Source organism: Microcaecilia unicolor, chromosome 3 (assembly GCF_901765095.1).
Source record: "Microcaecilia unicolor chromosome 3, aMicUni1.1, whole genome shotgun sequence".
Classification (NCBI taxonomy): domain Eukaryota; kingdom Metazoa; phylum Chordata; class Amphibia; order Gymnophiona; family Siphonopidae; genus Microcaecilia; species Microcaecilia unicolor.
This window is the reverse complement of record NC_044033.1, coordinates 215,451,224-215,523,312: the sequence shown is the minus strand read 5'-3', so window position 1 is coordinate 215,523,312 and position 72,089 is coordinate 215,451,224. Positions and strand designations below refer to the sequence as shown.

General features: G+C 46.1%; 1 protein-coding gene across 1 annotated transcript; it reads left to right on the top strand.

The window, feature by feature from the left end:
- Positions 1-17,700: 17,700 nt before the first annotated feature.
- LOC115464354 (alpha-1,3-mannosyl-glycoprotein 2-beta-N-acetylglucosaminyltransferase-like) lies at positions 17,701-63,002 on the top strand. The gene is given in 5 exon segments (XM_030194743.1): positions 17,701-17,783; positions 61,469-62,371; positions 62,374-62,637; positions 62,640-62,779; positions 62,781-63,002. Coding segments are annotated over 4 exon segments (1,446 nt in total). The 5' UTR covers positions 17,701-17,783; positions 61,469-61,551.
- The last annotated feature ends 9,087 nt before the right edge of the window (positions 63,003-72,089 follow it).

Genomic DNA, 72,089 nt, shown 5'->3' with positions numbered 1-72,089 from the left:
ATACAGGTGACCATTGCCGACAGCTGTCTGTCATGCAGGTAACGAGTTGATTTGGAGCATCTACCTGGTCTGTAGGGGCCAGATCTCTTACTGGTTGGTGGGGGATCAAATACTTATTTCCCTCTGCAGAATGCAAATAAATTCATATACTTTCCACAATGTGATTTTCCGGATTTAATTTGTGATGTGCTATCTCTCACTGTTACCAATAACCTACCCTTCAATTATGGGCTGCTCATGTCTTTGTCAGTGGGCACACTTACAAAATCAGCAAGGGATCAAATACTTATTTCCCCCACTGTACATGGGCCGTGTTTCGGATGCAAATCCTTCCTCAGGGGTTCCGTTCACAATGCAACTAGTGTTTTGAAATGATTCTTATCTTGAAGAAAGCACTGTGCATTTTTGACAAAATAGCAAAGAGGGTCGAATCTTGGATGTGTGTGACAGCTGACACAGTGGACTTATTTTTCCTGTTCCTAGACTGCCTTAGCCCTAGATCACATTGAGTCCTGGCACCCCTAACAAAGTTTCAAAAACCCCTTTCCTCAACACAAGGTTTCATACTCATTCCCATACCCTCCCAATAACATAAGTCAAACTGTTAAACAGGAAATTTAGTACCTTTGCAACACTAATAACATTGAACAGACTGTAAGCTGCTGTGAAACCTAGTTGAATTAGGACTTTGTGCAATTCCTTTTGGATTAAGAGACTGAAGTCTTTCCAGATATTTTACATTTTATCATTGTTTCTTTGGTAATATTTGTATGTGAACTTTATCCTGATGTAGGAAATACATGAAAATACTACCACGCTCGTAAATGGCAGGTTGATATTCAAAGCGATTTAAACGGACCGGGGTTAACTGCAGATATTCAGCACTTAACTTGTTAATGTCCCTATATCCACAGTTAGGGCTAGATTCTATATATGATGCCTGAAAAATTGGTGCCAATATTATTTCCACCTAGGCATATTCTTTACACTACATCTAGATTTAGGCGCAGTTTATAGAATACAAGAAGTGGCCATGCCTATGCCTAACTCTAGGCGCGTCCACTTACACCAGGTAAAACTTGAAGTAAATACCGGTGCCTAAGTTACTATGAACTTAGATTTCAAGAACGCCCATGGCCCACTCATTCCACGCCCTCTTTTTGGAAGCGTGCATTAGAATTTACACTCACCACTTTACAGAATATGCATAGCAAATTGTGTGCTGAAATTCTAATTAATGTTAATTGTCAATAATTGTTATGTGGCAATTATCAGCACTGGTTGGCTTGTTAATTACATTGTACGTACAACTCCAGAATACGATCGGATTTGTGCGTGCATTTTCGGTCACGTTATATAGAATCCGGGGCAGAGTGCCTATCTGAAACCTGCTAAGTTGAGGGCTGTCTGGGAGTGGAGCCAGCACTTATGAGATTAAGTGCTGATATTCAGTGCTTAACTGCACAAGAAACTATACAAATCCTTATGTAGTTAAATGCTGAATATTGTGCTTAACTACTACTACTATAAATCATTTCTATAGCACTACCAGTCGTACGCAGCGCTTCAAACATGAAAAGACAGTCCCTGCTCAAAAGAGCTTACAATCTAAATCAGGACAGACAGACATAAGTGATAACCGTCTGCATGTGACTAAATATTTAATACTGGTGCATGGAATTGGATCAGCATTGAAGATCTGGGGGTAATGCTGGTGGCGGAGGAAGGAAAAAAACCCCACTGTCACGATTGTGGTCGTGACCCCTCTCAGACTCACCTTATTCCCAGCGGTCTGCTTCTGAGCTGGCTTCTATCTGTTCTTCCTGAGTTAGTTCTGTCTCTGTCTTTGTGTGCTGGCTGCTTCCAGCGTGGCTCTGATTACTCCACTATACTGAACCTGTGTGTGTTAAGCCTCTCTGAGCTTCAGTATGCTTTCTGCCTATGTTTTGGTTTGTGTTCCTCTTGCCCTCTGGTGGCCAGACCTGGTGGCTGCATTGGATTGTCTGTGTGCTGTTTCCTGTTCCAGACTCCAGTCCGGATCTTCCGGCCTGCCAGACTTGCTTGTCTTGTTTGAGCCTGCACAGCACCCGTAGCTGCCTGGTGATTGCTGCAGCTGAATCTCAGCTACTGCTGGGCTTATTAGTCATTTGGAAACTCTCTGCTTTGCCTTTGCATCGTCTAAGGTCCCTGGTATGTTGGGGTGCTGGTGCACTTCTGCCAAGTCCAGTTTATAGTCTGTAATTCTTGCCTGATTCTAGTTTAGTCTTTGTGTAGCTTCTTGTTCTGTATTGCTTGTTTCCCAGTCTTGTTTCTTGTATGTCTATGTCTAGTTCTTGGTTGCCTGTGTTCCTTGTTCAGTGGCTGCCTGGCAGCTTTCAGTTCTGTCTCCTGTCTATCAGTGTTTGTTCCCTGTTTCAGTGGCTGCTTGCAGCTTTCAGTTCTGTCCCTTGTCTGTCTGAGAGTCCTAGTCTAGTATTCTGCCTAGCCTCCCTGTGTATTCTAGTCCCTGTGTGTATCCTGCTGGTATCCAGTTCTGGCCCTGTCCGGCAAGTCCTGCCAGCCACCTGCACCCAGGGACTCAACTCCTGGGGAAGGGTGGCAAGGTGCAGGTGAAGACTAGCCGTCCCTGTCAGAGTTCTGTCTTATCCCTGTGTGGGGTGGTTTTGCCTACCACTGCCGCTCCTCGGCAGCGGCCCAAGGGCTCACGATCCTAGTTCCTGCTTTTCAAAACGTGACACCCCACACTGACCACTGCCGGTTCAATTTGTCATTTTTGTTTTAAATAAAACCTTTAATTTTCTATAAAATCAATATAATCAATTATATTTGTACTCAAGTTATTGCCTTGTTGGTTCCTCACCACCATTCTATTCTTGTTTCAGTTCAACCCATGAGACATCCAGCTAGCCAGATTTTCAGGCCATCTACAATGAATATCCCCCAAAACAAGAAAAGTATCTGCAAGATCCAGAACAGAAAAAAAAAGGAGAAAAACAGAAAAAAAAAAAAAAGCAGGTCCAGTAGCATTCCTAGCTTGATGGCCACCTGGGGCAGGTCACCGCCGCACCACATCACCTCGAAGCACGTCACCCCCCCCCCCCCCACACACACACCTTTCCTCCTAGCATGGAGAAGGCGCGTGGCTGTCGACTCTGCCTGTCCCTTGACCCCTCTGACATTACTTCCCGTTCGTGGGCAGGGAACTAGCAAAGCCAAGAGCCATGCACCTGCTCCATGCACCCCTTTGCTGCCTGCGCCCAGGCAGACCACCCCGCCCTACCCTTGGTATGCTACCAAGCAGGCTTGTTCTTCCACAATGAATATGCATGAGATAAATTTACATACATTGGAGAGTTGGTACATGCCCATTTATCTCACACACATTCACTCTAGATGTCCTGAAAACTTGATTGGCTATAGGATCCCCAGCACAAGCTAGGGAAACCCAGTCCCAGCCACTTGAAATCTACCCCTGTAGCTACAGATCCACACCACCATCCACACCAGTTTGTTAGATTGGGGACCATAGACGTACGAGAGGGATGCTGGATCTTAGGGCTCACACCAGCAGCAGCCATGGAAGATATTAACAGCTTATTGTGGTGCCCAGGGAAGGTTGTAATCCCAGGCCAAGCCCCTGATTTAGCTCATACCTGCTCTGATCAGTGTACAGGTCTCAAAATTCATCAGCAATCCAGGCATGACCTACAGTGTAAAAACTGAGTAAGCTGGCAGCGCTTGCCCTCTTCAACTGTGCTTAGAGGCACTTAACCAGGTAGTGCCACTGAATATCAGCACTAACCAGCCATCGCTAGTCGTGGTGGGAGAGGGGAATTCTGGGAGTGAAGTTAAGAGGAGCTGGGTGTTATGCAGGTACCAACAACATTCATCAGTGATCCACACAGCTAAGTGACCACTGTCCAAAAACTTTGGTAGCTTAGTTATGTGAGTACCGGTGTCGGCACTTGCATAGTTTCCAGCGTGGCATGCATCCCTCACCCTTGCTCCCCTCCCACAAGTTCCAAACCCCACATAAGCCCCACAACAATTCTGATTCCCCACCCCAATCCTCTAACGAGCCTCACTCCCTATTCTAGTCCCCCACCCATCTCTCACCCCTGCTCCCCTCCCACTAATTCCAAACCCACCCAGTCCTCCCCAACGTATGCCCCGCCCCAATTCTGATTCCCCACCCCAATCCTCTAACAAGTCTCACCCACCATTCCAGTCCCCCCTCACTTCCCAGTAGGCCCCCTAGGCCTTACTGACCAACCCTAGTGATCAAATAGGTCATCCAGACAGGAGTGGAGCCCGCTCACTCTAGCCCCTTGCTGTTCTAGCTGTAAAATGGTGCCTGTCCCCTAGAAGTAGTCTCATTGTGCTAGTAAAATGGAACCCCTCACCCCGGCAGTAGTACCATGAGACCACTGCTAGTTAGAAAGGTGTCATTTTACAGCTGGAGCAGCCAGGATAGAGTTTGAATCCTGCCCTGATGACCCACTGGACCACCAGGGATGGGAGAGGAGCTTGTTAGGTTGAGGAGTCTGGGTGGGGGATTGGAATGGGGAACAGAGCATTATGTTGGGATGGGAGTCTGGGAGGGGAGAATCAGAAGGGGTGTGGCTTGTCATCTTGGAAGGATCCATTTTAAAAAGGCATCTGTATGATCAGGGCAGAGAAGGCAGTTGCATAGAGGCATAAGGGGGTATCTAGAGAAGATATAATTAATCACTCCCTTCCCCCAACTTTATAAAGCATACTTTGTAACATAGGCCTTCTCTTTGATCCTGGGGAATTGGGTTTGATTGCCACTGCGGCTCCTCCGTGACTCTTGGCAAGTCACTTAATCCTCCATTGACCTAGGTACAAATAAGTACTTGTATATCCTGTGTAAACCGCTTTGAATGTAATTACAAAAACCACAGAAAGGCGGTATATCAAGTCCCATTTCCATTTCTTGTGTTTTTTCTTTTCTTACCCCTACATTTATTCTATTTTAATGTAAACTGCTTATTTTGTTATGTGCAGTATATTAAAGTTAAAATGTGACAAAGGACTGGGGAGTTATGTAAATTCACAAATGCCAGCAGCTGCCTGACAACAGACTGGCACAGATACTTTTTTTTTTAAATTGTACTTTTTTTTTATTGGACTAACTTAATACATTTTTTTGATGTGCCTTCAAAGATAAACCTTCTTCTTCAGATCGGAAATTCAGAAATCAGTAAATGATGGCATATATCCAAATATATCTGTGAAACAGAAAAGCACTCCAATAAGTGTCTCATGGGGAAGGTAGGGGTGGGTGGCTAACAGTCATCTCTCCCTGTTTCTCGCCCCCTCCCCCACCCACCCCTATGAAATCATTTGCTCATTTATTTGAAGGGTTTCGAAACCTCATCAAAAAAATGTATTGTTAGTCCAAAAATCATCATCTTTTCCTTTTCTTTGTCTTATTTTATTTCTATTTGTTACCTTTAAAAGTGGACTAGCAAAGCTACCCTACCACTTTACTCCTAATTATATAAATCTTGCGTGCCCAAATTTTATACTTAGAGGGGCATAATCGAACGGGGCGCCCATGTTTTCATGAGGACGTCCTCGCTGGATGGCCCTGCGAAGGGGGGAAACCCGTATTATCAATCTTAGAGATGGTCGACCTAAATGTTGAGATGGTCAACCTTAGAGATGGTTGTCCCTGGTTTTCAGCCATAATGGAAACAAAGGACACCCATCTCAAAACAACCAAATCCAAGCCCTTTGGTTGTGGGAGGAGCCAGAATGCGTAGTGCACTGGTCCTCCTGACATGCCAGAACACCAACCGGGCACCCTAGGGGGCACTGCAGTGGACTTCAGAAATTGCTCCCAAGTGCATAGCTCCCTTACCTTGCATGCTGAGCCCCCCCAAAACCCATTCCCCACAACTGTACAACACTACCATAGCCCTAAGGGGTGAAGGGGAACAGGGGGGCACCTACATGTGGGTACAGTGGATTTCGGGTGGGTTTTGAAGGGCTCACATTTACCACCACAAGTGTAACAGGTGGAGGGGGGGGGGGGGGGGGACTGGGTCGGCCTGGCTGCAGTGCACTGCATTCACTAAAACTGCTCCAGGGACCTGCATACTGCTGTGATGGAGCTGGGTATGACATTTGAGTTTGGCAAAAAATAAGTACATAAGTAATGCCATACTGGGAAAAGACCAAGGGTCCATCGAGCCCAGCATCCTGTCCACGACAGCGGCCAATCCAGGCCAAGGGCACCTGGCAAGCTTCCCAAATGTACAAACATTCTATACATGTTATTCCTGGAATTGTGGATTTTTCCCAAGTCCATTTAGTAGCAGTTTATGGACTTGTCCTTTAGGAAACCGTCCAACCCACTTTCTCCGGCAACGAATTACAGAGTTTAATTATACGTTGGGTGAAGAAAAATTTTCTCCGATTTGTTTTAAATTTACTACACTGTAGTTTCATCGCATGCCCCCTAGTCCTAGTATTTTTGGAAAGCGTGAACAGACGCTTCACGTCCACCTGTTCCACTCCACTCATTATTTTATATACCTCTATCATGTCTCCCCTCAGCCGTCTCTTCTCCAAGCTGAATAGCCCTAGCCTCCTTAATCTTTCTTCATAGGGAAGTCTTCCCATCCCCGCTATCATTTTAGTTGCCCTTCTCTGCACCTTTTCCAATTCTACTATATCTTTCTTGAGATGCGACGACCAGAATTGAACACAATACTCAAGGTGCGGTCGCACCATGGAGTGATACAACGGCATTATAACATCCTCACTCCTGTTTTCCATACCTTTCCTAATAATACCCAACATTCTATTCGCTTTCCTAGCCGCAACAGCACACTGAGCAGAAGGTTTGAGTGTATTATCGACGACGACACCCAGATCCCTTTCTTGGTCCGTAACTCCTAACATGGAACCTTGCATGACGTAGCTATAATTCGGGTTCTTTTTTCCCACATGCATCATCACCTTGCACTTGCTCACATTAAACGTCATCTGCCATTTAGCCGCCCAGTCTCCCAGTCTCGTAAGGTCCTCTTGTAATTTTTCACAAGCCTGTCGCGATTTAACAACTTTGAATAACTTTGTGTCATCAGCAAATGTAATTACCTCGCTAGTTACTCCCATCTCTAAATCATTTATAAATATATTAAAAAGCAGCGGTCCTAGCACAGACACCTGAGGAACCCCACTAACTACCCTTCTCCATTGTGAATACTGCCCATTTAACCCCACTCTCTGTTTCCTATCCTTCAACCAGTTTTTAATCCACAATAGGACATTTCCTCCTATCCCATGACCCTCCAATTTCCTCTGTAGCCTTTCATGAGGTACCTTGTCAAACGCCTTTTGGAAATCCAGATATACAATATCAACCGGTTCCCCTTTGTCCACGTTTGTTTACTCCTTCAAAGAATTGAAGTAAATTGGTCAGGCAAGATTTCCCCACACAAAAGTTTTTTTTTTTTTTTAGGGTGGGGAGGGGGTTGGTGACCACTGGGGTAGTAAGGGGAGGTCATCCCCGATTCCCTCGGGTGGTCATCTGGTCAATTCGAGCACCTTTTCACGGCTTGGTCGCAAAAAATGGACCAAGTCGGCCAAGTGCTCGTCAGGGACGTCCTTCTTTTTTCCATTATCAGCCGAGGACACCCATCTCTTAATCACATCCCAGTCCCGCCTTCGCTACGGTGCCGACACGCCCCCCGTGAACTTTGGTCATCCTCACGACAGAAAGCAGTTGAAGACGCCCAAAATTGGCTTTTGATTATGCCGATTTGGGCGACCCTGAGAGGACACCCATCTCCCGATTTGTGTCGGAAGATGGGCGCCCTTCTCTTTCGAAAATAAGCCTGACAGTGTGCAAAGTTACACACTAAGGACAGCTGTGCATGCATAAAAAACTAACTTAATTAGCTGCCAGTTGCCGTTAACTAATTATTGGCTAAAATTGGTCTTTTGGGCACTAATTAGAAATTACGCACCTAACTACGAATATGCAGTATTCTATAAAGTCTGCATGCAAAATCCAGAGCATTCAAGTACAAAAGGGGTATGAACCTGGAAGAAAAATGGGCGGATCAGGGACATGCCTAACAGTTACGAATGCATTTTTTTTTTCATTTTCAATTTATTAAAATTTACTAAACCACCTTGAACACTGGAGTAAATCAAGACAGGGTAAAATAAAAAATTTAACATAAAATCTAAATTAGGAAAAGAACACCATAATATTAAAAGGACAGATAGAGGGGCATAATCGAACGCCCATCTCCATGGGCGTCTATCTCCGAGAACGAGTATGTGAAGGGGCGGGACAGACCGTATTTTCGAAAAAAATGGGCGTCCATCTTTTTTTTTCGATAATACGGTTTGTGCTGGACAAATGCATCGGATTTGTGCGGATTTGAGCTGGGCGGTTTCGTTTTTCAGCGATAATGGAAACCGAAGGCGTGGGATGGGCCAGGATTCGTAGCGCACTGGACAGGCTGCCGAGAAGCAGGAGTGTACCTACGCCTGTTGTAGGAATAGTGAGCACTCCTCTTCCCTCCAAAAAACCTCCCTTAAATACAACTAAAGATCAGACAAAAGATGTCAAATCAATAGTGTCAGGTACTAAGCATCATGCAAATAAGAACAAACAACATACTCTGAAATGTCTATATGCAAATGCTAGGAGTCTAAGAAATAAGATGGGAGAGTTGGAATATATTGCACTAAATGAAAAATTGGATATAATAGGCATTACTGAGACCTGGTGGAAGGAGGATAACCAGTGGGACACTGTCATACCGGGGTACAAAGTATATCGTAATGATAGGGTAGACCGGACTGGTGGAGGGGTAGCATTGTACATTAAAGTGAGCCTTGACTCAGATTACAAATTCAGCAGGACACAAATCACACCTTTGAATCACTGTGGGTTGAAATTCCATGTATAAAAGGGAAAAAAATGGTGATAGGAGTGTACTACCGTCCACCTCGCCAGGATGAGCAGGTAGACACAGAAATGATAAAAGAAATCAGAGACGCAAACAAAATGGGCAATGTGATAATAATGGGTGACTTCAATTATCCAAATATAGACTGGGTAAACGTAACATCGGGACACGCTACAGAGATACAATTCCTTGATGAAATCAAGGACAGCTTTATGGAGCAACTGGTGCAGGAGCCAACGAGAGAAGGAAAAATTCTAGACTTGGTCCTTAGTGGAGCGCATGATCTGGTGAGGGACGTTATGGTACTGGGGCCGCTTGATAACAGTGACCATAATATGATCAGTTTTGACATCAACCTTGAAGTAACTGTACACAGAAAGTCAAATACGTTAGCGTTTAACTTTAAAAAAGGAGACTATGATAAAATGAGAAGAACGGTAAAAAACAAACTTAGGGGGGCAACTGAGAGAGTAAAAACTGTACAACAGGCGTGGACGCTGTTTAAAAATACCATCCTGGAGGCCCAGGCCATACATATTCCGCGAATTAGAAAAGAAAGACGGAACTCCAAAAGACACCCGGCCTGGTTGAAAAGTGAGGTGAAGGAAGCTATTAGGGCTAAAAGAAACGCCTTCAGAAAATGGAAGAAGGAACCGTCTGAAAATAACAAGAAACAGCATAAGGAGTGTCAAAGCAAATGCAAGGCGCAGATTAAGAAGGCCAAGAGGGAGTATGAAAAAAAGATAGCATTAGAGGCAAAAAAACATAGTAAAAATTTTTTTCGGTATATTAAAAGCAGGAAGCCGGCAAAAGAATCGGTTGGGCCGCTGGATGACCGAGGGGTAAAAGGGGCGATCAAGGAAGACAAAGACGTAGCGGAGAGACTGAATGAATTCTTTGCTTCGGTCTTCACCGAGGAAGATTTGGGTGGGATACCGGTGTCGGAAATGGTATTTCAAGCGGACGAGTCGGAGAAACTTACTGACTTCACGGTAAACCTGGAGGACGTAATGGGGCAGTTCGGCAAACTGAAGAGTAGCAAATCTCCTGGACCGGATGGTATACATCCTAGAGTACTGATAGAACTGAAAAACGAGCTTGCGGAGCTACTGCTAGTGATATGCAACTTATCCTTAAAATCGAGCGTGGTACCGGAAGATTGGAGGGTGGCCAATGTAACGCCCATTTTTAAAAAAGGCTCCAGGGGAGATCCGGGAAATTATAGACCGGTGAGTCTGACGTCGGTGCCGGGGAAAATGGTAGAGGCTATTATCAAAAACAAAATTACAGAGCACATCCGAGGACATGGATTACTGAGACCAAGTCATCACGGCTTTTGTGTGGGGAAATCTTGCCTGACCAATTTACTTCAATTCTTTGAAGGAGTGAACAAACATGTGGACAAAGGGGAGTCGGTTGATATTGTGTATCTGGATTTTCAAAAGGCGTTTGACAAGGTACCTCATGAAAGGCTACAGAGGAAATTGGAGGGTCATGGGATAGGAGGAAATGTCCTATTGTGGATTAAAAACTGGTTGAAGGATAGGAAACAGAGAGTGGGGTTAAATGGGCAGTATTCACAATGGAGAAGGGTAGTTAGTGGGGTTCCTCAGGGGTCCATGCTAGGACCGCTGCTTTTTAATATATTTATAAATGATTTAGAGATGGGAGTAACTAGCGAGGTAATTAAATTTGCTGATGACACAAAGTTATTCAAAGTCGTTAAATCGCGACAGGATTGTGAAAAATTACAAGAGGACCTTACAAGACTGGGAGACTGGGCGGCTAAATGGCAGATGATGTTTAATGTGAGCAAGTGCAAGGTGATGCATGTGGGAAAAAAGAACCCGAATTATAGCTACGTCATGCAAGGTTCCACGTTAGGAGTTACGGACCAAGAAAGGGATCTGGGTGTCGTCGTCGATAACACACTGAAACCTTCTGCTCAGTGTGCTGCTGCGGCTAAGAAAGTGAATAGAATGTTGGGTATTATCAGGAAAGGTATGGAAAACAGGTGTGAGGATGTTATAATGCCGTTGTATCGCTCCATGGTGCGACCGCACCTTGAGTATTGTGTTCAATTCTGGTCGCCGCATCTCAAGAAAGATATAGTAGAATTGGAAAAGGTGCAGCGAAGGGCGACTAAAATTATAGCGGGGATGGGACGACTTCCCTAGGAAGAAAGACTAAGGAGGCTAGGGCTATACAGCTTGGAGAAGAGACGGCTGAGGGGAGACATGATAGAGGTATATAAAATAATGAGTGGAGTGGAACAGGTGGATGTGAAGCGTCTGTTCACACTTTCCAAAAATACTAGGACTAGGGGGCATGCGATGAAACTACAGTGTAGTAAATTTAAAACAAATAAGAGAAAAGGTTTCTTCACCCAACGTGTAATTAAACTCTGGAATTCGTTGCCGGAGAAAGTGGTGAAGGCAGTTAGCTTAGCAGAGTTTAAAAAGGGGTTGGACGGTTTCCTAAAGGACAAGTCCATAAACCGCTACTAAACGGACTTGGAAAACTCCAAAATTCCAGGAATAACATGTATAGAATGTTTGTACGTTTGGGAAGCTTGCCAGGTGCCCTTGGCCTGGATTGGCCGCTGTCATGGACAGGATGCTGGGCTCGATGGACCCTTGGTCTTTTCCCAGTATGGCATTACTTATGTACTTATGTACTTAGGTGGTAGCAGAAGATGCCTGGCAGGAGAGAGAATCCATTGCATCATGGTGCTTCTTGATCTGATCAACCATGTCCTCTACTTTTTCTCCAAAAAGATTATCCCCCTGGCAAGGAACATCCGCCATTGGCTGCTGGGTCTTATGATCCAGGTCAGAGACACGTAGCCATTAGAGTCTGCGCATCACTATACCTTGAGCAGCTACTCGGGATGCCACATCAAAAGTGTCGTAATTACTCCTGGCCAGGAATTTACGACACGCCTTCTGCTGCCTGACCACCTGGTGAAAAGGTTCGGCAAGCTCCGGAGGAAGAGCTTCAACCAAACTAGACAGTTGCCTCACTGAGTTCCGCAAGCGGATGCTTGTGTACAGCTGGTAAGTTTGGATCTTGGCGGCGAGCATAGAGGCCTGATACGTTTTCCTCCCAAAAGAATCCAAGGTCCTAGACTCTCTACCTGGAGGTGCCGAGGCATAGTCTCTAGTACTCTTGGCTCTTCTGAGAGCAGAGTCCACCACCATGGAATCATCAGGAAGTTGGGCCTTCACCATTACTGGTTCTCCATGGAATCTGTACTGGGACTCAGCTTTTTTTGGGACCACTGGATTAGATAGAGGGAACGACCAGTTTCGCATAACAACTTCCCTGAGTGTATTATGCAAGGGGGCCATTGCAACCTCTGTGGACGGAGAAGGATAGTACAAGACCTCGAGCATCTCGGCCCTGGGCTCATCCACAACCTCCATAGGGAAAGGAATGTCCTTAGACATTTCCCGAACAAAGGTCAAGAAAGAAAGACTCTCAGGTGGAAACATTCTTCTCTCAATTGGCCCGCGTGTTCGAGACTTCTTTTGTTTGCTTTGCAAGTTTTCCCTTGTGGACGACGACCCAATTGTGAGAACAAGCAGCCTGCTTGTCCTCGGAGAATAGTACTTAAGCATATTCTATATATTATGCATAAAGTTAGGCATGGCTTATATATGCTTAGGCGGAAATTTGTTCCATGCGGATGGATTTTTTTTTAGGCGCCATACATAGAATCTAGTCCTAACCGTCTAAATTGACGGTGCTGTGTTACAACTGTATTAGATCTTTTGAAATAGTTTGGAAACTTACAAATTATGTCAGCAGTTGGACTGGACAAAGCAAAGACTAACTTATGTGAGGGAGTGGGGAGAAAATTAAAAAGTTTTGTTAATGTTTGCAGAAGCTGAAGGAACTTTGAAGATCCAAAAAGGCCTCCAGTTAAGTTTGAAATTTAATTAACAAAAAAAAATTCACATTTAAAAAAAAAAAAAAAAGGAAAACATTAGAAACAAAGGGCTCCCTTTACAAAGCTGCACTACCGATTAGCAGCGCGCTAAGGGGCACTTTTACTAAAGGCTTGTCATGCAGCAATCCAGAAATGCCGCTGGCAGTAGTTCCACTCCCAGAGTGCAGCATTTCCGGCGCTGCTGGAATTTTTCAAAGATTATCACTTCAGGGGGTTACCCGGTAGTAATTGGGCAGCTCCATGCACTGCCCAGTCAGCATGGGAAACATTACCACCAACTCAATGAGTGGCAGTGCCCTTCCTCCTCCCCCCCCCCCCCCCCCCCCCGAAACAGCAGCGCGGCAACGGTGCACTTACCACAAGGCCATATCTTTTTCCATCTTTTTACCTACTGTGGTAAAAAGGGAGTTCACACGCGGCAAAAACTTGCACTGCCATTAGCACAGAGCCCCTTTTACTGCCCAAGAACCCAAACTCGGTGAACCGCACTGAAGAAAAAAACAGAAATGCATTTCTTTCTGAACTGAATAAAATATAATGCAGTACACATTGTCAAAGGTGATATATTCAATTGTCTATAATCAGATAATACAATTTATTTGTACATAGTTAACGCAGAAACTGACAGGAGATGAAGACCTGAATGGTCTGTCCACTCTGCCCAACAAGGCAGCCAGTGTTGTACCTGCTGTTCCATGAGCTTACACCTTTCTATGCCTTGTTTAAAGTCTGAAGATCATTTAATTTTGCTTTGATTCAATCTTCTGTATAGGGATCCTCTGTGCACAACTCTGGCATTATTGAATTCGGTCAAAGTTTTTGTCGAGAACAGCCCCTCTGTGAAAAAATATTTTTCAATGTTACTCCTAACTCCCTGCAACCTCAATTTATATACTCTATTTCTACTGCTTCCCCATCTCTGACAAAATAAAGAACTGTTTATACATTAATACCTGTCAAGTATTTAAACCAGGGCTGTGAAGCCCGAGTCAGAAACAATTACGGGTGGAGTCTGAGTCGGCATGTATCAACGCTAAGCTTCAAAATAAAAAAACAAAACATTGTAAGTATAAAAATGATAAATTTACCATATAAAACCTATCTTCATTTTGGATCTAAAGCTATATTTATCAGTACTTTAGATCCAGAACAAGAAACTTAAAGCCTAATATCAGTAGACATCAGAATTTGACAGTGGAAAAATATAGGCGTCACAGATGAAGGTTTGGTGTACCGACTCCACAACCCTGATTTAAACATCTGTATGTTTGTTGTCTGATCATTTTATTTTTCTAACTAGGTTGAAACTTTTCTCTCCTTACCACTTCCTCATGTTGGATTTTTCCCCCCAGGGTCTTATTTACATTTTCTGTTTCTTCATGCTCTCTTTTACCCTTCCTCTCTTACACTTGAAAGAAATGGAGAAAAAGATGAAACATATTAGTGTCATCTGATTTTTTATCTATATCTAGATTTCATTCCTCACTCTTCCCATTTTCGTTATTTTTACCAGTTATTCAATTTTTCATTAACTTCCCTAGTCCTCCAAATACCCCACCCGTCTGACGCATTCCCATCTCCTGTCTTTCATCCACTTTCTAGTCACCTATTTCTATCCTCTGTACTCATCTCCTTTCCAGCCCGTTCTTTTCCTACCACTCAACCTCTCTCCACCTCTAGGTCTTACTCCCTGTCCCTCCCCCATTTCCACCCTCTCTCATCTCCTTCAAAGACCTGTTCTCATCTTTTGTCTCTTACCCTTTTCATAGCCATCTGTCTCTTAAAATGCCTCTCAACTCTCTTCAAATGCCATCTTCCCTCTCTGTATTTCTGTATTCTGTCTCACTGCCTTACTAATACTCTTTATTAAATCCCCTAGTCCCCGCTGTCCTAATCCATACTCAGTTTCTTAGAACCTATTTGTTCACCCTATTTAATCCTTTAGTCTTCACTCACAATACCCTGCCATTAAAGGCTGTCATCTTCTGATCTTCCATCTAAATCTGAGTCTCTGCTCTCCCGAATTCCGGTATCTAAAGCTCATGTGTCTCTCACCCTTCCTCAACATCTATTGCTCTCATTACCACCTTCTCCCCTTCCCTCTGCCTTATCCCAGTACCATTTCCTATACCCTCCCTCATCACCTTCCCCTGCACATGCTCTTGCTCCCTCCATTCATTCATAGTTATCTGTCCTCTCCATTTTCATGCCCACCAGCTCTGTCCTCACAGCCTCAGTCCTCTTTCCATGACCCCTGCATCAGCTCCTTTTCTCAGCCTCAATCCCCTTGTAACAGGGCCATAGCAAGGCGCACAAGGCACGAGAGGTAGGGATGCTAGAACTGCAACTCCTTCGTGGGTGTAGGCTGAAGCACAGAGTGCCTCCCCAACAACATTGCAGCATCTCCACCCGTCCCTTTCCTACCCCCTCCAAAACTTCCAGTTACCAAGGTCTCTTACCTGTATGTTCGGTAAGTACAGCAATGCTGTGCGGAGCCTCCTGCTAAAGTGCATTCCAGACACTGCTGAATATCACCCTCCTTGATGTGCACTTCCTGATACTGTGTAGTCTGGAAGATGCTTCAGCAAGAGGTTCAGCAGAGCATTGCTATGCTTACTGAACATGAGAGAGGTGGATGGGTGGGGGAATGTAGGTAGGAAAGAGACAGGTGGAGATACTGCAGTGTGTTTGGGTGGGGCTGGGGGGGAACCAGAGAGGCACTCTGTTTGGGGGAGGGGGGGAAGGCGCCACAGTGTGCAACTGCACAGGGCACTGTTATAGCTTGCTATATCAGCTCATCTAACTGTCCCCAACATGAGCCCTCCCTTCTCCTAGCTGATCCAATATAAGCATCAGCCTCCCCATTCTAGTATTAGCTCCTCCTAAATGGCTCAGTCAGCATGGCCAAAGTCAGATTTTGAGCCTATTTCAATGCGAAAACCAAAACTGTCAGCCTCTATTCTTCTGGTCAGGGAGGGCAATGGCCCACTGGTGCAGATAAGGAATACTCTTTTAAAATAAAAATTGGGGGTTTCCTTAAATTCATCTCTGTGTCTAGTTATTTAAGGTTCAGACATTTTGTCTAGTTTTCATTTCAAGAACTTTGCCTAGTTCACCATGACATCACTTACTAAACTAGGGCAGCTGTTAATACATTCATGAAGTTCCTCTCTCATCAAGATGAGAGGAACATCTTTTACAGATTCCGATACCTTATTGGCCTAACATGCATTGCCAAATTAATATGCGCGGTAAATAATTTTACAACAGAGGGTTCATTATTTTTTTAAAAAGCCAACACACATTTCTATTTTATTTCATACTACTTCATTATTATTGAAATTCAAACTCTCTTATTTTTAATCTAAACTGTAAGCCATATTGAACTGAAGCTTACTCTGGGGATAATGTTGGACATGTGTTATAAATAAACAAGTTACGGTACGTGTTTAACTGTCTTTAGCCAAGAGGGTCCTACAATAGTGCACAAATGGTCTCACAAAGTTACACCCAATTCAAAGAAAAGTGGAACTATTGTGCGTAAGCCCTAATGTGGACACATACTTACTTTTAAAAATAAAATACATAGGTAACAACAGATCCATTCAAATGCAGACCTCAGAAATATCAGACCTCTTAAAAGTGCACATGCTCCTATTGGCACGCAGGTAGTCCAAAGAGAAGTAGAGGGTGACACAACAGGGTCTTTATTGATAGCACCAGCAGTACAGACCAGACACGGGCGTGTTTGGGTGGGCACAGCCACCTGCATCAGAGGTCATTTGTGTCATCCTCTACTTCTCTTTGGACTGCTGGCATACGGATGTAAATGTCTTTTCACTTATTGTCATGCACATACACCCACATATATAATTTTATAAAAGCCTCACACACTGCAAAGGTTTTTAGAAATTATATTCAAAATGGAGGAAATGGGGAAATGGGGAAATAGCCTTATTTTAAAAATGAGTATTTAACAGTAAAATACAACCACAGAGCACAGAAAAGTCTTATATTTACACATTCCACAGCAGTCAGTGTGGGAACGTATAGTGCACGTGCAAGTCCATGCATGTGTGTACACAAATGCAACGAAGTATAGGAGACGTTTCGCGGGCTCGGGTCGGGCTGCCTTTTACAGACCTTCCAAGTTACACATTCCAGGAGGGAGACTTAAACTTACATCCCAAAGCAGTGTAGAATTTGTAGTCCATGATTCTAGCCATTGCAGTGAGAGCAGCAGGTCCCATAATGCACCAGGATGAGGTTGGCAGAAATCCAGTCTCCCTCCTGGAATGGGTAACTTGGCAGCTTTGCTTTTACTGGACACGCGCAAGGCCTACTGCAAACGACGGGTCCTGCGCCCTTTCCTCCAGGCAGCTCTCCGACAACCCAACCCCCCAAGGACTCAATGGGGTCGAAGCAGGCAGGAGGAGGCATCAACGTCGAGTAGTGAACCGGAAGAAGCAGCCACTCAACTGAAACGCGACTATTGCTCCTCCCCGTTTGTTATCGCTCCCTCAAAACCCAAAGTCCCAGTCCAGCTTCTCTCTCTCCTCAAACTCATTCCCGTCCCACCTTCCAGGATGTCTCAGAGGTCAGTCACCCACGACCAGCCTCACCGTCCGTCACCGCCCGATCTGACAGTTTCCCCGATTTCCCACCCACCCACGTCACGCTGGAGTCGGCGACGGCGCGACGCACATCTTGAAGACTATTCCCTCTCCGGAAAGCGTCCCGCCCTCTGACGCAATTTCCTGTTTCCGGTAGAGCGGAACGCGGCAGCGGGAGAGAAGCTGCGTCAGAGGTGGGAGGGGCGCTAGAAAAGGAAATTGTTGTTGGGCCTGTCGCGGGCGACCTCAGGCATGAAGGTAGGATGGGGGAAGGGTGCCGGCTCGCGCGGACGCAGAGGGAGGGAGGCGATGGTATATACCACAGGGGGGAGGAAACCCTGGTCGCCCAATGCGTCTGAGGGCAGCAGTGGAATGCTTATGATTGAGTGTCTCTGCCAAACGAAACACAAAAAAGTGCCGTGAACGGAGGGTTACATTTAAGAATTAGGTGGCAGGGCCTCCACAGCACCGTCTGCTGAAGTTGTTCATAGTTGCCAAGTTACCAGGTTCCTGGTCCTGGTTTGGAACTTGCATCCCAAGCAGTGTGGTACTTGTAGTCCCTGATTGTGTCCATTAAAATGTGTGCAACAGGTCCCATAATGCATCATAAATCAAGGACTGACCTAACTTCTTCCTCTTGAAACTGGGTAATCTGGTAGCACTGATTATCTCAACATGTCTGTTGGCCGCCCTTCTTGTTCTCTGATTTGGCTTTGTTGTACATATATTTAACATATATACATAGTAAATGATGGCAGCTAAAGATCTGTACGGTCCATCCTGTCCGCCCAAAAGTATTTCCAATTTGCCGTGTATGCCAGTTTAAAAAGAATACTAGTGGGACAGGCTCTCGATTTGGGCCTTAATACTGTGGTGCAGGGGACCTAGGATCAGATGTTCTCTAACAGGGTTGGTGGAGAGTGACCTCACCCTAGAGGGGGAGCAGTTGGAACTACTGGAGGGAAGCAAGGTGGTTGCCACTAATGTGTGTTCCAGAGAGCGTGCTTCAGAGGAGACACACCCTCTCCCTCAAATCCTTGCCCAGTGAAGGCTCTGTAATGTGAGAAGAGGGCGAGAGTTGGGTGTCTTTAGTTTGGGAAGGTTTTATGTAGAGGATACAATCTTTCCCCAGTGAAGATAAGATAGAAAGTAAGCAGCTTAAATTGCATCTGGATAGGTTAAATGCTTACAGGCCGATGCTCAAAACGTAACACTGGCAAAAGCAGTTAACACTGGACTAGTGCTGGCGTTTGCGCAACATGCTCAGAGGATTCTAGCATGGCAGACAATGTACATGCCAAATATTAGCATGAATGTTATGCAAATGTAGTCAAATGGATGTTAGTGAGGTAATCTCCTGTTCCCTCCCAATGCTCAGAGAACAGTGCACAAAACAAAGTTGCCCTTACCGCTGAAGGCCTAATGCCAGCTTGGAGTAGGCATTAGGGTGTTTAGGATTTCTCATGATTCTTTCTCTAAAATCTGCTGGTTTTGATATGTTTTGGAAGAAAGTCTGTGCAAGCCAGTAAGCCCAGTACAAAGAAATAAACGTTTGCAAGTCCGCGCAAACCAAAAAATGAAAACAAACATTAACGCCTGTTTCCTGCGCTTAAATATGTTTCCAAGGAAAAAAAAATTGAGAAGCTTATATTTAAAGGCGCAAACAGGCTCTGTCATGTGCTTCGCTTTTGGGTTTGCCTGGCACAAGAGCTGAGTTTACCACGAAACTCTTCTGTACATGTACCAAGCACATCTCCTTACTTTTGCTTTTACAACACTTATATAATTTGAATACCATTTCCTTTGAGCATTGGCAAGCTTGTTTTCTACTCTGTTCTGGTGGTATGGGTTCTGCACGGTTGGTTGGCTTTACTGCAGGCATTCTGAGCATCGGCCTGCAAGGTAGGAAGAACTTTCTAATGGAGTGGAGGAGCAGTTAAAGCAGTGGTCTGAGAACAACAAAAGACAGACTACAAATCCCACTGGTGTGCCTTGTGATCTTGAGCAAGTCACTTAATACTCTGTTGCCTCAGGTGCAAACTTAATTTGTAAGCCCTGCAGGGATAGGGAGGTACAGATGGTAACTGCCTTGCACTACTACTAGAGACACCTAAACTCCCTTCTTCTCTCCTCCCCCACCCAAAAAAAATACTGTGAAAGCAGCTAAGCAGTGGAAAAAGTTACCCAGGTGTTGGGATCTGGAGAGTTTTAAGAGCAGAATAGGCAAACATCTGTCTGGAACTGATTAGAGGTGCTCTGTTCAAGTCCTCCCTGATCAAAAAGAAGTCTGATTTTCAAGTGAAGGCCTTCCTTCAAGGGTGAGATGATCACTAAGGGATGCGCCCCCTACAACCAACTGCAAAACTTATGAAAAGGCAGCATTGATATTCAGAGCCTGGGCTCTTACATTAATACTCAAGGACAATAAGTCGATTTTAGCTGGCTAAGAAAAAAGATACTGGTACTCAGTAACCCCCCCCCCCCCCCCCCCCCCGATTGTGAGTATCCTGAAAACCTGACTGGCTAGGTATGCCCTAAGGACTGGGTTGAGAGCCCCTGCAGTATAGTGAATATTCCGTGTGTATATTTGTGTAATTAATTGCATGAAGGTCTTGTAGGGACTGAGTCGTACACATACTGATTCAGGTACAGGAGTTTGTACTGACAGCAGGATGGATCAAAAGACTTTCCAATGCCTGTCTGTCTGACAATCTGTATCTTAAAGTTGAAGTTTATCAGGTGTCAGATTTTACAAGCTGTAATGCCCCCTAGGCTTGACAGCAGATGTGATAAATATTCCTGTTGTTGTGGAAATTATCATGGGAGCTTTAACATCCCTAGATAGAGAATTCTTTATGATTTGCTTTTCCAAGTAGTGTTTTAGGTCATGGCTTCAAGATACGATACGTATGCAAATGCATATATATTTAGGGTTCTCTATTTCTGTATGTGAATATATGGGGGGGTACCCTTTATATTTTAGTGAAAACAGAGAGAGAGAGAGACACCACGGGGTTAATTTTGTAAAAGGATTCCTCGCGCATAAAAGATCTCAAAAGTTACCTGTTGGGTGCATGTATAAAAGTACATCGTACAACAAGAAGATGCGTATTTTTACAGTACCCGTTTGTAGGCATGTTTGGGGTTGGAACCTAGGCAAAGTCACAAAGTACATACATAGTTTATAAAATACGTACCTACATGCACAGTTCAGCCAAGATCATTTATGCCTGCTCCTGAGCAGATGTAAATAGTTTATAGTTGGTTGAAGCGGTTTACAATAATTAAAATAACAAACATAAAAGAAACAAGGAATGCCAGTTGGTTATAGGGAAGAACGCTTTCATACTCTTAAGAACAGGATGCTGGGCTGGATGGACCGTTGGTCTTTCCCAGTATGGCAATACTTATGTACTTATGTAAAGGAAAGACATATAGAACCAAGGCATCGTGGCAGCAGAACCCAGGAGTACAAGTGAGAAAATATGAGGTCATAACCTTAAAGTAAGGGGGCTAAAGGACCATAAGTTAATTGAAAAAAGTGAGTCTTTAAGGGGGTTTAAATTGGGAAAAGGAAGGCTCTGTTCTTATTGGGGGAGGGAGGTCGTTCCAAGCTTTGGGTGCAAGGAAGGAAAAAAGCAGAGGACCGTGTAGATTCATAGTGAGCTGCACAGGGTGAAGGAAGAACCAAAGAGTTTGCATCCAAGGATCTGAGTGAACGAGATATGAAACGATCCTAAATGGAAAGCTTTATGTGGCAAAGGATTTTGAAAATAGAATGATACTGAATAGGAAACCAATGGGAGTTTAATCATGAGAGGAGTAAAGTGATCATATCTATTTGCTCTACAAAGGAATCTGTGTGTTAAGGATTTGGATCTCATTACAATAATCTATGCGTGAGATTAAGAATGCTGGAGTCATTTGTATTGAGTTTGTGTTGGTAAAACCTTTACTGGATCTTAGTCATCTGAGGGTAAAAAAGCAGATTTTTAACAGATGGGAAACTTAAAGGGCGAAAGTTAACAGCTAAAATGTGGCCGTGTGTATTTACAACATCTCAAATTGTGTGAGGCTCTTTTATAAAGTCAGATAGGTACCTATGTTGGTTTTGTAGATGATTCTCAAACTAGGTACCTGTTTGACCTCCTGGCCTAGTCGACTTTTATCCTCCACACATAACAAATTCTGTTCTAAATGTGTGCCAGGATTAAAATAAATAAATAAAAAAGTCAAAACTGCAATTAACTATTTTATTTCTGCATTTACATGGTACCCTTACCCTAACACTTTACACTGAGTTACACATAGATATAACAAGTCCCTTGCCCCTGAGATCTTACAGTCTAAGTGAGTATCTGAGGTAAAAGGAGATTAAATAAGTTGCCCAGGGTCATGCTTAGTGACATAACAGGATTTGAACCCAAATCCTTTAGTGTTTTGACCATTTCCTCTCCTAGGTGGCAACTTACCAATGCAAACTGAAAATTGCTTCCCATCCTCGCATGACATTTGTGCACTCCTTTCCCTTTGCTAAGCACATTGTTTACTGTCATGGTTTTTGTCTTCTAAGAATGTACATGCAAGTCTGAAGACGTCAAAGCATGTCACCAGGCACGATTCTTGTGTTTTTTTTTTTTTTTTTAACCTTTATCTTATCAGCAGATAGGCATCTTGTAAGATTTTCAAATTAAAAAAAAAAATGTAATGAAATATCGTACATAACAATACAAATGATCATAGCAAAAGACCATAGAAAGACAAATTAACAGCATATGACCATTCTGGTGGTCTTACCTAGAGAGCCCATGTAGGAACAGCCCACACTCTGCTAATACGTATCATTTACCCTGAGGTTAAACAGTCATTCCCTCACACATACAGTTCCCCTCCCACTATCCATCCTCAATTAATGAGTCCTGTATAAAGACCCAGCCAGATGGCATCTAGACGAAATGTAATAATCAGGAAGCAGATCACTCTTCATCCTCCACCCTCTCTACCTCAAGTGTGTGTTTCTGTAAGAAGCGGGTCCAAAAACACTTATAAAGCCAAAACCCATTGCTTAGATATTAGCCTAAAAGCCTACCCAAGCCATCCAACCCAATCACACTCATAGGTGCGGGGCTTCATCCCTTATGCATGCTTTCAAAATTAATTTCTTGTAAAGCATAAAGAATACATTGTTTCACAGCTTTGAAAGTAACTGGATTCCCTCCCTCTTTCCCCTTCCTCTCAACATTAACACAAGGAGTAGGTCCTGAGACCATCTTTGTCCGATACAGCTTCAGTAACCTGGATGACACCAGTCCATGAAACCAGGTAGCATGCCCCCGCTTAAACTTGTTAAAAGTAACAGCCCAGAACACAGCGCCCAGACTAATATTCGGAAAACCAAAATATGAAAGCGCAAAGCCCCTACGTAAGAAACTGCACTGGCTCCCACTCAAAGAATGAATCACGTTGAAAGTATGCACCTTCGTTCATAAAATTATCCATGGAGATGCCCCAACCTACATGTCAGACCTAATAGACCTGCCACCCAGGAATGCAAAAAAATCTTCTCAAACGTTCCTTAATCTTCATTTCCCCAACTGCAAAGGTTTGAAATACAAATTAACACACGCCTCTACCTTCTCATACATGAGCACGCAACTCTGGAACGTGCTACCACGCTACTTGAAGGTGACCTATGAACTGACCTACTACTACTATTTAGTAACTTCCGTAAACTACTAAAGACGCATCTCTTTGAGAAGATATACCACAAAGAATAATATATGTAATATCTCCAAATACACCTACAAACGTCGTAATACGTCTATTGTTTTACAATGTCTCTGCTACACCAGTATCTTGTATTTCTAATGTCTGATAATGTCTTCTGTAATACCATTATCTTGTATTCCTAATGTCTGTCAATGTCTTCTGTAATGCCACTATCTTGAACTTCATGACCATGTAACCCAAAATCCTTCTGTAAAACCAAATGTATATCTTTTGCTATTTCCAGTATCCATGATATATTGTAAGCCACATTGAGCCTGCAAATAGGTGGGAAAATGTGGGATACAAATACAATAAATAAATAAATCATCCTTCCACAACTCTCACTTTTGTAACATATTAGCTTATAACTCTCTTCCTAGTATTTCTTTATCCTCAACTCTGTCTATCCCTAGGTCATTGGGCTACATTTCAGCAAGCACTTTAATTGAGCTACAGTCCTTTAAGGCATTTTTTCAAAGCACTTAAGACTGGCAGAGTTTCATGGGTCTCTTTGTGTCAAGGGTATTCCTATACCAGATTGACAGCTAATTAAATTTAGGTGGCGATGTATGGAAATCTTTATTGACTTCATACCACTTCAGATTTTCAGCACTTTTTTTGCGTCAGCCCCTCCCAATACTGTTGACTTTGCAGGTAGTGAATAAGATGACCATTAGGAATAGTCCATTTCTGCTTTATACGGTCAAAATAGGGATATTGTCCTCCTAGCATCCTACACCCCTATTGTTTACAGAGGCTGAACTGAGTCTTCCCCAAACCCAGTGGAAAGTCTAGATTATCTCTAACTTTTTTTTAATCATTTTATAATTTTTCATTTTACAAGGATCACTTGCAAACAGTAATACAGAGATGACTGCACATTAATACAATATAAGAAGAAAACAATCCCAACTAGATATATGGATTATATACAATCTTTCTCTTTCTTAGACCACAAAGTGAAGAAAAATAGGGAGAGTGAATTAAGACAAGGAGATCAATTAAACAGTAAACAGAAAAAAGAAAACATGGTATTAACCTGATTATCCCCAGATATTACTCATCTAATTCATTATTCCACATTGATCATCTGGTTGGCTTCTTCAAGTCCAAATACGGTTTATAGTCAATTCATTTCATTAAGAACATACTTATTGTCCAAATTTTAGTTAGAAATAATACATCTGATTACGTTCTCTCTCTTTTAAAAACCAGAAGTTATTTAACAATACATATACTTAAGTCTCTAGTTCAAGTCCCACTGATTAAAGCAATCCCAGTTTTCACAGGCTTCACTCCTTTCGAAGTAATAATTAAGGAAATATTTCTGAGGAAAACTTTAGGAGTCATACCTGGAACTCTGGGAAAAACAATAATCTCGACATTAATCATCCACAATAACATCCACCTTATTATTCAAAGTTTCTGGTCCATTATCATTTTCAGGATCATAACCACTTCTTACATGTGTAGAACTACATTTGTTATATCAATTTTTCACTCTCAAAGGGTTCAGTCAAATTGTCCATGTAACTCTCCAATAAGATTATATCTGAAACAAAGTTATTTACTACCGCCGTTAGGTCCCGAAGCGCCTTCCAGATGGTATTCAATGTAACCTCCATGGAAGCCAAAAACTCCAAGATGATTTCTCTTGAGGTGTTTACGAGTGGTTCCGCCGATTCGGGTTCTGCTGTAAACATCCTCCGTTTCAGCATATGCCTCTAACTCACTCCTCCACTCCTTTGGACATGGTAGGTTGAATAATTCGGGAGCGATGGAGTTGTTTTTCCAGGTCCAAGAGCGTCGACGCTCCTTCACCGGCGCTAATCAAAGGACTCGCCAACCCTTTCATCTGTGGGCAGTTCGACGCGCAGCGGTCCCACACTTGCTGCTCAGGGGACAAAATGCTGGCCATCAGCGTCTGACCGCCGGTTGTTCCCTTCCTCTCAGTTAAGGAAAGTGCAATTGCAGAGAGGAAATTTACATAAAAAAAACAAAGCTTCAGAGGGCAGCTGGGGCCGTTGGGCATACGAACTTCAGGTCACCATCTTACCACGCTCCCAGTTTGGGACACTCTGAGGCGTATTTTCAAAGCACTTAGACTTACAAAGTTACAAAGTAAGCTATAGAACTTTGTAAGTCTAAATGCTTTGAAAATGAGCCCCTCTGTCTGGTTTCTCCTCAGAGGCCTGTCTGATATGGGTAACCCTTCAGCATAGCCCTCTGAGTCATTGAAACACAGAAGCCCCTCCACCACTACAAGGTGGTGTCCCTTCGGAGGGGAATCTCTAACTTTATTACCTTACATTACCAGGAATTTATATTCTGCTCACACCAAAATGTATGATTTGGAGCGTATTACAACTAGAATGAACCAGAAACAAATGACTGGCAATTACAAAAATAATAATTATCAATAGAAATCAAACAAAATAAAACATGGAAAAGAAAATAAGATGATACCTTTTTTATTGGACATAACTTAATACATTTCTTGATTAGCTTTCGAAGGTTGCCCTTCTTCCTCAGATCGGAAATAAGCAAATGTGCTAGCTGACAGTGTATATAAGTGAAAACATTCAAGCATTACTATGACAGTCTGACAGGGTGGGAGGAGGGGGGTGGGTAGGAAGTATGCATGGGGACATCAAAGCATATCATTGATATTCTAACAGGATGGGTGTGGATAGGTGAGGTGAGGGTGATCAACAGAGACATACAGCTTTATGGTTTATAATGGGCTAGGAACCCCAGATCCTTGTTAAGTCCTTTCTGTTGGGTGTTAAAATATTCAATCATTCTGACTTCAAAGGTCTTACGTTCTTGTATGGTTTTAAAGTTACCTTTCAGGATTCTCACTGTGAAGTCACTGGTACAGTGTCCTGGTCCTGTAAAATGTTGACCAACAGGCGTGGGAACCCTGCTGGCACCAGTATTGTTCATATGATGTCTATGTAAATTGAATCTTGTCTTAAGCATCTGGCCTGTTTCTCCAATATAGCATCCTTCGTTACATTTTTTACACTGAATGATATATACCACATTGGAAGATGAGCAAGTGAAAGATCCCTTTATGTTGAATATCTTTCCTTTGTGGATGACTTTGGGGTCCTGTGAAATATTTTGGCATAGTTTGCAACTGGATAAATTACAGGGAAGTGTGCCCTTCTGTTCCTTTTCAGTCTGTGAAAAAGGTATCATCTTATTTTCTTTTCCATGTTTTATTTTGCTTGATTTCTATTGATAACCTTAAGAGTGGACTAACACGGCTACCACACTCCTCTACTTAAAAATAATAATAAAATCAGTAAGTCTAAAACAGAATCATCGTGCTGCAAGAACAAATTTCTTAAATAAAATAGCCTTGGTCAACTTATGAAAAGAATAATAAACTAAACTTGTAACAGCTATCAAGTGGGACTCATAAGGAGACAGCTTCCTTACCTTTTGCCGCCACCCCCCAAACCTTCCGAAGATATCCATCTATAACATTTAGGAGCCTTAATACAATAATGTTACAGATGGATATCTGGTGCTCCAGTACCTCCCCTTATCTTTTCCGATGCCACTTTAGAGTAATTTAATCAAGGGCTCTTGCCCCTCCAGAGAAACGTCTGCAACGCACTCCTCTATCACACCCGTTCGTATTTTCTCAACAGCCAACCATTTATTTTTATTTTTTTGTTACATTTGTACCCCGCGCTTTCCCACTCATGGCAGGCTCAATGGGGCTTACATGGGGCAATGGAGGTGACTTGCCCAGAGTCACAAGGAGCTGCCTGTGCCTGAAGTGGGAATCGAACTCAGTTCCTCAGTTCCCCAGGACCAAAGTCCACCACCCTAACCACTAGGCCACTCCTCCACTCCTTGAAAGGGGTTCACGAGTTTGGGTAACATCACCATTTTAAATACAGTACAGTCTTGATTAACCGACCTTCGGTGATCCAACCATCCAGCATGTCCGATGGACTACTCTCCCCCCCCCCCCCCCCCCCCCCCCCCCGGTGACATCCTCTCCTTTATTTCTATTAAAAATCTTTGTTTTAGAGCAATTTTTGAAACGTGGGAACACTATGCTGTTGTTTATGTATTGTTTGAGGGGTTTATGTTTTCCTACTTATCCGACACGGGTCGGTCCCATTTACGTCGGATAAGTAAGATAATTAAGAGTGGAGGAGTGGCCTAGTGGTTAGAGCACCGGTCATGCAATCCAGAGGTGGCCGGTTAAATCCCACTGCTGCTCCTTGTGATCTTGGGCAAGTCACTTAACCCTCCATTCCCTCAGGTACAAACTTAGATTGTGAGTCCTCCTGGGACAGAGAAATAGCCAGCGTACGTGAATGTAACTCACCTTGAGCTACTACTGAAAAAGGTGTGAGCAAAATCTAAATAAATAGATAAATACTGTAATGTATTTCTTCCCAACAAGGAGAGGGGGGAGATTCTCCACGTATACAATGTTAAATTAATGATGTTTACAAGATGGGTGGAACACAGCCTGAGTGTTGCAAGCCACTTATACTTGGCATTAAACTGTAGCAGATGTGACCTGGCAAGTGCAGAGTAGCAGGGCTGGCTGTGGCACACTGAGCCAACTTTTGCTTTTATGCCCAGTGTGGTGACCACGTCAGCACTACCTTTTTAGCATAGGTATTAGACAGTCCTAAACTAAACCTATAGGGCCCGATATTCAAAGCGATTTAGCTGCTCGGGGGGGGGGGGGGAGGGAGGGGAGCGGAGGGAGACTGACTGGATCGAGGGTGAGGGGGTGCACCGAGGGTGCCACAGTCCCTTCAGCCGGTTCTTGCTGCTTTTCTCTAGTTTTCATTTACCCTGCCTTTCCTCCTCACCACAGCGTCATTCTTCGTGCCCCCTCTTCACCTTCTATATATGCCTTTGTTGCCCCCCCCCCCCCCCCCCTGGTGACATCCTCTCCTTTATTTCTATTAAAAATCTTTGTTTTAGAGCAATTTTTGAAACGTGGGAACACTATGCTGTTGTTTATGCATTGTTTGAGGGGTTTATGTTTTCCTACTTATCCGACACGGGTCGGTCCCATTTACGTCGGATAAGTAAGATAATTAAGAGTGGAGGAGTGGCCTAGTGGTTAGAGCACCGGTCATGCAATCCAGAGGTGGCCGGTTCAAATCCCACTGCTGCTCCTTGTGATCTTGGGCAAGTCACTTAACCCTCCATTGCCTCAGGTACAAACTTAGATTGTGAGTCCTCCTGGGACAGAGAAATAGCCAGCGTACGTGAATGTAACTCACCTTGAGCTACTACTGAAAAAGGTGTGAGCAAAATCTAAATAAATAGATAAATACTGTAATGTATTTCTTCCCAACAAGGAGAGGGGGGAGATTCTCCACGTATACAATGTTAAATTAATGATGTTTACAAGATGGGTGGAACACAGCCTGAGTGTTGCAAGCCACTTATACTTGGCATTAAACTGTAGCAGATGTGACCTGGCAAGTGCAGAGTAGCAGGGCTGGCTGTGGCACACTGAGCCAACTTTTGCTTTTATGCCCAGTGTGGTGACCACGTCAGCACTACCTTTTTAGCATAGGTATTAGACAGTCCTAAACTAAACCTATAGGGCCCGATATTCAAAGCGATTTAGCTGCTCGGGGGGGGGGGGGGGGGGGAGGGAGGGGAGCGGAGGGAGACTGACTGGATCGAGGGCGAGGGGGTGCACCGAGGGTGCCACAGTCCCTTCAGCCGGTTCTTGCTGCTTTTCTCTAGTTTTCATTTACCCTGCCTTTCCTCCTCACCACAGCGTCATTCTTCGTGCCCCCTCTTCACCTTCTATATATGCCTTTGTTGCCCCCCCCCCCCCCCCCGGCACCATCCATAGAGAAATCTGGGAGAAAGAGAGCAAGAACTCATTCGTATTAGCATTTATTTTGCTTCTCTCTGGCTGAGTCTGCTCTTTCTGTTACCCCCATTGATGAGCTTGGGGGAGTTCTGTGTCCGGCTGGGACAGAGCCCCAGCTCTGCAAGGGTTACCCTCCCTTTCTCCCACCCTCTCTCTTGGGGGCCCGTATGCTGACAGTTCCCCTCCCCCGCCCTGACCTCTCAGCCTTCCTCAGCTCTAACCTACAGGGTTCTGACAGTTTCCTGCTTCTTATCTGCTCCATTAAGCAGGGAGGAGGCGGGGGAAAGAGAGCTGGCCAAAGTTCAAGGAAGTTGCTGCGGGCTCGGGTTTCCTGGCAGCTGAAGGGAGACATGGAAATCAGATCATCTGGGTAAGGGCTCGAGAGGGATCAAGCAGTTCCACCCCACACTAGCAAAGTTTGAAAAGGCAACAGCTGGAGTTAGTGTATGGGTTTTGTGTGAGTTAGACAAAGAGCAAAAGGCAGGAAAAGAGAGGGGAAGTGGGGGGGGGGGGGGGGGGGAACACATCCTAGAGCAGTTCTATGGGTGATAGAGGGGATTGTATTTAATAGGAATCCGATGACAGAAGAAGGAACTGTTCGTAACACCCTGTGTGTATGCGAGCCTGTGCAAGGGGAGCAGGACTTTACACAAATATAGATAATTGTATTCACATGACAATTTTATACATCTGCCAAGAGCTCCGTTTAGGGCTTAAGAGAAAACAAAAGATGGAATGAGATCATTTACAAATTAATAGTAACGGTAAAATAAAATTAGTGTGTGTGTGTTGGGATGGAGGGGGACTGTACCGTTCAGGAATCCTATAGTATGTATATGACAGTGAAAGGACATTGTGTGTGTGTGTGTGTGTGAGAGAGAGAGAGCAGGACTTGACATGTACACATATCCTATAGTGTGACAGAGAGAGGGAATGAGCGATTGTACTCCTAGTACTCCTAATCCATCTGTGGCCTGCATTCTTGTTGCTGATTTTTTTTTTTTCTTTTTTTGTTAATGTGTGACGTGTTTGTCTCTCTCAGAGAATGACTCGGTAAAAGCATATGAGACTTAACAGATGGTTCTTTAATTCCACACAGTTTTCTCTGGATGTATTTATTTTATTCTTGTAATATTTAGTAGTAGCTGAGGATAATAATACATCCTGAGCCTGCCTGCCTTTCCTGTCACACTTTTAGTTTATTCTTTAGTGGGTTCTCCGTCTCACCTTTCTCTTTGATCTGATCTCCTCCTGTTGTTTTCAGTACCATTTCTATGCTAACAGATGCTAATAGTGCTCAGATCTGCTTTTCTACCTGACTTCTTATCAAGAAACAGCATCCAAACCCATACTGTCTCTTGGATGTCCCATTGTTGCCTTAAAGTTTACATGGTCAAGGCAGTGTCTTCCAGGGTGATAGAAAGTAGCACTTTGTCCTCCTAGTTAAGGAGCGGGAAACTTGGTCCTTGAATATTGCAACCCAGTCAGGTTTTCAGGATTTTCTCAATGAATATGCATGAGATCTATTTGCATATTCATTGGAGAAATCCTGACAACCCGACTGGGTTGCAGCCCTCGAGGATCAAGGTTGCCCTATCCTAGTCCTATTTTCCTGAATTCTGGATTACCTCTCCACTCTCGTCTCTCCTTATGCCCCCCCCCCCCCTCGGTTACTCCGTTCTGTAGATAAATCTCTCTTATCTGTTCCCTTCTCCTCTACTGCTAGACTCCGCCCCTTTTGTCTTGCTGCACCTCACGCCTGGAATAGACTTCCCGAGCCTGTGCGTCTAGCCCCGTCTTTGGCCGTTTTCAAGTCCAAACTTAAAGCCCACCTCTTTACCACTGCTTTTGACTCCTAACCACAGCTCACTTGCCCTGTCCTTTACCTCATCTATTTATTCCCCTACCCTTAATTGTCCTGTCTGTGTACCTGTCTTATCTAGATTGTAAGCTCTTCGAGTAGGGACTGTCTTTTTGTGTATGGTGTACAGCGCTGCGTATGCCTTGTAGCGCTATAGAAATGATAAATAGTAGTAGTAGTAATGTTGGACTCCTCCCTCGCCTTCTTTTGGGCACATCAAAACACAGCTGAAACAGAATGCTCCTTTCTCTGTGAGATCACCAAGATCGGTCTCTTCCTTCTTGAACATACTACTAAAGAATGACACTGGGACGGGGACAGAGCCTGTGGGGACGAGGGACAAACTTTGTCCCTCTGTCATTTTCTGCTTTGCAGCCTGTTAATGAACTGGACTGTTTTTTATGTTTGAGTGATGCAGGCCACGATATTTTGATTTTTTTTTTAAAAACAAGCAAACATTCTGCCCACAACTAGCAAAATTTGCATGGGGGATCCTGTACATCCTGCTACCAGCACATCTTCTAAGAAGACAACTTCTATTGCAGGAAGGACTGTGGAAGACAGGAGAGCTAGACTGAATCTCGAGATTGATGACTTATTATTCATCTACAGGTTAAAAAATCATAAGAGCTTCATAAGCATATTTCTCCCCTCTAGGGCATACAGAGTGGGTTGTATTTTGTACCCCTGGACATTTTAACAGGGTGGATTAAGATTCCTTGGGATAGTAGAAGTCAGCTATTATTGGAGTTGGAAGGGTAGAGGATGGTGTGTGTGGGGGGGGGGGGGGGTTATTATTGTTTTCTATTTGTGATTTATAAACAGTTGCATAACATATTTGTTGTTATACTTTAAATCTTTTTTTCTCCGAGGACAAGCAGGCTGCTTGTTCTCACTGATGGGTGACGTCCTCGGCAGCCCCTCCAATCGGAATCTTCCTAGCAAAGACCTTTGCTAGCTCTCGCGCGCCCCGCGCGCACCGCGCATGCGCGGCCGTCTTCCCGCCCGAAACCGGCTCGAGCCGGCCAGTCTTCTTTCGTCCGCACTCGGTACGGCTGTGTTTTTGTCGTGTCGAGCCCCGGAGAGTCGACCTCGCGCGTCCGTTATCTAAATCGACGTGTTTTTTCTTCGGAAAAGTTTCTTTCGTTCGGAAAGTGCTCCGGAAACCCCCTTGGGTTTCGTTTGCCCCTTCCCGTATTTCCAGTTTTTGCCCCGGTAAGTTTTCTTTCGTTGTCGGGGTAGGCCTCTTTTCGGCCTCGGTCGAGATTTTTCTCCCTTAAAGTTTTGGTGCTCCAAATTCGTCATTTCGGATTTTGACTTCGCCGGCGTGATTTTTCCGCCCATGACATCGAAGCCTTCCAGCGGCTTCAAGAAGTGCACCCAGTGCGCCCGGGTAATCTCGCTCACTGATAGGCACTCTTCGTGTCTTCAGTGTCTGGGGGCCGAGCACCGTCCCCAGAACTGTAGTCTGTGTTCCCTCTTACAAAGGCGGACTCAAGTAGCGAGATTGGCCCAGTGGAACGTTTTGTTCTCGGGCTCTTCGTCGGCATCGGCACCGGGGTCATCGTGTGCATCGACGTCATCAGCGTCCAGACCTTCTTCCTTGGCTGCCAGTGCATCGAGTGCATCGAGGCATCGGCCCTCTGCATCGGCGCCGAGACATCGGATAGCTGCATCGACGTCGGTGGTACCGGGACCTCGTCTCCTGATGTCGTCGGACGGTGGTGCATCGAGTGGAGTGCAGGTGAGGGCTGTCCATTCCCCTGCTGGTGGCGGTGAGCCCTCGGGTGGGTCTCCTCCTACCCTGAGGGCTCCTGCGGTACAGCCCCCCCGAGACCGACCTCCTTCGGCCTCGGCCCCGAGGAAGCGACGGCTGGATTCTACGTCCTCCTCGTCGGTGCCGGGGAGCTCCGGTGACATGCTTCGGAAGAAGTCGAAGAAGCATCGACACCGGTCCCCTCCCCGCGTCGGCACCGAGAGCTCTGGGTCGCCGAGGGAGTCGGCACCCAGCAGGCATCGGCACCGAGAGGACCGCTCACCCTCTGTTCAGGAGGTGTCGATGCGCTCCACTCTGGACAGCCCGGAACAGCCTCCACGCCCGGAACAGGTTCTGACGTCGATGCCTGCATCGACCTCCATGCCTTTCTCTGCAGCCGCTCTGAACGAGAGCCTCCGGGCCGTTCTCCCAGAGATTCTGGGAGAGCTGTTGCGCCCTACCCCTCCGGTACCGGCGGTGCTTGCGCCTCCGGTACCGTCGAGCGTGGCGCCGGCTGGCCCATCGCCCGGGGTGAGGTCCCCGATGTCGGTACCGCGTGCGGTGCCGACTGCGGCCACCTCCCAGGAGGGCTCCCCGACTACGTCGGCGGAGGGAGCTTCGCCGATGCGGGCGAGGGAGTCTACCTCTCGACGCCCCCATCGTGGACGTGGCTCCACGGAGTCGAGCCGGGCACGGTTGCAGACGCAGGTCCGTGAACTTGTGTCTGACACCGAGGGTGAGGCCTCGTGGGAGGAAGAAGAAGACCCCAGATATTTCTCTGACGAGGAGTCTGAGGGTCTACCTTCTGATCCCACTCCCTCTCCTGAAAGACAGCTTTCTCCTCCCGAGAGTCTGTCTTTTGCTTCCTTTGTCCGGGAGATGTCTACGGCCATCCCCTTCCCGGTGGTTGTGGAGGACGAACCCAGGGCTGAAATGTTTGAGCTCCTGGATTATCCTTCTCCACCTAAGGAAGCGTCCACTGTTCCCCTGCACCATGTCCTCAAAAAGACATTGCTGGCGAACTGGACCAAGCCTTTAACTAATCCCCACATCCCCAAGAAGATCGAGTCCCAGTACCGGATCCATGGGGACCCAGAGCTGATGCGCACCCAGTTGCCTCACGACTCTGGAGTTGTGGATCTGGCCCTAAAGAAGGCTAAGAGTTCTAGGGAGCATGCTTCGGCGCCCCCGGGCAAAGACTCTAGAACCTTAGACTCCTTTGGGAGGAAGGCCTACCATTCCTCTATGCTCGTGGCCAAAATTCAGTCTTACCAGCTCTACACGAGCATACACATGCGGAATAATGTGCGACAGTTGGCGGGCTTGGTTGATGCTCTTCCCCCTGAGCAAGCCAAGCCTTTTCAGGAGGTGGTCAGGCAGCTGAAGGCGTGCAGAAAATTCCTGGCCAGAGGAGTTTATGACACTTTTGATGTTGCGTCCAGGGCCGCTGCTCAAGGTGTGGTGATGCGCAGGCTCTCATGGCTGCGTGCCGCCGACCTGGAGAATAGACTCCAGCAGCGGATTGCGGACTCGCCTTGCCGTGCGGACAACATTTTTGGAGAAAAAGTCGAGCAGGTGGTAGAGTCTCTCCACCAGCGGGACACCGCATTCGACAAGTTCTCCCGCCGGCAGCCTTCAGCTTCTACCTCTACAGGTAGACGATTTTTCGGGGGAAGGAAGACTGTTCCCTATACTTCTGGTAAGCGTAGGTACAATCCTCCTTCCCGACAGCCTGCGGCCCAGGCTAAGCCCAGCGCGCTCGCTCTCGTCAGCAGCGTGCGCCTCAGCAAGGCCCCGCGGCTCCCCAGCAAAAGCAAGGGGCGAGCTTTTGACTGGCTCCAGCAGAGCATAGCCGACATCCAAGTGTCAGTGTCGGGCAACCTGCCAGTCGGAGGGAGGTTGGAAGCTTTTCACCAAAGGTGGCCTCTCATAACCTCCGATCAGTGGGTTCTGCAAATAGTCCGGCAAGGATACACCCTCAATTTGGCCTCAAAACCTCCAAATTGTCCACCGGGAGCTCAGTCTTACAGCTTCCAGCACAAGCAGGTACTTGCAGAGGAACTCTCCGCCCTTCTCAGCGCCAATGCGGTCGAGCCCGTGCCATCCGGGCAAGAAGGGCTGGGATTCTATTCCAGGTACTTCCTTGTGGAAAAGAAAACAGGGGGGATGCGTCCCATCCTAGACCTAAGGGCCCTGAACAAATATCTCGTAAAAGAAAAGTTCAGGATGCTTTCCCTGGGCACCCTTCTCCCCATGATTCAGCAAAACGATTGGCTATGCTCTCTGGACTTAAAGGATGTTTACACACACATCCCGATACTGCCAGCTCACAGACAGTATCTGCGATTTCAGTTGGGCACACGCCACTTCCAGTACTGTGTGCTACCCTTTGGGCTCGCCTCTGCGCCCAGGGTGTTCACAAAGTGCCTAGCTGTAGTAGCAGCGGCACTTCGCAGGCTGGGGGTGCATGTGTTCCCATATCTCGACGATTGGCTGGTGAAGAACACATCCGAGGCAGGAGCCCTGCAGTCCATGCAGATGACTATTCGCCTCCTGGAGCTACTGGGGTTTGTGATAAATTACCCAAAGTCCCATCTTCTCCCAGTACAGAAACTCGAATTCATAGGAGCTCTGCTGGATTCTCGGACGGCCCGCGCCTATCTCCCAGAGACGAGAGCCAACAACTTGTTGTCCCTCGTCTCGCGGGTGCGAGCGTCCCAGCAGATCACAGCTCGGCAGATGTTGAGATTGCTGGGCCACATGGCCTCCACAGTCCATGTGACTCCCATGGCCCGTCTTCACATGAGATCTGCTCAATGGACCCTAGCCTCCCAGTGGTTTCAGGCTGCTGGGGGTCTAGAAGACGTGATCCACCTGTCCACGAGTTTTCTCGAATCCCTGTATTGGTGGACAATCTGGTCCAATTTGACTCTGGGACGTCCTTTCCAAATTCCTCAGCCACAAAAAGTGCTGACAACGGATGCGTCTCTCCTGGGATGGGGAGCCTATGTCGATGGGCTTCACACCCAAGGAAGCTGGTCCCTCCAGGAACGCGGTCTACAGATCAATCTCCTGGAGTTGCGAGCGATCTGGAACGCTCTGAAGGCTTTCAGAGATCGGCTGTCCCATCAAATTATCCAAATTCAGACAGACAACCAGGTTGCCATGTACTATGTCAACAAGCAGGGGGGCACCGGATCTCGCCCCCTGTGTCAGGAAGCCGTCAGCATGTGGCTCTGGGCTCGCCGTCTCGGCATGGTGCTCCAAGCCACATATCTGGCAGGCGTAAACAACAGTCTGGCCGACAGATTGAGCAGGATTATGCAACCTCACGAGTGGTCGCTCAACTCCAGTGTGGTGCGCCAGATCTTCCAAGCGTGGGGCACCCCCTTGGTGGATCTCTTCGCATCTCGAGTGAACCACAAAGTCTCTCAGTTCTGTTCCAGGCTTCAGGCCCCCGGCAGACTGGCATCGGATGCCTTCCTCCTGGATTGGGGGGAAGGCCTGCTGTATGCTTATCCTCCCATTCCTCTGGTGGGGAAGACTTTGTTGAAACTCAAACAAGACCGAGGCACCATGATTCTGATTGCTCCTTTTTGGCCGCGTCAGATCTGGTTCCCTCTTCTTCTGGAGTTATCCTCCGAAGAACCGTGGAGATTGGAGTGTTTTCCGACCCTCATCACGCAGAACGAAGGGGCTCTTCTGCATCCCAGCCTCAGGTCCCTGGCTCTCACGGCCTGGATGTTGAGAGCGTAGACTTTGCCTCTTTGGGTCTGTCAGAGGGTGTCTCCCGCGTCTTGCTTGCTTCCAGGAAAGATTCCACCAAGAGGAGTTACTTCTTTTTGTGGAGGAGGTTTGCCGTCTGGTGTGACAGCAAGGCCCTAGCTCCTCGCTCTTGTCCTACACAGACCCTGCTTGAATACCTTCTGCACTTGTCTGAGTCTGGTCTCAAGACCAACTCTGTAAGAGTTCACCTTAGCGCAATCAGTGCATACCATTACCATGTGGAAGGTAAGCCGATCTCGGGACAGCCTTTAGTTGTTCGCTTCATGAGAGGTTTGCTTTTGTCAAAGCCCCCTGTCAAGCCTCCTACAGTGTCATGGGATCTCAATGTCGTTCTCACCCAGCTGATGAAACCTCCTTTTGAGCCACTGAATTCCTGCCATCTGAGGTACTTGACCTGGAAGGTCATTTTCTTGGTGGCAGTTACTTCAGCTCGTAGAGTCAGTGAGCTTCAGGCCCTGGTAGCCCAGGCCCCTTACACCAAATTTCATCATAACAGAGTAGTCCTCCGCACTCACCCTAAGTTCTTGCCAAAGGTCGTGTCGGAGTTCCATCTGAACCAGTCAATTGTCTTGCCAACATTTTTTCCTCGTCCTCATTCCTGCCCTGCTGAACATCAGCTGCACACATTGGACTGCAAGAGAGCATTGGCCTTCTACCTGGAGCGGACACAGCCCCACAGACAGTCCGCCCAATTGTTTGTTTCTTTTGATCCCAATAGGAGGGGAGTGGCTGTAGGGAAACGCACCATATCCAATTGGCTAGCAGATTGCATTTCCTTCACTTACGCCCAGGCGGGGCTGGCTCTTGAGGGTCATGTCACGGCTCATAATGTTAGAGCCATGGCTGCGTCGGTAGCCCACTTGAAGTCAGCCTCCATTGAAGAAATTTGCAAAGCTGCGACGTGGTCATCTGTCCACACATTCACATCTCATTACTGCCTGCAGCAGGATACCCGACGCGACAGTCGGTTCGGGCAGTCAGTTCTTCAGAACCTGTTTGGGCTTTAGGATCCAACTCCACCCCCCGAGGGCCCTGTTTGTTCTGTTCCAGGCTGCACTCTCAGTTAGTTGGTAAATTTTTTAGGTCAATCTCAGTTATGTCCTCGCCGTTGCGAGGCCCAATTGACCATGGTTGTTGTTTTGAGTGAGCCTGGGGGCTAGGGATACCCCATCAGTGAGAACAAGCAGCCTGCTTGTCCTCGGAGAAAGCGAATGCTACATACCTGTAGAAGGTATTCTCCGAGGACAGCAGGCTGATTGTTCTCACAAACCCGCCCGCCTCCCCTTTGGAGTTGTGTCTTCCCTTGAACTGTATTGCTACATACTGGACTGGCCGGCTCGAGCCGGTTTCGGGCGGGAAGACGGCCGCGCATGCGCGGTGCGCGCGAGAGCTAGCAAAGGTCTTTGCTAGGAAGATTCCGATTGGAGGGGCTGCCGAGGACGTCACCCATCAGTGAGAACAATCAGCCTGCTGTCCTCGGAGAATACCTTCTACAGGTATGTAGCATTCGCTATTAAGTATAAAATCTTAAGTGTTTGAGGCTTCTGCAGATGGGAACAGAACTTGCAGGGACAGAGACAGAGTCTGCGGGTATGGAGTGGGGACAGAGATAGAACCCACGGGATGGGTCGGGGACAGACTTTGTCTCCATGTCATTCTCTACATACTATTCATCCCTTCCTTGTCATCAAGTAGATAAAGCCATTACATATGGGTTGTGTCCATCAACCAGCAGGGGGAGATAGAGAGCACTCAACTTTTCACAGTGCCTCATGGCCAGCTAGCTCCACTGCCTCTTCAGTATTCTCTATCTCCCCATGCAGGGTGGCTGCAGCTTCTTCAAGCTCCATCAGAAATGTGCCTGGGGGTGGCTCCTGGCTTGCCAGTTGTTAGCCGGGGTGTTAGAGGCTATAGCAGCTTCACTTTGAAGGCATATAGGTTAGCCCTTTCCCTGCCTTACCCATGTCCCCGTGGATGTGGACATATTAGCTTGCTTTTCCCTGTCCTTTCCCACTCAGTGGATGCAGGCACATTGATTCGCCTTTCCCTGCGTTTCCCACTTATCTGAGCCTCCGGAGTGATTTTATTTACCTCTTTTGCCTCTGCTTTCCTCACAGCGTTAAAAAAAAAAAAGCGATCTTGGAAAAGAGGTTTTTCTTGAGATTCTTCTGCAGGACCGGAGCTGTGATACTCGGTCTAGTGAGGTAAGAGTGTTTTCTGACTCCTCCGGGGTGGGTCCGCGATTGGGACGTTTTTGGCGCGAACCGCCATTTTTGAATTTTACTGCCGTTTTCGGCGATGGCTGCGGAGACTGTAAAGCGCTGTTCTAAATGTGGCAAGCGCAAATCAGCAGCGGGGCTCTGTAATTCGTGCTGTACAGACGGTAGAGCCGGCCCGAGCATGGCGAGCGGCGATCTTTTGCGCTTGAGCTGGCAGCGGACGCCATTTTGGATTTTCCACATGGTGCAGCCTCCATTGTGACGGAGAGCCCTGAATCTGGGGGGGGGGGGGGGGGTCCTCTGAGTGAGGCTAATAATAGAGCTGATAGCCCTGGGCAGGATCCAGGCGGTCAGGGAGCGGTTTTCTCCCCTGATTTTGTTTTAATGCTGCATAGGGCATACATGCTTAAAAGAGCTCTTCCACAGGGATCTTCGGACCCTCTGCCTGCCCCCCCCGGTGGATCCTGGCCTGTTGGAGTTGGCTTTGCCTGTTTCTTATCCTCCTGATAAACACAGAAGGGCTAATTCCCCTTCTGAGTGTGGCGCACCCCCTGTGGTCGGGCTATGAGGATTCTGAGGGGTCTGGCAGAACTTCTTGGGCTGAGGAGCCAGAGTCGGGTGCAGAATTGCCACAGGAGCTTGATGATCCGTCTGCGGTGAGGATTTTCCACCGCGAGGAGCTGCCAGCGCTTATTTCAGATGCCTTACAAGCCCTCTCGATTGAAGATCCTGGGAGTGGCACAGCCTCCTCTGTTAATCCAAGGATGGCTAGTACCAGAAAACCTGCTCGAGCCTTTCCTTTGCATGACTCCATCCTAGAGCTTATTTCGGCTCAATGGGCTGACCCCGAGGGACCTTTGAAGGTTGCCAGGGCTATGGGTCAATTATACCCTCTGAGTGAGGAACATTTGGCTCGCTTTGCAATGCCTAAAGTGGATGCCCTGGTCACGGCTCTGACAAAGAGAACTACCCTCCCTGTTGAAGGAGGTGTTGCCCTGAAGGATATTCAAGACCGCAGGCTTGATTCAGCTCTGAAGCGGTCCTTTGATTTGGCAGGTCTCACTGTTTGGGCGTCTGCATGCAGTTGTTATGCTGCTAGAGCCTGCCTGGCTTGGTTACAGCAGGCAGTGGAACAGCCCGGTGATGCAGCGGAGACCTTATCTGAAGTGGCTCCGTGGATGGAGTCGGCCTTGTCCTTTTTGGCTGATGCCCTTTATGATATGGTCAGAGCTTCGGCTAAGCAAATGGCTGTAGCAGTGGCAGCTCGCTGCACTCTTTGGCTACGACATTGGGCGGCGGACATGGCCTCTAAGCAAAGGTTGGTGAAGTTGCCCTTTCAAGGCCTTTTCCTGTTTGGTGAGGAGCTGGAAAACATTGTTAAAGGCCTGGGGGATTCCAAACTTCAGCGCTTGCCCGAAGATAGGCCGAAGCCTTCCTCTAAGGGTCAGGCGGTCCGCTCCTCTTACAGACCTCGCTTCCGTGAAGCTAGAAGTTACCGTCCCGGGGCGTGCTGCTGGGTTCACTTCGCGTGCCCGCTTTCAGCAGAGAAACTCCTTTCGCTCTGGACAAACGTTCCGCAGCTGCCGGTTCAGGGGTCAGGGGCGACCCTCTCAATGATGGTGCGCCGGCCCCCTCCTATGTTTCCTGTCATCGGAGGAAGACTTTCCCTCTTTTTCGAGGAGTGGGCCAAAATCTCCGCAGATCAATGGGTCTTGGACCTGATCAGAGACAGAATACCGAATAGAATTCGATGCCCCTGGTGAGAGACATGTTTGTGGAGTCCTGATGCAGTTCTGCTGCCAAACGGGCGGTGGTAGAGGAGACTTTGCACAGTCTGTGCCAGGATAGGGGCTGTGACCCCGGTGCCTCCCGCCGAACAAGGTCTAGGCCGCTACTCCATTTACTTTGTGGTGCCACGAAAAGGCAGGTCTTTTCGCCCGATCCTGGACTTAAGAGTTAAACAAGTCCTTAAGAGTGCGGCATTTTCACATGGAAACCCTGTGCTCCGTCATTGCGGCGGTACAGCCAGGAGAGTTTCTCACGTCTCTGGACCTGAAAGAAGCTTACTTGCACATACCAATTTGGCCCCCGCACCAGAAGTTTCTGCGGTTTGCGGTGTTGGGAAAACATTTCCAGTTTCGGGCCTTGCCTTTTCACCTCGCCACAGCTCCCCAAACCTTCTCCAAGGTAATGGTGGTAGTAGCTACCTTTCTCAGGCGAGAGGGTATCCGGGTTCACCCGTACCTAGACGACTGGCTCATCAGAGCAGACTTAGAAAAAGAGAGTCATCTAACTACAGCCAGAGTGGTTTCAGTCCTTCAATCTCTGGGCTGGATCGTCAATATGGCCAAAAGTTACCTGACCCCCTCGCAATCTCTAGAATATTTGGGGGCCAGGTTCGACACAGCCTCGGGCTATGTGTTTCTTCCCGAGCAAAGGCGGTGCAAGCTTCAGAATCCAAAAGACAGCCGGCCTGGTTGAAAAGTGAGGTGAAGGAAGCTATTAGGGCTAAAAGAAACGCCTTCAGAAAATGGAAGAAGGAACCGTCTGAAAATAACAAGAAGCAGCATAAGGAGTGTCAAAGCAAATGCAAGGCGCAGATAAAGAAGGCCAAGAGGGATTACAAAAAAAAGATAGCATTAGAGGCAAAAAAACATAGTAAAAATTTTTTTTCGGTATATTAAAAGCAGGAAGCAGGCAAAAGAATCGGTTGGGCCCCTGGATGACCGAGGGGTAAAAGGGGCGATCAAGGAAGACAAAGACGTAGCGGAGAGACTGAATGAATTCTTTGCTTCGGTCTTCACCGAGGAAGATTTGGGTGGGATACCGGTGTCGGAAATGGTATTTCAAGCGGACGAGTCGGAGAAACTTACTGACCTCACGGTAAACCTGGAGGACGTAATGGGGCAGTTCAGCAAACTGAAGTGTAGCAAATCTCCTGGACCGGATGGTATTCATCCTAGAGTACTGATAGAACTGAAAAATGAGCTTGCGGAGCTACTGCTAGTGATATGCAACTTATCCTTAAAATCGAGCGTGGTACCGGAAGATTGGAGGGTGGCCAATGTAACGCCCATTTTTAAAAAAGGCTCTAGGGGAGATCCGGGAAATTATAGACCAGTGAGTCTGACGTCGGTGCCGGGGAAAATTAGGTAGAGGCTATTATTAAAAACAAAATTACAGAGCACATCCGAGGACATGGATTACTGAGACCGAGTCAGCATGGCTTTTGTGTGGGGAAATCTTGCCTGACCAATTTACTTCAATTCTTTGAAGGAGTAAACATGTGGACAAAGGGGAGTCGGTTGATATTGTGTATCTGGATTTTCAAAAGGCGTTTGACAAGGTACCTCATGAAAGGCTACAGAGGAAATTGGAGGGTCATGGGATAGGAGGAAATGTCCTATTGTGGATTAAAAACTGGTTGAAGGATAGGAAACAGAGAGTGGGGTTAAATGGGCAGTATTCACAATGGAGAAGGGTAGTTAGTGGGGTTCCTCAGGGGTCTGTGCTAGGACCGCTGCTTTTTAATATATTTATAAATGATTTAGAGATGGGAGTAACTAGCGAGGTAATTAAATTTGCTGATGACACAAAGTTATTCAAAGTCGTTAACTCGAGACAGGATTGTGAAAAATTACAAGAGGACCTTACGAGACTGGGAGACTGGGCGGCTAAATGGCAGATGATGTTTAGTGTGAGCAAGTGCAAGGTGATGCATGTGGGAAAAAAGAACCCGAATTATAGCTACGTCATGCAAGGTTCCACGTTAGGAGTTACGGACCAAGAAAGGGATCTGGGTGTCGTCGTCGATAACACGCTGAAACCTTCTGCTCAGTGTGCTGCTGCGGCTAGGAAAGCGAATAGAATGTTGGGTATTATTAGGAAAGGTATGGAAAACAGGTGTGAGTATGTTATAATACCGTTGTATCGCTCCATGGTGCGACCGCACCTTGAGTATTGTGTTCAATTCTGGTCGCCGCATCTCAAGAAAGATATAGTAGAATTGGAAAAGGTGCAGCGAAGGGCGACTAAAATGATAGCGGGGATGGGACGACTTCCCTATGAAGAAAGACTAAGGAGGCTAGGGCTATTCAGCTTGTAGAAGAGACGGCTGAGGGGAGACATGATAGAGGTATATAAATAATGAGTGGAGTGGAACAGGTGGATGTGAAGCGTCTGTTCACGCTTTCCAAAAATACTAGGACTAGGGGGCATGCGATTAAACTACAGTGTAGTAAATTTAAAACAAATCGGAGAAACTTTTTCTTCACCCAACGTGTAATTAAACTCTGGAATTCATTGCCGGAAAATGTGGTGAAGGCGGTTAGCTTAGCAGAGTTTAAAAAGGGGTTGGACGGTTTCCTAAAGGACAAGTCCATAAACCGCTACTAAACGGACTTGGAAAAATCCAAAGTCCCAGGAATAACATGTATAGAATGTTTGTACGTTTGGGAAGCTTGCCAGGTGCCCTTGGCCTGGATTGGCCGCTGTCGTGGACAAGATGCTGGGCTCGATGGACCCTTGGTCTTTTCCCAGTATGGCATTACTTATGTACTTAGGTCCGTCTGCTCCTGAGGATGCCCCGCCCGCGAGCTTGGGACATTGTCCAGCTGTTGGGATCGATGACGGCCACCTTGGAAGTGGTGCCATGGGTGAGAGTGCACCTGAGACCTCTACAGTATTCTCTACTTCAACGATGGTCTGCAGTATCTCAGGATTATCAGTGCAGACTTTCTTGGCTCCCTGTGGCCCGCCTCAGGATGGAGTGGTGGCTCTCGGACAGCATGTTGCGGTGGGGACGGGGAATGCCGCTGGCGCTCCCCGATTGGTGCCTAGTGGTGACAGATGCCAGCCTGAAGGGCTGGGGCGCACATTGCCAGGGGAAGCATGCCCAGGGTCTGTGGATGCCCGACAAGTCAGAGTGGTCTATCAACCGCCTGGAGTTAAAAGCGGTGTTTCTGGCTCTTCTGGCCTTTCAAGTGACCCTGGAAGGATTGGCTGTCCGAGTGATGTCAGACAACACGACAGCAGTGGCCTACATAAATCGACAAGGTGGCACTCAGTGCAGAGCTCTAGCCGTGCAGGCCGAACAAATTTGCCACTGAGCCGAGCTGCATCTACAGTCCCTGTCAGCAGCTCACATTGCAGGTCAGAGTAATGTGCAAGCTGACTATCTAAGCAGGCATCAGATCGATCCAGCGGAGTGGGAACTAGCAGACGATGTATTCCTGCAGATATGTGCCAAATGGGGCAAGCCAGTGATGGATCTTATGGCGACCAGTTCCAATGCCAAAGTCCCGTGCTTCTTCAGCAGACGGAGGGATCCTCGCTCTGCCGGGTTGGTTGCCTTGGCTCAACCATGGGCTTGCTGTATGTCTTCCCTCCGTGGCCCTTGATAGGGCGAGTGCTCCTGCGGATTCGGCTGCATCCAGGAGAAGTGGTGCTCATCGCCCTGGATTGTCCCAGGAGGCCTTGGTATGCGGACCTCCGACAGATGCTGTTGGAGGTTCCCTTTCCGTTACCTCTGGTTCCGCACCTGTTGTCACAGGGTCCGGTGGCCATGGAGGACGCCTGCCGCTTTGGTGTTATGGCATGGCGATTGAGAGGGCGCAATTGAGAGACAAAGGCTACTCAAGGTAATTTCCACTCTCCTGCAGGCCCGTAAGCGCTCCACTTCCATGGCTTATGCCAGGATTTGGCGCCAGTTTGAAGTCTGATGTTTTTCAAGAGCGCTTTCTCCATTGCGGGCACCTGTCTCGCCGATTCTGGACTTTTTGCAGGATGGTGTACACAAAGGCTTGGCCTATAATTCCCTGCGGGTGCAAGTGGCAGCATTGGCCTCCCTACGTGGCAAGGTTGAAGGCGTGTCCTTAGCTGCTCATCCAGATATGGCACGGTTTCTTAGAGGGGTGCTTCGGCTCCGTCCTCCCGTGCGGGCACCTTGTCCAGCTTGGAACCTGGGGTTAGTATTGAAGGCCCTTCAGGGGGCTCCCTTTGAACCGCTTCGGTGTGCTTCAGAGAAAGATTTGACACTGAAGGCCATCTTTTTAGTGGCCATTGCTTCATCGAGACGAGTGTCAGAGCTCCAGGCGCTGTCCTTTAGAGACCCTTTTCTGCAATTCTCAGAGTCAGGGGTCACGGTTCGGACCGTGCCTTCCTTCATGCTTAAGGTGGTTTCAGCGTTTCACCTAAACCAGCCTGTTTTTCTTCCCTCCTTTGTTGAGGAGGAGTTTCCAGATTCATTTGGGCAGTTGCACCTTTTGGATGTGCGCAGGACTCTGTTGCAGTATCTGCGAATTACAAATTCTTTCAGGACCTCTGATCATCCTTTTGTGCTGTTTGCAGGTCCTCGCAGAGGGTCTTCAGCGTCTAAAGCCACTATTGCTCGTTGGCTCAAAGAAGCTATCTTTTCAGCATATCTGCTGTCTGGCCGGGCTCCGCCTGAAGCCTTTAAGGCACATTCCACAAGGGCGATTTCCTCTTCCTGGGCGGAAACTGGAGCACTATCTCTTCATGAGATTTGCAGTGCTGCAACATGGGCTTCTAAGCTCTCTTTCGCCCGACATTACAGGCTGGATGTGGCTGCCAGGAGGGATGCACGTTTTGGAGCACAGGTGCTAGCGCGTGGTGTGGCTTGTTCCCACCCTATTTAGGGATTGCTTTGTTAATCCCATACGTAATGGCTTCATCTGCTTGATGACAAGGAAGGGAAAATTGGGTTCTTACCATGATAATTTTCTTTCCTTTAGTCATAGCAGATGAAGCCATGAGCCCTCCCTGTATGATTGTCTGTATTGCAGTGATTCTGATTTTAGGTGCTGTTCTTGTTTCCTGAAGTTATATTCCTTCCTTGGGGAGTCGGAAAACAGTCTTCAGGATTCTTGTTACAGTTATAGGAGGATGAGTTCATTCCCTCCAGGAGGATGCAAGTATTCCCTCCGTTTATACAAAGTGGAGGACGAGTTAATTCCCTCCTTTTTTGTGTTCATGCCCTTGTTAAGGGGCCATTGTTCGCTGTGAGGAAAGTTCATGTTATTCCCATTGCGGTTTGCCATACTGCTTTGGAAGCTTCAAATACTGAAGAGGCAGTGGAGCTAGCTGGCCATGAGGCACTGTGAAAAGTTGAGTGCTCTCTATCTCCCCCCTGCTGGTTGATGTACAGAACCCATACGTAATGGCTTCATCTGCTATGACTAAAGGAAAGAAAATTATCATGGTAAGAACCTAATTTTCCCATCTCTTCATTACCTACCACTTAGACTGCTGCACTCAGCTCCTCGTTGCTCTCACTATTGCACTCTGTTCCAAATTCGGCTGCACAATGTCGTCATGACCATTTTGGGCCGGATTCAGAAAATGGCACCCAAATTTAGGCACCAAAAAGATCCACGCTAGCATTTAGCGCCGAGTCCCGTGCCTAACTTTAAGTGTGAGGACTTGCGCTAGCTGAAACGTGCTGTAAATCCTGGTGCGCAAGTTGGACACGCAACCTACGAATTCTGCAACATCAGCTGAATTTTGGGAATTCCCGTGCCCTTCCCATGGCCACACCCCCTTTTGGGCACGTAGTGTTATGGAATAGCACTTAGGAAGATGTTCCCCCAAGTCCAAATTAGTGTCGGTTAACACCAATAATTGATAACAGGTCATTTAATTCATTTGTGCACCAAAATTTGGGCAACCTATATAGAACCCAGGGGTTAGTGCTGCCTGTTAAACTTTTGCTTTGGCTTCCATCCACTTCTGCGTGAAGTTCGGACTTTTTATACTCACAGGGGCCGTTCATTTTGCAGATTTTCATATCCTCTCCCCTCCCTTTCCAGGGTTCATTCAACAGGAAGGAGGTTTTAAATGTGCTCTTTTTCTATGCCTTCCACCTTGCTGCACCAAATGTGCGGTACAGGCTCCCTGCAGAGCTTCATCACACTCCCTCTCTTCCCATACTCAAATACAGTACAGTCTGGAGACTCCAAGTGACCCACCTGTTAAGACGTACTCATTGGTTTTCCCTCCCCCTCTGCCCTATCAGTCAATGGAGTTCAACTCATTTCCCTCTACTATTTGTCTATCGTTCTTTTATTTTACTTTTCCCCATTTTATTGATATTAGATGGCTTGACTGTAAGGCAGGGTAGAAAGCATAAATACAACTTGATTATCCGACATAAACGGAACTGACACGTCGGATAATATGGAAAATGTTGCATAAACCCTTCAAACAATGCAGAAACAAAAGCATAGGGTTTCCAATTTTTTTTTAATTATTCTGAAGCAAAGATTTTTAATAAAAATAAATGATGTCACCAGGGGGTCTGTCGGATATGCTGGATAATTGGATCAGCAAACGTCGGCTAACCAAGACTGTCTAAAAACCCACTCTTTTTAAACCTAAGCAAACTGTCTCTAATTGGGGCTGTCCTAATTTAGTCATACATATGATAAAGCTACTTTTGCTCTCCTGAGCAATTCTTGCTATGTGTATCTGTACAACATGCATGCCTTGCAGCTCTTTATAGTAAAAAAAAAAAAAAAAACCTCATAACACCTGTGCATTCCAGTAATCCTCTTGTAGTAATTGTGCTAATTTAGTTATTTTAAGTAGACAAATGCTGGGTCTCCAAGCCAAAAGCTGAACTGAAGCCGTGCTTGAAGTATTTGTGTGGACTTCTGATGCTAAGGTGGGGGAGGAAAGAAGAGAGTTAATAACCTGCTGTCTCTAGACTGTTTTGATTTTGCCACAGGCCCTGCTGCCTTTCTTTCTCTGTGCCTTTTTTTTTCAGACAGGTCTCCTTTCCGCAGAGACTCTTTCTGTCCCCATCAGACCAGCTATTAGAGGCTGTGCTGGAAGAGGAGCATAAGCTGAGGATCAAGAAAACATCAGTCCTACCCTTAGGCACCCACCTGTATTCCCTTGCCTGTCAAATCTGAGTCAAAGTGCTTTACCAAGGAGCTCAGCGGATTAGGAGAGTGTCAGATTATCTCCCTAGAGTATTTTCTGTCCTGTTTTTATACTAGGCAGGTGTGAGGTAACCTTACCTGATGTCAGATGTGATTGTAAAGTATGTAGGGATGATTTGATCCTGCCCCAGGGAGCTTCCATTCTTACAGTTCAGCATGAGAAGGTTTAAGTTTCTGCTGAAGACCACAGGGAGATTTGGCAGAGGTAGGTAGACAGTTAAGTGTTGGTCACGTATGCACCATGGAGCTGTAGGCCATGCATGGTGGATCCCCTCCAAGCACAGAAGTACATCATGAAGTAGTCTGGAACTGGGCTCAATTCCTCGCAGCTCAGGGACACCTCCTCTTCCCTCCCTTCATTGTATGTGTCCAGTGATTTGGCCTTATAGTTCATCAGCAGTACCTCTTCACATCTCTCTTGTAAATACAGCTGTTCAGAGCTGATGTAGGAGCTTTACCTGAAAATAGTTTTAAAACAGGAAGAAATATTTTTTTCACTCTACAAATAGTTAAGCTCTGGAACGTGTTGCCAGAGAACGTGGTAAAAGCGGTTAGCATATCTGGGTTTAAAAAAAAAAGTTTGGATAAGTTCCTGGAGGAGAAGTCCATAATCTGCTATTGAAATAGATATGGGGAAGCCACGGCTTGCCCTGGGACTAGTAGCATGCAATGTTGTTAGTTTTGGGGATTCTTCCTGGAATCTTGCTACTTGTTGGGATTCTGTCAGGTACTTGTGACCTGGATTGACCACTGTTAGAAACAAGATACTGGGCTAGATGGTCCATTGGTCTGACCCAGGATGGCTGTTCATATGTTCTTAAGATAGATTCTGCCTTGTCTGTCTGTCTTTGATTCTACACCATGGAAATTTGAATTATATGGAATCAAAGTTATACCATTGACTCCAAATAATGGAGTGAAGTGACTTGACGACTTTTCTTTAACCTAGGCAGGCTGTTTGTTTAGTGATCTCTGGATCACTTTATTCGTAGATATAATTGGTTAATTAAATTACTGTTCTTTCTCCCTTCTTCCTGTGGAACCTCTCTTATAATCCATGCTACCATTTCCCTGCAACCCAGAGGTGGCTGCATGCTTGCTTTTAAGCCACCGCATTGAAAAGTGCTTCTGGACCCTGTTGGGAATGAAAGATGCTATGTAAAATCAAGCAATTATTGTCTGTACCTAGCATCTCATTCCAGCCTCTAATGGGGAACCAAGCAGAGGCAGGAGAGATTTCAGCCCTGAGTTTTGCATGTCACCTTGGGATTTCAGCCTCGGTAAGTTGCAAAACTAATGACTTTGACTTTTCCAAATATTAATTACAGCATTGGCCTGCAGGATGAGATTTTATATTCCGTCACTAAGCCGTCAAGTACAGGAGTATGAAGCCATTTCACACACAACCCAGGTATAATTGGATGACGGTAAACATTGCTATTAAGTAAATGGAGCCTGAACTGTCCAGGGTGAGATTACATATTACCTAATACCCCTAATTGGACTTCTTATCACAGGCCTCCCAACCGCAGAAAAAAACAGCCGTGTAGAAACTCTGATTTCGGAGAAAACCACTGCTTCAAAAAACGAGTTTGGGGGCTCTATATAAACAAAATACTTCACAAAAACAACATAGCCATGTTTCAAATTGGATTCAGAAAGCTGGAGAAATAATCAAAAACTAAAATCCAAACAATGCAAGACTCTTCAAACTGTTCCTTGCACATAAGTATTGCCACACTGGGACAGACCAAAGGGCCATCAAGCCATCATCCTGTTTCCAACAGTGGCCAATCACAAATACCTGGCAAGATCCCAAAAAAGTTCAATACATTTTATGCTGCTTATCCCAGAAATAAGCAGTGGATTTTCCCCCAAGTCCATTTTAATAATGGTCTTTGGACTTTTCCTTTAGGAAGCCGTCCTAACCTTTTTTTTAAACCCAGCTAAGCTAACCTCTATCATATCTCCCCTCCAAGCTGAAGAGCCCCAGCCACTTTAGCCTTTCCTCATAGGGAAGTTGTCCCATCCCCTTTATCATTTTCATCGCCCTTCTCTGTACTTTTTCTAATTCCACTATATCTTTTTTGAGATTCAGTGACCAGAATTGAACACAATATTTGAGAACCAAACACTTATCTACACTGTAGCTGTTTGCTTGCAGGATTATTCATTGTCCTTTCTTCTTCAAGCAATCCGATAACCACAGCCACCAGTTCCAACATATATTGTCTCCCTCATTTACATCCTTGATTAAGAGTTTTGCATCTCTAATAACTTTTGCAAGAATGTTTTGCTTCTTGGGTGTTTGTCCTCCTTAATTGACTAAAGTTGCCTCGCCAATTTTCTTAACAGTTTTTAACAAATTGGTTACATTTTTATCTTGATGCTGGAATATTTCCTTTTGGGGGGGGGGGGGGTGATATTATTCTTACCCGAATCCCGAAGAATTTAAAGGCAAGTTTATCTGAGGTGAGCAATTACCGTCCTGTAAAGGTAATGGAGTCATATTTAACTCAGCATGATCTCCTATACCCCACACAATCAGGATTTAGAAAGAATCACAGAATGGAAACTGTAGTTGGTGGTCTTGGTGGCATATGGGAAACAATTATTGTGTAAAAGGCAGTGTGCAATAGAAATACAGTTTGATTTCTCCAGGGTACTTGAACTGGTTGACTTGGATCTGATGATAGGGATTTTCCATCGGGTCAGAATCCATGGTCAGATGCTGAATTGGTTCCAGGGTTTTTTGCTAACTGATTTTATGCAGTTAAGAAAGGCAGAACTTTCTCTGAGAGGTAGAAGGTGGCTCCCCCCTCCCACCTTTACTTTTGGACCTACTTATGCAGACTCTCGGTATAGTGTTAACACATTTTATCTGTGCTGATGACATCACTATCATCTTACCTTTGTTCCTGTCCTGATCAAAAACCTTGAAATACATTCGTGAGTGCATTAGATTAATTGAGAATTGGATTTTGGTTTGTCGCCTTAAAATTAATAAATAGAAAACTAAGTTCCTATGGTTAGGATCTAATAACGACTCAAGGTGTATTCAGGAACTTATTGATGGCAATACCTTTTCATTGGATATATGTTCAAAAATTTTAGGAGTTGAAGTGGATGATTTTATAACTATTCAACATTATGTTCATTTGATAGTAAATCTCTCCATATTTTCAGACAGCATATATATGTTTAATTTTAGCTGAAACGTTTAGGGCTCCTTTTACAAAACAATGCTACTGATTAGCGTGCTTGAGTACAAAGAAGCCCGTGGGAATTGAATGGGCTCTTCGCATTCATCGCACTACTAATCGGTAGCGCCACTTTGTAAAAGAAGCCCATAGTTTTTATTCAATTTCTCCCTTGTCAAGGCTTGACTATTGTAATCTTACTTTGGTTGTTTGTTCTAAGGCCTTGATCAATGGGTTACAAATCGTCCAGAATACAGCAATTAGGCTGATTTTTGGAGTACATAAGTACTGCTTAATTAGAACATAAGAATAGCCATACTGGGTCAGACCAGTGATCCATCTAGCCCAGTATCCTGTTTCTAACAGTGGCCAATCACAAGTACCTGGCAGAAACCCAAATTGTAGCAACATTCCATGTAGAACCCCAAAGAATAGCAAGATCCATTTAGAATCTCAGATAATAGCAACATTCCCTGCTACCAATCCCGGGGCAAGCAGTGGCTTCCCCCCATGTCCATCTCAATAACAGACTATGGATTTTGTTTTCCTCCAGGAACTTGTCCAGACCTTTTTTTAAACCCAGATATGCTAACCGCAGTTTTTGCATCCTCTTGCAAAGAGTTCCAGAGCTTAACTATTGGTTGAGTGAAAAAATATTTTCTCCTATGTGTTTTAAAAGTATTTTTTTTACCATGTAACCTCTTGAGTGTCCACTTTGAAAGTACAAAGACTGAGCTACATTGGTTACCTGTTGAAGTGAAGGTTCCGTTTAAACAGTGTGCTATAGTTTTTAAATTCTTAGCGAGTTCCCTTTTACACGAAGAACTTAATAACAAGCTATAATACTCAAAACCAATTTTTTTACGTTTAAAATCAGTGAAACACCCATCGGTACAATATCGGATGGCAGAAATCCTCAATTACCTTTCCAGTTCAAGGCAGAGTTTATTAAACGAGATCAGACAAATATGTCTGATAATTATAATAAAGATCAATTATTCCCAGGGAAATTACAGCAAAAACAATAAGAAACAATTGCAGTAGTTTGAATCATAATTCAATACACCAGATTTACAAAAAAGGAACTTTTCATATTTTTCCTAAAGCATAAATAATATCTACAAGATCTTAATGGAAGAGATGGTGTAGTCCAGAATAGAAGACTCGGTATAACATAATATATGGGGGATACGATATTTGTTTGCCCTGTGTAGATCTGTGTGGTTTCAAAGCTGAATGCTGTCATGCTTGACAGGACGATGGTCTAGAATGTTGTTGTTGTTGTTGTTGTTGCATGAACAATTTGTCAATTACTGTTGACTTAATAAAGACCTCCTTCAAAAAAAGTTGCCATGCTTGTTCAGACCTAAGGATCATCTAGCCTTATACAGTTGCTAATCCAGATGACCTGGAAACAGGAATAGTGAGTGAGGTGATCAGGTTTGTTGCCACAAAGTCATTCAGAGTTGTTAAATCACAAAAGAATTATGAGAAATTTCAAGAGGATCTTGGGAGACTGGACATATCAATGGCAGATGACATGTATTGTGAACAAGTGCAAAATGATACAGGTGAGGAACAGGAACCCAAACTTATAGCTACATATGATGCAAGGTTCCACATTAGGAGTCGCCGCCCAGGAAAAGGATTGCTGATGATTTGTTGAAATCTGCGGCACGGAAAGCAAGCAATGTTATGAATCATTGTGAAAGGAATGGAGAACAAAGCAGAGAATATTATAATACCGGTGTGACCTCATCTCAAATATTGCGTGCGGTTCTGGCTCCTGCATCTTAAAGATATAGCTGAATTAGAAAAGGTACAGGTTAGGGAGATCAAAACGAAAAAGGGGGTGGAACAGCTCCCCTGTGAGGAAAGACTAACAAGGTTAGGGCTCTTCTGCTTGGAGAAGAGAGAGCTGCTGAGGAGGAGATATGATAAAGGTCTGTTAAATGAGCGGAGTGGAACGGGCTGACATTAATCACTTGTTTACTCTTTCCAGAACTACAAGGACAAGGGGGCATGCAATGAAATTACTTTAGTACATTCTGAACAAATCGGTGAAAACATCTTTTCACTTGCCTCCCCCCCCCAAATTCAATAAATAGCTCTCAAAATTGCCCATACAAATGAATTGAATGATTAATCAATTAGCACCATTGTCTGCTAACAATTATTGATGCTAATTGGCAACAATTTGGAATAATGTGCACACTGGAGTTGCACGGGCGGGTCAGAGTCATTCCTACAATTTAGGCATGAGGATTTATACGTGTTTCAATTGGTGTAAATATTCATGCCCAAAATTGGGTGTGGATCGTGATGCTATATGGTATTCTATAAAAAAAAAACCACCCAACTCGGAGCGCCATTTATAGAATAGCAACCGGCGCTCATTTCTTTTCAGCACCCAAATTTGGGCATCATTTACTGAATTTAGCCCTTGATGTATATTTAAGTTGTGGAATTCCTTGCCAGAGAATATGTTAAAAGCGGTTAGCGTAGTAGGGTTTTTAAAGGGTTTGGACAAGTTCCTGGAAGAAAAGTCCATAAACCTTTATCAAAAGTTGGACTTTTGGAGAAAATCCATTGTTTATTCCAGTGATAAGCAGCATGAAATCTGTTACTCTTTTGGGATCCTGCCAAGTTCTTGTGACCAGGATTGGCCATGGTTGGAAACAGGATACAGGACTCGATGGACCTTTGGTCTATCCCAGTATAGCAATGTTTATGTACTTATGTACATATAGCAGCTGAATATAACTACTATAAGGGTAACTTTGTGTTGCTTCCCTTGTTTCACCCTAACTCAACTACACAGGTAATGATGAAGCAGTTAGATAGGTTTACATCCTGCTGTTACCCATACTGTGGCTGAAAATCTAGAGATAGTGGAGTTATGCATTCACTGGCAGCAGGTAAACATATAACTGTTTGAATGTTGTCCCATATGTACAGTGTCCGGAAAATCAGGTCACCTTACGTTCTTCAAATTTTGACATTCTTCATATTTCACAACACGGTTTCAGACCACTACATAGTAGTGAAACTTTGTTGCTGGAAATGGTAACTGAAATCAGACTGGCTCTTAGTAAGGGAAAGCAAATGGGAATGCTACAGTTTGATATATCAGCTGCCTTTGATGCAGTGAACCATGATCAGCTATTGAGTAGGCTTAGATTGGAGTGAATGGTGGTGTTTTAAAATGGTTTAGTGAGTTTTTACAGAGGAGAATGTACAGTGTAACAAAAGATTCTAAGATATGGCATGCAGATTGCGGAGTCCCTCAAGGTTCACCGTTGTCACTTCCTTGTTCAACATTGATTTAAGTACGATGGGAATAGTGCTGTCCGCCTTGGGGGTATTGGTCTACTCATATGCAGATGATATTTTTTTTCTCTGTGAAGTTCGAGAAAAATGTGAAGATACTATGACTTTCTTGAGGGAGATTTGTCATCAAAACTGATAATTGGCTAATGCTAACTTTCTGAAATTGAGTAGACTGAAGACTAAGGTTGTTTGATTTGGAGATTATGAGAAGCTGACAGCTAAGTGTTTGAAACTGGGTACAAGTGAGAAGCTAATGATTGAGGATCACTCAAAAGTGTTAGTATCATAATTGATTCAGCCTCAACTTTTGAATTACATGTGAAGGCTTTATCTAAAAAATTATTTTTCCGATTTCTGCAGCTGAGAGCAATTCGACCTAAATTACACCCGGATAACTTTAGAACAGTGGCACAGGCGATCCTGAAAACCATACTTAGATTATTTTAACTCACTATTTGGGGGGCTTACGAAAAAATTGTTACAAAAACTTCAATTTCTGCAGAATACAGCAGCAAGATTGATTTACATCCTGGAAAAGTATGAAAGAGCACCCTCACTGTGGAAGGAACTACATTGGCTTCTGATTGAAGTTTAAGCAAACACGTATGATGTACGAAATGCTGTATGGTGCTGGATCTGGTAGACTGATTAATTATTTGGATTTCCCATCATCTTTTTCCTCAGGTAGAATGGAACGCTGTTTGAAATTAAACTATCCATCCTTTAAGGGTGTTCAGAAGATATCCATGCTAGAGCGTTCCTTTTTACATCAGGGAGTTAGGCTTTGGAACTAACTGCCTTTAGAAATTTGGAAAATAACAATTTATTCCTTCAGGAAAGTGTTAAGTCTTTTTGTTCGATGAGAAAGATGTTTTTTAGTTTATTTGATGAGAGAGGTCCATCCTTTTTAGTTTCAATGTATTAGATATGCAACTGTAATTAATGTTTTAGATATGCATTTGATGAGAGAGATGGATATTTTTTTCTTTGAGTTTTAGTTTATTAGATATGCAATTGTAAGTTCTCCCAAAGAAGGACTTATTGTTTGTAATCCACTTAGAGGGGCATTTTTGAAAGGGACGTCCAAGTTTTGATGAGAACGTCCTCGCAAAACGTCCTGATCCAGGGGAGGGGAAACCTGTATTTTCAAAACAAGATGGACGTCCATCTGTCGTTTCGATAGTACGGTCAGGGACATCCAAATCCTGAAATTTGGTCGTCCCTAGACTTGGTTGTTTCTGATTTTCGGCGATAATCAAAACCAAGGAAGTCCATGTCAGAAACAACAAAATGCAAGCCATTTGGTCATGGGAGGAGCCAGCATTTGTAGTGCACTGGTCCCCCTGACATGCCAGGACACCAGCCGTGCACCCTAGGGGGCACTGCAGTAGACTTCATAAATTCATCCCAGGTACATAGCTCCCTTGCCTTGTGTGCTGAGCCCCCAAACCCACTACCCACAACTACACCACTACCATAGCCCTTACAGGTGAAGGAGGACACCTAGATGTGGGTACAGTGAGTTTCTGGTGGGTTTTGGAGGGCTCGCTGTTTCCTCCACAAACGTAACAGGTAGGGAGGGGGATGGGCCTGGGTCCCCTGCCTGAAGTGCACTGCACCCACTAAAACTGCTCCAGGCACCTGCATACTGCTGTGGTGGACCTGAGTATGACATCTGAGGCTGGCAGCCAATATTTGTAAAGATGTTTTTTGAGGTTGGGAGGGGGTTAGTGACCACTGGGGGAGTAAGGGGAAGTCATCACCGATTCTCTCCGGTGGTCATCTGGTCAATTTGGGCACCTTTTTGTGCCTTGGTCGTAAGAAAAACATGACCAGATAAAGTCGTCCAAGTGTTCGTCAGGGACATCCTTGTTTCTTTCTATTATAGGTCGAGGACATCCTAGTGTTAGGCATGCCCAAGTCCCGTCTTCGCTATTCCTCCGATACGCCCCCTTCAACTTTGGCCGTCCCTGCGATGGAAAGCAGTTGAAGACATCCAAAATCGGCTTTCGATTATACCGATTTGGACAACCTTGTGAGGAGGACGCCAATCTTTCGATTTATGTTGAAAGATGGGCGTCCTTCTCTGTCGAAAATGAGCCCAATAGAATCTCTTTTGAACTTAGAGGAATATAAGAATCATATAAATAGCATAGTTTCAGAATACTTTGCGATTGTCTAATGACCTTTGAAAATGCATTAGTCCAACCTCTGTTAGAAAACTTCTTAAACGCTTTGTGCCACATGCCTTATTTTGTCACAAAAATTTAATCACAACTATCTTCTTTGCTAAATGCCATTTTGCAAAAATGGATCTTAATGGTCACTTCCTGAATGGCATCATTTTGAAATCTGGGATCGTCCAGTTTTTACAGCATCTTGCAGTAACAGCTGTCAATAATAGGAATAATCTACTGTAATAAAAGCACCTCCAATGTTGTGAAGCTGACTCCGTGGCTGTGAAGGGTTTGAAGGGTTCATGCTGCCTCCTGTATCCTTCTCCTGTCCTGAAGTTTGCGTGCTTCCTGGTTCGTCACAACCAGCAGTGACCAATCACTGGAAGGGAACGCTGAAGAGTTGCCAGGCAAAGGAACGCAACGTCACACGCATGAGGGTGTCGTCCCTCCCTTCCCCCCTCCATCCCTTCCAGTTCCAGGCCCCCTCCCTCCGAATTTTAAAAGTCATCTTCACTTACCAAATCGGGTTTACGGTGGACGGCAGCAGCGGTAAAAGGCGTGCAGGCTCAGCCCTTCTCTCTCTCTCAGCTCTGGTCCCACCCTTGCGGAAACAGGAAATGAGGGCGGGACCAGACTGAGAGAGAGAGAAGGGCCAAGCCCACACATCTTTTACCGCTGCTGACGGCCGCCGTAACCTCAACTTGGTAAGTGAAGATGACTTCTAAAATTCGGAGGGAGGGGTACTGGAAGGGAGGAAGGGAGGGACGACGATGATCCTGGAACTGGGAGGGAAGGCAGACCCTGAAACTCGGAGGGAGGGAGGGCGGGCAGGGGGAACCCGAAACTCGGAGGGAGGGAGGGTGGGGGGAACCCGAAACTTGGAGGGAGGGAGAAACCTGAAACTCGGTCCCCTGGAACTCGGAGGGAGGGAGGGGACGACCCTGGCACTCAGAGGGAGGGAGGGGATGACCCTGGTGCGCGGAGGGAGGGGGAGGACAACCCTGGAGCTCGGAGGGAGGGAGGGGGGATGACCCTGGAGCTCGGAGGAAGGGAGGGGATGACTCTGGAGCTTGGAGGGAGGGGGTGGACGACGAGGGAGGGAGGGGACGACCCTGGAACTGGGAGGAAGGGGGCCCATGGCGCGCACACTCTCACAGACACACTCGCACCCAGTCTCACTTTCTCTGTCACACACACGCACATCCACTCTCTCTCTCACACAAATCACTCTCACACACACTCTGTCAAACGTACACACTCCGAGGAAAACCTTGCTAGCGCCCGTTTCATTTGTCAGAAACGGGCCTTTTTTGCTAGTTTTTTTAATAATAATACTACATTTGTTTTTGTATTGTGTAGAAAAATGTTGGGGGTCCCATTTTTTCATGACAACATCCTAAGTACATAAGTAATGCCATACTGGGAAAAGACCAAGGGTCCATCGAGCCCAGCATCTTGTCCACGACAGCGGCCAATCCAGGCCAAGGGCACCTGGCAAGCTTCCCAAACGTACAAACATTCTATACATGTTATTCCTGGGACTTTGGATTTTTCCAAGTCCGTTTAGTAGCGGTTTATGGACTTGTCCTTTAGGAAACCGTCCAACCCCTTTTTAAACTCTGTTAAGCTAACCGCCTTCACCACATTTTTCGGCAATGAATTCCAGAGTTTAATTACACGTTGGGTGAAGAAAAATTTTCTCCGATTTGTTTTAAATTTACTACACTGTAGTTTAATCGCATGCCCCCTAGTCCTAGTATTTTTGGAAAGCGTGAACAGACGCTTCACATCCACCTGTTCCACTCCACTCATTATTTTATATACCTTTATCATGTCTCCCCTCAGCCGTGTCTTCTCGAAGCTGAATAGCCCTAGCCTCCTTAGTCTTTCTTCATAGGGAAGTCGTCCCATCCCCGCTATCATTTTAGTCGCCCTTCACTGCACCTTTTCCAATTCTACTATATCTTTCTTGAGATGCGGCGAGCAGAATTGAACACAATACTCAAGGTGCGGTCGCACCATGGAGCGATACAACGGCATTATAACATCCTCACACCTGTTTTCCATACCTTTCCTAATAATACCCAACATTCTATTCGCTTTCCTAGCCGCAGCAGCACACTGAGCAGAAGGTTTCAGTGTGTTATCGACGACGACACCCAGATCCCTTTCTTGGTCCGTAACTCCTAACGTGGAACCTTGCATGACGTAGCTATAATTCGGGTTCTTTTTTCCCACATGCATCACCTTGCACTTGCTCACATTAAACGCCATCTGCCATTTAGCCGCCCAGTCTCCCAGTCTCGTAAGGTCCTCTTGTAATTTTTCACAATCCTGTCGTGAGTTAACGACTTTGAATAACTTTGTGTCATCAGCAAATTTAATTACCTCGCTAGTTACTCCCATCTCTAAATCATTTATAAATATATTAAAAAGCAGCGGTCCTAGCACAGACCCCTGAGGAACCCCACTAACTACCCTTCTCCATTGTGAATACTGCCCATTTAACCCCACTCTCTGTTTCCTATCCTTCAACCAGTTTTTAATCCACAATATTTTCGAAGGAGAAGGGCGGCGATCTTCTGACACAAATCGGGAGATGGCCGGCCTTCTCCTAAGGCCAGCCAACAGTATAATCGAAAGTCGATTTTGGCCGGCTTCAACTGCTTTCCGTCACAGGGCCGGCCAAAGTTCAAGGGGGCGGGACGGGGGCATGGTTAAGAGATGGCCAGCCTCGGCCGATAATGGAAAAAAAGAAGGTTGTCCCTGACGAGCATTTGACCGACTTTACTTGGTCCCTTTTGTTCACGACCAATCCTCAAAGAGGTGCCCGAAGTGACCAGATGACCACCGGAGGGAATCGGGGATGACCTCCCCTTACTCCTCCAGTGGTCACCAACCCCCTCCCACCCCCCAAAAAAAGTAAAAAACATTTTTTGCCAGCCTCTATGCCAGCCTCAAATGTCATACCCAGCTCCGTCACAGCACTATGCAGGTCCCTGGAGCAGTTTTTTAGTGGGTACTGCAGTGCACTTCAGGCAGACGGACTCAGGCCCATCCCCCACCCCCACCTGTTACACTTGTGGTGGTAAATGGGAGCCCCCCAAAACCCCCCCCAAACCCCCTGTCCCCACATCTAGGTGCCCCCCCCCCCCCCCGTTACCCTTTAAGGGCTATGGTAGTGTTGTACAGTTGTGGGTAGTGCGTTTTGGGGGGCTCAGCACACAAGGTAAGGGAGCTGTGCACCTGGGATTAATTTGTGAAGTCCACTGCAATGCCCCCTAGGGTGCCTGGTTGGTGTCCTGGCATGTGAGGAGGACCAGTGCACTACAAATGCTGGCTCTGCCATGATCAAATGGCTTGGATTTGGCCGGGTTTGAGATGGCCGCCATTAGTTTCCATTATCAGCAAAAACCAATGGCAGCCATCTCTAACACTGGCGATCTCTAAGGGCGGCCCAAATGTTGAGATTTGGCCGGCCCCACCATATTATCAAAACGAAAGATGGCCAGCCATCTTGTTTCGATAATACAGTCGGGTACACCGCTTAACGGGGCCATCATTGGAGATGGCCGTCTTATCAATGGGCGGGCCCCGTTTGATTATGCCCCTCCATGTATGTTTAATTTGAAAAATGAGCAGATTGCTGAAACATTCACACAGTGATAGTTTTAAAAGGATTGTTCTTACTAGAGACCTCTACCAGTCACAAAAATCACAAATATTCCACATTCACCCCTGGATTCTATATAGCACGCCTAGAAGTGCGCGCGGTTATGCATGTAAATCTAGGCGTATTCTACAATATGTTTGTAGATTAATTGTTTTAACATGGTTTTAAGCGTTGTTAACAGCTCTTAACAAGCAATAACAAACACTGGCAAAAATTAGAATTTACGCACGTACATTGCTAAGTGTATTCTGTAATGTAATGCCCCTAAATTTTAGTGCATGCAGGCAAAAAGGAGTGTGCTTTAGGGCTTGGAAATTAATGTTTTGTGAGCACTCCAAATCTATGTGCGTTGTTATAAAATATGGGCCAGTGCACGTAAATGTACGCGCAGGGATTTACACCAGCTTTTCATTGGCGTAAATAGACGCACATAGATTTAATTGCATGAACTACGCCTAAGCGTATTCTAAATACTGCGCATAGATTTACATGTGGTATTTAGAATATGCTTAGAGTTTTGCATGACCCTTGTCTGAGGATGGTCATTGCCGTGAATGGACTAAAGTTGGGGAGGGTCAGGAAACAGGATTTAGGATTTAGCTCATGCTTTTTCAGTAGTAGTTCAAGACAAGTTACATTAAACTTCAAATTGGTATTTCTCTGTCCTCAGGGGGCTTATAGTCTGTCTCTTCTTGAGGCAGTGGAGGGTGAGGTGATAGCCCAGTGATGACAAGGAGCCAGAGTGAAATCTGAACCCTTAATTCCCTGGTTCTCAGCCCTCTTACTCTAACCATTAGGCTAGTCTCCACTCCTGAATCCCTGAGTAGCTGTAAATAAAGATTTATGCTGCTGGAACAAAGCCTATGTTTCAGTTGATGTGGTAGCCCAAATGAGCAGGAGGAAACTGGGGTCCATTAAAAAGATGGTCACAGTCTGAGGCCACAGAAATAGACTCAAGTACTTTGAGGACATATTTCTTCATAGAAGGGGTCTATGGTGCATGGAATTATCAAAGGAACTGTTTGGAGAGTGAGGGGTGAATCCTGGTATAGGTGCAAAGGGTTCTTGGTGGTAGGAAAGTTGAGGAAATTTGAGATCTGCAGTAGTGCAACAGAGAACAACATAAGAACTCACATACTGAGTCAGGAAAAAGGTCCATCAAGTCCCACAGTGGCCAATCCAGGTCACAAGTACCTTACAGTATCCCAAAGAGTAGATTCTGAAGTTTATCTGTTGTTATTGTCTGTTTCTGTTGTGGGCATCCTGTCTGTCGAAGAAATCTTGTTCTCTCCTTTGTCTCTATTTTACAACTAATTTATTTTTATCCCTAGGCTGATGGCTATGGAGTGAAGTCGCCTCCCCAACTCCTAGCTGAGGGTGTGCGTGAGAGACAGACGGACAGGCCCCCCAAAGGATGTTGAGGAAGAGCAACGTTGTCCTCTGGGGCGTGGTGCTCTTTGTGGCCTGGAATGCCCTCATCCTCCTCTTCCTCTGGACTCGGCCAACTCCAGACATGACCAGTAACCTAACCTATGAGGTGATGAAGCTGGCTCAGGACGCAGAAGATGAGCTGGAGCACCAGAAGGCACTCCTGCAACAGATCCGGGAGTACAGTGCAGTCTGGAGCCGTCAGCGGAAGAAAACAAGTTACGCTCCCTCCTCCTCCACCTTCCCTCAACCCACCCTCCAGAGAAAGGGGGAGCCCAGCCCAGCAGAGCCACTGATCCCAGTACTGGTGATTGCTTGTGATCGTAGCACAGTGCGTCGCTGCCTGGACAAGCTCATCCAGTACCGGCCCTCCAAGGAGCGCTTCCCAATTGTAGTCAGTCAGGACTGTGGTCACCAGGAAACAGCACAGGTCATTGCCTCCTATGGCAGTGAAGTCGTTCACATCAAGCAGCCCAATCTAAATGAGATCCCTGTGCCCCCTGACCACCGGAAGTTTCAGGGCTACTACAAGATATCCCGGCATTACCATTGGGCACTGGGTCAGGTCTTCCGTGTCCTCAAATACCGGGCAGCCATTGTGGTGGAAGATGACTTGGAAGTGGCGCCGGACTTCTTTGAGTACTTTCAGGCCACATTTCCATTGCTTATGGAGGACAAGACACTGTGGTGTGTATCAGCCTGGAATGACAATGGCAAGGAGCAAATGGTAGACAGCAAACATCCTGAAACCTTGTACCGCACAGACTTCTTCCCAGGACTTGGGTGGTTGCTCTTGGCTGAACTCTGGATGAGTTGGAGCCCAAGTGGCCCAAGGCATTCTGGGATGACTGGATGCGCCATCCGGATCAGCGCAAGGAGCGAGCATGTATCCGTCCAGAGATTTCCCGAACTATGACCTTTGGCCGTAAGGGTGTCAGCCATGGGCAGTTCTTTGACCAGCACCTGAAGTTTATCAAACTCAATGACCGCTTTGTGCCTTTCACTGAGCTGAACCTGACCTACCTCATTAAGGAGAGCTTTGAAAGGACCTTCCTGGAGGAGGTCTATGGTGCTCTGAGTTGCGGGTTGAAGAACTGCAGGGTAACCAACGACGGGCACTGGGGGCTGTCCGAGTGCAGTACTCTACCCGTGAGGCCTTCAAGGCTTTTGCTAAGGCGCTGGGCGCCATGGACGACCTCAAGGCAGGTGTTGCCCCGAGCCGGCTACCGTGGTGTGGTCACTTTCCTCTTCCGCAGCCGCCGTGTATACATAGCACCCCCTCGGAACTGGACAGGGTATGACCCCTCCCTGGAGCTAGTGCCACTTAAGGACGTGATCATTCTCCATTCCAAGTCAAATGTCTCCTACCTCCGAGAGGTGGACTTCTCATTTGTGTATGGCATTCAAGTGCATTCCCTGATAAAGGATGGATGTTAGTGCAGGAAGGGGAGATTTGTAATGTTTCATCCCTCCTTGTGTCTTCATGAATGAATTTGCTGAAAGTTTTAACTTCCACTGTTTTTCATTTTTTATCTTGACTCATCCCTTGTTTTGTGATGGCAGCAGCTTCCCTTTTCACCTTTCCTCTGCTTCTGTCTCTAGGTCAGAGAGATAAGATTGGATGGGCTCAGATGAGGCAGAGCTTGTTTACCTCTAAGGCACTGAGCATTGGAAGACTGAGCAGATGGGTGCAAAAAGACAGTCTAAGACAGTGGTTTTCAACCCAGTTCTCAGGGACCACCTGGCCTGCCGGGGTTTCAGGATATGCGCAATGAATATACATGAGAGAGATTTGCATACCAGGACAGCAGTGCATGCAAATCTCTCTTATGCGTATTCATTGTGCATATCCTGAAAACCCAACTGGCCTTGAGATCCCTGAGGACTGGGTTGAAAACCACTGATCTAGGGTACTGGGGACGGGATTGGAACACAGGATTAGAGTTCCTGTTATCGCTTGGACTAGGGAAACCCAGTGAAACAGAACCTGCCTCCTCTAGGGGACTGGAGGGATTGGGCCAGACACAAGCTTAGAGATCTTGTCACTTTAAGGTGACCATCTTGAATCTCAGTTTAGATATTTAGTTCTCTTTTAGATTTAGATTTCCTGTCACTGTGGCTGAACTGCTATCAGTCTTAGTGGTGAGTTGAGGGCCTGAACACTGGCACCCCCTCCCCCCTTTCTGTATTAAATTTTGCATTTCCCATGCATTATTGGCCAGAATTAACACACAGTAAGTGCATAGCCTCTGTTAAGTGTTGGAGATCTGCTCAGCAATTTTCCCGTACAGCTAATGAGGAGACGTATCACATGTTAACTGAATGCAGTTATTGCCTTTTTCTGAGCTGGTGGTAACCACTCTGTTCTTCTTTAATTAACAGAGCCGCATTCATTAACCGGCATCAGAAAGATCCGCGCTAAACTCATATTCTGTAAAGGGCGCTTTATAGAACCAAGCTTAGCGTCAGTTCCCACACCCAGCTTGGGGTGCGCCGGGGCTTCCGTCTGCAGAAACCTGGTGTAAGTTCAGGCGCACAGCCCCTGTATTCTGTAATACTAAGCCTAAATGTTTTTGGAATGATCCTCGCCCCCCCCCCCCCCCCCCCCCCCCCCCCCCCACCCCCGTGCTCCTCCTTTTGGGTTACGCCCGAGACACTTTGAGCATGTGGCGTTACAGAGTAGCGCATAAGAGATGCACTCGTAAGTCCAAATCTGTGCCTGTTAACGCCAATAATTGATCTTTATTGGCTTTAACTAATTTACGCGCTTATCTGGTCTGCACACCTAAAGTTCGGCAACCTAGAATATGTAGTACTGTACAGGAAGTGTAAGGCCTAGTCCCCGCCCATACCCTGCCCCATTCTACATCAGCTGTTAACAGAGTTAAAGTGCTGTGTTAACTGCTCAATGCACTTGAGTCAGAGGGGCTCTGTATGTATTTTCCTGGACTGCTTTATCTGTCCTGTACACTGCTGCACAATTCTGCTGCTAGCCACTTGACTAACTTTGAACAGTTGTTATAATCACAGAAGTAAAACTGAATGAAACACATGATCCCTTCTTAAATCATCAAGATGTGAACTATCTTCTCTCTGCTTCCACCCCACATTGCAGGGGGGGGGGAGACATTATTCTCACTGTGCAAAGTGGAAGATAGCAGCCATGGCAGGCAGATCTAAGTGAGGCCTGCAATAGAAACATAGGAGGATGCAGTAACTGAACTGTTAATGGAGGAATGAGGGAAAGACGAGTGCAACGTTTCAATTAATCTTCTCCAAGCCAGCCCTGAATATGGAATATGCATGAGATTTTCATGCAGATATATCTTATTTGTATTTGTTGTGAATATTCAGAAAACCAGATTGTTTTTTTTTTTTTGGTTTTTTTTTTTTGGGGGGGGGGGGTTCTTCAGTGCTGACTGGAGAAACACTGGTCTAAATGAGTCTGAAGAAAGTGATGCTTTACTTGAGCCCATCCAGTCCCGTACCTTAAAAATCCCCTGTTCCATTTCCAGTTCCTAACCTGCACTGAATGAGTAATTGAGCCTATGTAGGGAAGGGGGGGGGGAGGTTGCCACTGCCATCACTATTCTGTTGGCCATGGTTTTGAAAGATCCCAAATGGGCCAAGCAGCACCATTTACTAAACTTTTTTTCTCCATAGCCACTGAATGGAAGGGAAGAGTAAATGAGTCCCAGTAACCAACCTTTACAAAGCATCCACAACAAAAGGCGAGACCATCACCAGTCGCAAATATGTGCAGATAAAAAGCAGCAGGGCAGCAGCTTAAAAAAGCTCAAAAGATGCTTTATTCAAATTCTTCAGTATAAAAGGTGGTGCCAGGTGTGAAACATCCAGACCCTGGCGCCTGCATCAGGGGCAAATCATATAATTGTGATTCAGACAATCGATCCACCGTTCAGAGCCCTGTGAAATACTGTAGTGTTACTGGGGAAAAAAAAAAACCTTTTCAGCTCCTGGCAATGTGCGCACAATAAATATATAATTTGCCCCCGATGCAGACGCTAGGGCTAAGTGATATCTTTTTGGAGAAGTCTGGATATTTTTTTCACCTGGAATCACCTTTTATATTGTTGAATTTGAATAAAACATCTTCTGAACCTTTCTAAGCTGCTGCCCTGCTGCTTTTGAACTCACAAAGCATCTCCAGGAAGAGAGACAAGCACGAATGACATCACGTGCGTGAAAGGCATCTTAACACTTGTGACATTACCGTCGCAAACCACCTTTCTGCAGTAACTGGAACATCCTGTATGTGCTGTGGGCCCTAGTAGATGGCCGTCATAACTGGCTTTGAGCAGGCATGAACTAGTATACCTTTCGCAGAGGAGGGCGGCAGGAGAAGCAGCTTATACACCCGTCACTGACACATGGGGCTGAAGTTGAGGCACTAAACTAGTTCTCTAGAAAAGGCCTTTACAGAATGATGTTTTCCCCAGATCTATATAGCGTGACTTAAGTTACACGCGCAATGCAGTTGTATTCTGGATTTGCACTCGCAACTTAGTTAAGCCAATCGGCGCCGATAATTGCCACTTAATCAATTATTGACACTAATTGGCATTAATTAGAGTTTACGTGCAGAACTGTCTAAACGTATTCTCTAACGTGATGTGCATAAATTCTGAGGTGCATAGCTGAAAAGGGGGTGTGGAATGGATGGGTTGCGGGCTTTCTAAAATCTATACGCATTGTTGTAGAATACACCCAATTTGCGCCTAATTTAGGCATCTGCATTTACTTGCATAACTGCCTTTGACTAAATTAGTCGCACGGATGGGCATTCCGTATATTCTATAAACCTTGTGGAAATTTAGGCTTTTTCTAAATTTAGGCATACTTATAGAATATGCCTAGGCGTATTTTGTTTCGGCACTGATTTTTTTTTTTTTAAAGCGTGATCCATAGAATCTAGTCCTTAACACGTATTCCTGTGCCTTAATTTTGGATGCAAGGGCTTAGACCTGCTGAAACCTGGTGCCTAAGTTGGATGCGCAAACCACAAATTCTATTAAACTGCTCCTAAGTTTTGGAACATCTCTGACCCATCCATGCCCCCTCCCATGGCTGCACCCCCTTTTGGGTTACACATTACACATTGAGTGCACAGCGTTTATAGGTGTAGGCAGATGCGCATTTATGCTAAATTAGTGTCACTTTACGCCAGTAATTCATAATGGCTCGTTAACTAATTGACTTCCACGCACATCTTCCCTGCCCACCCGCCTTTATAGAATCCTGGGGATGTCTGGTGCAAAGGCCTGGGGTTTGGGACGCTGCATATCATTAGTGGCTTTTTAATTTTTTTTTGTTTAAGAACACACAATAAAACCTCTGTGGGGTGTTAGTTTGGTTAATATGGATTTGGGAGTTCTGGGGGTGGCAGGGGGGATAGTGAGAAGGGCCTGCGTTTAGCATAGCTTTTCCTCAAGGGCAACCCAAATGCTGGTGAAAAACCAGGACTCTCTCACCCTCCCTCTCTCTCCTCGTGTCTGCTTCCATCCAAAGAAGGGGTAAGAGTCTTTAGAGTTCTCCCGGCTCAAACAAGTTACCTGTCCAGAAATAAATGAAGTATTAATAAATAAAGAGTGTGTGCTGCTATTTCTGTAACGCAAAGGTTTGTAACTTTTTCATTCCACAATCTGGCTGGTGTGTGTGACTAGAATGTGCCTTTCTGAAGACACCCTTCAATCTTACTGAGCCCATCAGCGCAGCTTGCTACTACTACTACTACTACTACTTAACATTTCTAAAGCGCTACTAGGGTTACGCAGCGCTGTACAATTTAACATGGAAGGACAGTCCCTGCTCAAAGAGCTTACAATGTAGGAGACAAGTGTACAGTCAATCTGATAGGTCAGGCAGATTGGGGCGAGTCTATATGTTCAAAGGTTAGGTTCCAAAGCAGCATTGAAGAGGTGAGTTTTAAGCAAGGATTTGAAGATGGATAGGGAGGAGGCTTGGCGTAGGGGTTCAGGAAGATTGTTCCAGGCATAGGGTGAGGCAAGGTAAAATGGGCGGAGCCTGAGTTGGCAGTGGTGGAGAAGGGTACTGAGAGGAGGGATTTGTCATGTGAGCGGAGGTTACGGGCAGGAACGTAGGCGGAGATGAGGGTTAGAGAGGTAATGAGGAGCAGCAGAGTGAGTGCATTTGTAAGTAAGGAGGAGAAGCTTGAATTGTATGCGGTATCTGATCGGAAGCCAGTGGAATGACCTGAGGAGAGGGGTGATATGAGAATAACGGTTTTTGGCGGAATATACGACGTGCGGCAGAGTTCTGAACGGATTGAAGGGGGGATAGATGCTGAGTGGGAGGCCAGTGAGGAGTAGGTTGCAGTAGTCGAGGCGAGAGGTAATGAGGGCATGGATGAGGGTTCGGGTGGTGTGCTCAGTGAGGAAAGGGTGAATTTTGTTGATGTTGAAGAGGAAGAAGTGACAGGTTTTGGCAGTCTGTTGGATATGCGCAGAGAAGGAGAGGGAGGAGTCGAAGATGACTCCGAGGTTGCGGGCAGAAGAGACGGGGAGGATGAGGGTGCCATCAACTGAGAGAGTGGGAGGAAGAGGAGAAGTGGGTTTAGGTGGAAAGACGAGGAGCTCGGTCTTGGGACATGTTCAGCTTCAGGTGGCGGTTGGACATCTAGGCAGCAATGTCGGATAGGCAGGCGATACCTTGCCTGGGTCTCTGCTGTGATGTCTGGTGTGGAGAGATAGAGCTGGGTGTCATCAGCATAAAGATGATACTGGAAACCTTGAGATGAGATTTAGTGAGCCTAGAGAAGAGAAGGGGTCCAAGGACAGATCCCTGGGGAACTCCAACAGATAGCGGGATGGGAGTGGAGGAGGATCCATGAGAGTATACCCTGAAGGTGCGGTGGGAGAGATAGGAGGAGAACCAGGAGAGGACAGAGCCCTGGAACCCAAATGAGGCCAGAGTGGCAAGAAGTAAATCGTGGTGTGACAGTGTCAAAAGCGGCAGAAAGATCGAGGAGGATGAGGATGGAGTAGTGGCCTCTGGATTTGGCCAGGGAGCAGGTCATTGCAGCACTTTGGAAGAGTGCTGTTTCTGTCGAGTGGAGAGGGTGAAAGCGGGTTGGAGTGGATCGAGGATGGCATGAGAGGAGAGAAAATCGAGGCAGCGGCTGTGAAGGCACGCTCAAGTATTTTGGAGAGGAAGGGTAAGAGAGAGAGGGGCGATAGTTGGAGGGGCAGGTAGGGTCAAGTGAAGGTTTTTTTGAGGAGAGGTGTGACTACAGCGTGCTTGAAGGTATCAGGGACAGTTGCGGTGGAGAGAGAGAGGTTAAGGGACAGATGGAGGGGTTGACAGTATGGGCGATGGTGCTAAGTAGTTTGTGGGATGGGATCAGAGGAAAGGGTGGTGCATTTCGAGGAGGAAAGAAGGCGGGAGGTTTCATCCTCGGGATCTCAGGAAAGGAGGAGAAGGAGGCATGGGTGGTTGGTTGAGGGAGAGGGTTAGTGGGTGAAGAGGAGGTGATGGCTTGTTAGTGAACTCAAGGTTGATCTTTTGCACCCTTGTCGTGGAAGTAATCAGCAAGTGATTGAGGAGAGTGGGAGAGGGGGGGCACCCTTGAGGAGAGAGTTAAGGGTGGCGAAGAGACGACGAGGATTGGAGCTGAGAGAGTTGGTCAATTGGATGTAATAGTCTGTTTTGCACGGTACTAGGGAGGGAGTGGAAGGAGGATAGCATGAATTGTAATGAAGGAAATCTGAGTGGGTGCGGGGATTTCCTCAGAGACGTTCAGCAGATCGGGTGCAGGAACGAAGGTAGTGGATGCAAGGGGTCAGCCAAGGCTGAGGAATAGTACGCTTTGTGGGACCGGAGGTGGAAGGTGCGAGGGTGTCCAGAGCAGAGGAGAGAGCAGCATTGTAAGCAGAGACCGCTTTGTCGACAGTCTCGGAGAACATGATGGATGGGAGGAGATTAGAGACTGCTAGAGGATAAGGTGGGGGGGTCAATGGCCTGAAGATCCTGGAGGTGGTGGTTTAAAGTTGGGCGGGGCCGAGGGGGGGGTGAAGAAGTGTGAATGTGATCAGGTGGTGGTCGGAGAGAGGAAGAGCTGAAGCTTGGAAATTGAGAGGGTGAGCCAGAGAGGAGAAGACGAGGCCAAGACAATGGCCGTCACGGTGAGTAGGGGTGGTAGAGCACAGCTGGAGGTTGAAGGAGGATGTTAGGGAGAGGAACTTAGAAGCGTGAGGGTCAGAAGGGTCATCAGCATGAATGTTAAAGTCTCCGGAAAATGAGGGACAGAGATGAAGGTTCAAGGGAAAACAGAGAGCCAAGCGTCGAAGTCGGGTGAGGAAGGAAGAGAAGGATTTATCAGGGGGGCGGGTAGATGACTGCCACTCTGAGTGGCAGCGGGTAGAGGATGGAGTGGGCCTCAAAGGATGAGAAGCAGTGAGTGCGGTAGGAGGAGGGGTTGGAAACTACAGGAGGAGTAGAACCCAACACCTCCCACCGCGGCCAACTAAGGCGGGGGAGTGTGTGAGAAGAGATAACCACCATGGTTGCTCTTCTCGGGATAATTAAAAAAAGAAAAAGGGGGACGGGGGGGGTCAGCTAATTGGCATTAATGTACAGCTGGAATTACTACCTTACATTAACTGCTGAATTCTATATATCATGCCTTAATTTCCATGTGGAAATCGAAGTGTATTCTAAAACAATGTGTGTAACTTAATTAGTTACCTAGCTAATCAGCACTGTCAATTGGATGTTAACCAATTAGACTAATTGGCATTAAGACTTTACATACAGAACTCGCAAAGCATATTCTGTAAAGTGGTATGCATAAATTCTAAGTCACATAGTTGAAAAGGGGCGGGGTGGGGGCGTTTCTAAAATCTATGCATGTTGTTATAGAATACACTTGCTCTGTTCCTAATTTAGGTGTTGGGAATCTACGCCAAGTAAAACATGGTGTAAATGGCCACAACTAAATAACAATATCTGATGTGTATAACCCACTTTACCAACTAGAGTTCGAGGCAGGTAACAACACAGAATAAAATTTAAATGTTAAAATCTTAAGGGCTCAAAATTCAGCCTATAGCGCTCAGCGTTTTGCTGACTGCCGTTGGGGTTAAAACCTGGAACTTCCATGCCAGACCATGTCCAGGCACCGACGTTGAATTTCCGGGTTTGCAGAACACTTAAACCGGTTATGGGTCACCGCATAAAATAGGCCTGACTTTTATGCAATCCTATTTATGTGGTTAACCTGGCCAGTTAAGTTCTGAATATTGGCTCTTAACCAGCCAAGTGTTCACTCTCTCCCCTAAATAGCCGGTTTTGATTTTGATACTAACCAGTTAATTGCACTGAAAATTAGTGGTGAGCCTCAAACAGGTGCTTTAACTTCCAGGAGCCATTTCTGCCCAGTTAAATAACGTTGAATATATTATCTAATATAATAATGTGCTCCTCCAACATTCCAATGTCTCACTGGGATCGTAATGACCTGCTGACATCACTCCTCCAACTTTCTCCTCCAACATTCCAATGTGTGTCACTGGAATTGTAACCACCTGCTGACGTCACTCCTCCAGCGTTCTTCGTCCCCCCTCCCTCCCAGTTCCATGGGACCCTGGAACTGGGAGGGACAGAGGGAGGGGGACCCTGAAAATGGGAGGGAGGGAGGGGGACACTGGAACTCGGAGGGAGGAGGGAGGGGGCCTGGAATTTGGAGGGAGGTGGAGGGGGCAGGGGGAGAGATGCTGCAGATGGATGAATGGAGGGGGCAGGGCACAGAGGACGTTGCCTGCATATGGATGAATGCAAGAGAGAGAGCATAATGCAGGGGAGGGAGGGGACCCTGGAGGGAGGCAGGGAGGGGACGACCCTGGAACTCGGAGGGAGTGGGGGATGACCCTGGAACTCAGAGTGCGGGAGGGAGGGGGGACCCCTGAAACTAGGAGGGAGGGGGGGGGCCCTGGCACACACTCATGCTCACACACACACTGTCACAGACACACTCGCACCCAGTCTCACTCTGTCACACACACACACACTCGCACAGTCACTCTCACACACACTCAAACATACACACTCGAGAAAAACCTTGCTAGCGCCTGTTTCATTTGTGTCAGAAACGGGCCTTTTTTACTAGTATGTTTAAGATTTCATAAGGCCATATCAACTTAAACCCTACCTATCAACAGGAGCTAAATTAGATTAGATTTATTACTTACAGTCTGCCTTTGTCTAAAGCAGATTACAAAACTACATACATAATTAAAACCCAGTAAACTTTATAATCTAGAATGGTACTAGAAGATTGGGGGTTTCCAATGTAACGCCAATTTTTTTAAAAGGGTTCCAGAGATGAACTGGGAAATTATAGCCCAGTGAACCTGACATTGGATCCGGGCAAAATCGTAGAGACTATTATAAAGAACAAAATTACAGAGCATACACACAAGCATGGATTAAAGAGGCAAAGCCAACATGGATTTAGTCAAGGGAAATCTTGCCTAATCAAACTACTAC